The 71,188-nt window shown below is 37.1% G+C and overlaps 1 protein-coding gene across 1 annotated transcript; it reads left to right on the forward strand.

Annotated features, from left to right (window-relative positions):
- The first annotated feature begins 44,867 nt into the window (after positions 1 to 44,867).
- On the forward strand, positions 44,868 to 45,878 carry LOC101599014 (putative P2Y purinoceptor 10). The gene has a single exon (XM_004666957.2). The coding sequence runs from the start codon at positions 44,892 to 44,894 to the stop codon at positions 45,876 to 45,878; it is 987 nt and encodes a 328-aa protein (XP_004667014.2). The 5' UTR covers positions 44,868 to 44,891.
- Positions 45,879 to 71,188: the final 25,310 nt, after the last annotated feature.

Raw genomic sequence — 71,188 nt, forward strand, 5'->3', positions numbered from 1 at the left:
AAAGCATTTATAACATATTGCTATTATTTTTTAAATTTTTAATAGAATTTATCAATGAATTCCTCATGTTCTAGGCTCTTCTGTGTTAGGAGGTTTTGATTACTCCATCCATTTCTCTGTTCCTTGTCTGTTTGCACTTTCTATTTCATTCTAGTTCAACTTCAGTAGGTTGTATTTTTTTCTAGGAATTCACCCATTATTTAAATATTTGCCAATTTGTTGATATATAATTATTCACAATAGTCTGTTATGATTTCTTTTTCATTTTTGAGGTATCTAACTTCTGAAGTCTCATTTTGAAAAGGAGGACGGCTATATTTTCATTGTGTGAGAGGGTACAGACCATATATAAAGGCAATGAAAGTGTGGTGGAATTTATGATGCTGGGGACGTGCATCTGAAATCTCCTAACATTTTGGTTGGAACAAGAAGGGGAAAACTGGGGCTAGAAGTAGGGAAAGCTTATAAGCAAAAACCCTCCCCTTATACTGATCCATTTCTGTCAGCCCTGAATCCACCTCCTAAACGTCAGAAACCTCTGCAAACAGTTCCAGCAGGTGGGGGACTAAATACTCAAAAGCATGAGTCTTTTGTGGACAGTTCATACTCAAACCACAACATTTTGCCAGAGCCCCTGAAGGGTCATGGCCATTTAATAAGGCAAAATGTATTCAGTCCAACTTGAAAAGTGCCCTTTGTATTGCCAGTCCCAACTATGTTCAAAGTCCAAAGGCTTTTATGAGACTCAAGGCAAAACCTGAGATAGGAGTCCTCATTAAATCAAAATGAGAATTTCATCTTTCTAATAAAAAATGACAGAGAGTAACATACCCACTCCAAAAAGAAGCATTGTGAGGATAACAAGGAAAAATTGGGACAAAGCCAGACTGACACCTAACAGGACAAATATCAAATCTTGCAGCTTCACATTTAGCATCTGCTGCCCACAATAACATCTAGGCTCCAATGGGCTTTGCATGGCCTCACAGTTCCTGTCTTCCTGCTTACAGCACAAAGACCATTTTTTGATGTGGGTCCATTTGGAATGATAGGAGTTAGGAGCAAGGAAGGCTTTTTCCTGATAAGGACTAGCTAACAGAAACATAGGTGCCCCCTTGCCTGCCTCGACAAGCCTAGAACCTCCATCTCAACCAGCCTCATCCAAGATGGCTGCAATCACCAACTACTTAGCTATGCTTCCGGCTTATTCCTCACCTTAGCACACCTGTGGGCTGGTCCTTGTTGAGTTGTCATCTGGGGCCCACCATCCAATCAGGTCTGTCCCTAATACACCTGAGTCTGATGATAAGGCTCACCTAATTGGATGTGTGATTCATATACATGGGATTGGCAAACATGTGTAAGCCTTTGTTTGGCCCCTTGCCCCCTTGTATCTTGTTTGCTTTTGGCCCCTTTGGAAAGCTCTGGGCTCCTTCCCTATGTGATTGTACAATTGTCCTCTACCTAAGATTAAAATACCATATAGAAGGGAGGAGGGTTGTGTTATCAAGACTGTTGAGGTCCATTAAGGAAAGGATATTTCCTGCTGTCAAAAGAATAGTCTTGAGTCTACCTCTGGCCCTGGTGGAGATATGACATTCTAAACTACTCAAATCATAAGAATATAAAGACATACTTTTGTCCCCTCCTTTAAGAGTTAATCCAACTATTCCTGTCAATCACTTGCCAGGAAACAACCCTCCTTAGGAAAACTTATTCACTTGCAGATATGTTATGGATATGGGAGGAATAATTATCCCCTCTAAGATGTAATGTACTTATATACCCACAAAAGTCCTTTCTTTGATTTAGTTGGCCTACAGATCTTCACTGCTGTATGTTTTTTTGAGTTTTAATTTTAAAATTATATATATATATATATATATATATATATAATTTTAAAATATATGTTATCTTTTCTACCTTTTCTATATCTTCCTGGGATACGGATCCAAATCATAAGCATGTTTGCCCTGACACTACACTCTCACTCTTCCTTTGAATAACCCTCCCACCAAGCAGCTGCACACAGATTTCCATAGCTGATCCTGTCTGCTTTACTGGACCCTAACTCAGAAGACATGATTTTCTCTCTTCCTACTATGTAGACCCCTCCTCTCAGTTGCTGCCAGGATTTGCAGCTTGCTCACTCTGATGTTTTTCTCTCAAACTCTAATAAAATTGTTCCTAAGCATCCTTCTAGGTCTGTTTGTAAATTCTTTTATCAAGACCAAGAACCTACAAAACAAAACCCTGTTTCCTTGATAACATGAACCACATGGTCAGTTTTATCACAGAAATGACCCAATTTCTCAGTATCTCTCATGTGTATTAATAACTTTTCTTGTTGTTGTAATAAAATACTGGAAAGATACAACCTAAGAGAAGGAAGAATTCTTTTGTTTCATGATTTGAGAGGGTATAGTTCATTGTGGCAGGGAAAGAATTACAAAGTTCATGGTGGCAAGAGCATATGTTGGTCTCTTCTCATTTTGGCTGAGCAGCAGAGTTCACTTTCACTTTTTATTTATTTGAGTCTTCTATCTTTTTTCCTTGGGCACAATAGCTCAGAATTAGTCTGTTTACTTTCTTTTTAATTTTAATTTTTAAAAATAGCTACCTATATTTTGTTTGTTTACTTTTATTTATTTGAGAGTGACAGAGAGAAAGAGAGAGAGAGGAAGAGAAAGAGAAAGAGGCAGAGAGTGTGAGAGAGAAGGGGCGTGTCAGGGCTTCCAGCCACTGCAAACGAATTTCAGACACATGCACCCCCTTATGCATCTGGCTAACGTAGGTCCTGGGGAATAGAGCTTCGAACTGGGGTCCTTAGGCTTCACAGACAAGCACTTAACCACTAAGCCATCTCTCCAGCCCAAAATTAAATTTTTAAAATTAAAAAAAAAATTATTGATTCTATTTATAGTTTTCTCTGATGTCTTTCAATTATAATTTGTTATTTCCTTTAAACTTTGGGTTAATTTATTCTTTTTTATACTTCACTGATGCATAATGATATATTATTTATTTGGTAGTTCTTTCATTTTTAGACTACGCTTATTTTTTCTGTAGATTTCCCTCTTAGAACCATTTTTGACACATCCCTTAGGTATCAGTAATCTTTATTTCTAGTATAGTTACTGGATATTTTTTTCACGATAGCAATTTTTATTCAGTAGATATAGATAAGGTTATCTCTCCCCAAAAGGACACCCTATGTTGAAGATTTTTTAAAATATTTTATCTATTTTTATTTATTTATTTTTTTTAATTTATTAGTTTTCTTTTCAGCAAATACATTCAGTTTGGTACCATTGTTTAGGCTCATCCATGACCTACCCCCTCCCAATGGCCCCTCCTTGTTGATGTATATGGGTTGTGCAATGTGGAGTTAGCCCACAGTTATTGGTACGATAAATGTCTCTGCATATCATGACCCAACATGTGACTCTGACATTCTTTCCGCCCCCTCTTCTGCAAAATTTCCCTGAGCCATGTTGGGTTCATTTTTGGTCTGCTTCAGTGATGAGGTGTTGGGGGCCTCTGGGGCTATGGCTCTCTGATTTGGTAGGAGTTGATTTTTCTCTGTGTTAGTCTCCTCCTTTGTGCTGGTATCCAGTTCATCTGAAAAACAGCACCCTTGCTTGTTTCGCCAATTTTCCTTAGTTTCAGTCGGCCCTTTTTGAGGTATGATGGGGCAGCTCTCTCCTTAGGATCTGCATCTATCTGAAAAAGAGAAGCAGATTCTCCAACAGAGAGTAAGTTAGCACCAGAACAAATGAGATAACCCTTACTTTTTTGATAGAGAGTTTGATAGGTGTAGGCCCTCTTGTAGCCCATGATTGATGGTAGCTTGATATTGGAGAGTGGGCTTATGTTTGGATATGGTTCTGATTTGTTTCCCAGCTCCAGCTATGGGTCCCATACCACTGAGGGGATCAGTTAGCCAAATCAAGAGCAGTTGGTTCCCCACCATGGCTGTGTGCCACTATTGCACTTATGTGGGCATCACAGCAGGTTATTTGTTGCTAAGTAGTTTAGACCATGAGTTGGTTGGACAGATATTGGTCATTTCCCCAGTTGCCCATGTAGCACCTTCTGGCACTAGACACGCTGACTGTCTGGGGACTGACTCTCACCTGGCTTCCAGCCACGCCATTCCATTTTAAGTGTTAAGTGCATATGGAGTCTTCAGCAATAGGGTCTTACCACTGACCTTTGGTGGGTCATCAAGTATTCTGACAGAAGTCTGTCATTCTTTTAGGAAACCTTGTAGGTTTCTCTGATCAAAATCTCATTGTGGATGATAGCACCATTCTGGTAGTGGGGGTTACAGGTTAGTGCCAACTATGAAAATGAGGAAAAAAATAACTACTATATAAGAGTTAGAGAGGAGAGAGGGGAGAGGGGTAGAGGGAGGGAGGGAAGATGTAGAAGATTTAGGTTAGACTTGATCCTACCCTCTCCAGTGTCTTGTGGTTCAGGTGTTTCCTGTAAGGGTCTAGTGAAGGTTCAGCCATTTGGTTTGCCTTTTAGGAAGTAGAATTTTATGGTACCATTGCCGTTTGGGTCCAGATCAGTGTTTCCCACCCCTTCAATGCCCTCCCCTCCCTCCCCATCCATCCTAGTGTCTAGTCCTTGAGGTGCTTGCTGGGTATGTAAGGTATCTTGGGTAGATTTAGGTTAGGTGTTGTAGATGAGTGAGACTATGTGTCGATTTTTTTTTTTTCTGTGATTGGGTAAGTTCACTGAGAATGATCTGTTCCAGGTTCAACCACCTTTCCTCAAATTTCTTTGTGCCATTTTTTCTTACTGCTGTATAGAATTCCATTGTGTAGATATACCACATCTTAGTTATCCATTCTTCTTGTGATGGACTTCTGGGTTGATTCTAGCTTTTACCTATTACGAATTGAGCTGCTACAAACATGGTTGAGCAAATCTCTCTGGCCTGTGGTTTGAAGGTTTTAGGGTGGATGCCCAGTAAGGGAATAACTGGGTCTGTTCGTATCTCTATAGTCAGCTTTTTCAGGAGTCTCCATATTGCTTTCCAAAGTGGTTGCACCATCCTACATTCCCACCAACAGTGAATAAGTGTCCTTGCTTCTCCACATCCTTGCCAGCATTTATTTTCATTTGATATTTTGATTTTTGCTATTTTTATTGGGGTAAGATGGATATTTATAATATAATTTTAAAAATTACATAATAGTCATTAAGAAGCATGCTGTTTGGCTACCATATAAATTTTCCAAATTTTCCACTGCTATCAATATCTGTTTTCCTACAATTGTGATTTTAAATGATATAAATGATTGCAACTTTGTTAAGTTTATGAAGATATATTCTGTGATCTAACATATGGTATATCCTGGAAAATTTTCTGTGTGCTCTGTATGCAAATGTGCATTATATTACTATTGCTTAGTGCATAAAATGTTGTGTATATGTCCATTATGTTTGGTTGCTCTAAGCTGTTGTTCAAGTGCATTATTTCCATGTTCATTTTCTCTATGGTTGATCTTTTCATTGGTGAAGTTGGAATAATGAAGACACCTACTATTGTTGCATTGATATCTACCTCTTTCATGTTTATTATTCTATGCTTTACATACTTAAGTGGTATGAAGTTGAATGAATACATATTTATATTTGTTAGTTTTCCTTGAAGAATTGGTCTCTTTACCATTAAATAATAATCTTTGTCTATTATGACAGTTTTTCACTTGAAGTCTATTTTATCATATATAAACATAGCCAAATTTGCCCTCTTTTGATGATGATTTTCAACACATTATATTTTCATTTTTAATTTTATTGTTATTTATTTAAGAGAGAGAGGGGGGAAACACATTGAGAGAGAATGGGCACATCTGGGCCTCTAGCTGCTGCAAAATAACTCTAGACGCATGTGCCACCTTGTGCCTTTTGCTGTATGTGTGTCTTGGGGTTTCAAACCTGGGGTCCTTTGGCTTTTCAGGCAAGCACCTTAAGCACTTAAGCAATCTCTCTAGCCTTGTCCTTTCAGTTTTAATATGCTTAATATGTGGATCAACTTAGGCAGCATATACATTGAATGCTTATCTTTTATTGTTTATTTACCTACCTCATGTCTTGTTTAGTTAATGTAAAAGCAAGGTTATTATTGATAGGTATTGAAGTATACTGCCATTTTTTTTCATTTCTAGATATTTTGGAATTCCTTTCTCTCTTTCTTTCTTTTTGTCTGATTTTGTGATTTGACATGTATTTGTACTACTAAACTGTGATTCCTTTCTTATCACTGTACATGTATATATATTTTATGTAACATATATAGGTATATATATATATATATATATATATATATATATATATAATATTGCACATATATACACTATTGTTTGGCTTTGTGGGTACTATAAGGCTTACATAAAATATTTTGAAGTTATAATCAGCTAATTTAAGATAATAAAAACTGGACTTGTTCGATGGGAAAACTATGTGAACTTTTATTTTCATATGATATATATTTGAGATTGCTCTTTACATCTTTTATATTGCATATTCCTTAACGTGTCATTGAATCTTTAGTTGTTTCAATAATTTTGACTTTCAACTCTCATACTCGAGATATGTGTGATGTGCATATTTATTTCTACTCATAATTTTATATTCTTATATGCATTCATGACAGTATTTTTATTGCTTAATTTCATCTTTAAAGATTCAATATTTGTCACAGGGAAGTTCTACCACTAATGAATCCCTTCAGTTTTTATTTATCTGGGAAGGACTTTATTCCCCTTCATTTCTAAAAGATAGTATTCATAGTTGGCAGTTGTTTTTCATTACACTCTGAATATACCATCTCATTTTTTTCCTTATCTGCCATGTTTCTGCTGTGAAATCTGCAGATATGCTAAAGACTATTTCTTCATAAGTGTCTGCATGCTTCTTTCTTGCTTTTATAATGTTTTCTTTGTCTTTTGGCACCTTGATTATAATACTGCTTTGTTATAATATCCCTTAGGCTGTATCTGTCTGGGGACTTATGAGAATTATTTCTCTTTTATTCTATTTCCCAAGTATATATAATTTATATTAATTGTTATATCTTTCTATTCTTTTTTTGCCTTTTCATTTGGTATTTCCATAATATCACAACTTTTGTTCACTTAGTTGTGTTTCATAAGTCTCATCTGCTTCCTTCACTTTTTCTCCCTTTCCTTTCACTGAATCTTTGAGAAAGACATTTAAATTTAGATTTTCTTCTGTTTGATACAGTCAGATATTATAGATTTCTATAGTAGTTTATAAATCATTGCATGAAGTTTCAGGATAACTGTTTAGTTCCTATTTAATTATGTATATTTTTGTTGAACTTATAATTCAGTATATGAGTCAATTTTGATTCAATTGTATTATTTATTTACTTTTCTAAAATATACCTGCATACCCTTAAGATAATTGTTTTAATTATTATTCTTTTCACACAATTAACCATTATCTTCACCTGTGAAGTCAGTTACTGGAGAGTTACTGTGCCTTTGGTGGTGTCATATTTCCTTTTATCTTGTTTCTTGTATCTCTTCATTCACGTTGCTAAACATGGTGGCATAGTCATGTTTTTTGCGGGGGTATAACACCCACGCATGTGAGTAAAGGAGTTGGTCACATAGGTATCTGCGACAGAGTTTCTGGGATTCCAATTCTTCCCTACAGATAGGCTGTTTATAGCTTAAGGGAAAAACCCATCCTAAGCCAGAAGTTATCCTTGGCAGCAATTCCATAGTCCTAGCACCTCTAAAATTCTGGGGCCTCTACCTCAAGCTACAGTTCATCCTCATGGCTCCTTTGGATCTCCATACAGGGATTCCAAGAACCCTGCCTGACATTGCCTAGTGGCCATTTCTCAAAAACCACATTGAAAGATGAATGACCTTCACTTTATTACACTTAGTATACTTCAAAAGTACCAGGTAGGCTACAAAATATATTTCAGTAGGAGTGAATAAATCCAACCTGGAAGAGCAAGAATTGTTTTTCAGCATTGTTCTGCCTTTAGCCCATTATGGGCAAAGACCTCTTTCCCCTCAAAGACTCAGCCTCACAGTTTAGTTCTTTTTGCATTTAAGTCTTTTAACTTTTGACAGAATTGTCTACCTAGGTCTGTTTGTAACACTGCAAAGTATATCTTATTCCAAAGATTCAGATTCTTCCATATTTCTGAAATCAGTTCCAAAAGATAAAAAGTTGACAGTCATATTTCTAGAAGCAACATCTCTACTTCTCTAGTAATGATATTATGTTGTAGTTATCTTTATGTTGTTGTCACAAACACCTGACCAAAATCAGCTGACTGAAAAAAGACTTTAGTTTTGGTCACTTTTTTGTCGAGAGACTTCATGATGGCAGAGAAAAAATGGCACAACTGAGACTGGACATCATCTCCTGTGATAGCAGAAAGTGAGCAAACTGAGTTCTGGCAAGAGGGAGCTGGATATAATAAGGCAAAGTCTGCTTCCTACAACACAAGATTTCTTTTCAAAAATTGTAACTAGCTGGGAGAAAGCATTCAAACACATGAGTATATGGGGACATCTGATACAAATAACCACATGTAGGGATTTCTTGAGGAGTTGGCCCTTTCAGATAAAGTGTAGCAGCATCTTGGCCCGGGAAAGGCATGCTACCAGGTGGTCAAGTTTTAGTAACCACAAAAGTTCATGGATGTAGGGTAAAATAGATGATAATCTGTTGAATGTGACATACTTTACCAGTGCCTCTGGTCCAAGATCACACAGCTCAGATGCAGCATGGGCTATGGTTAGGGTTTCTTAACAGGGGGTAGCTCAGTGTGTGGACTCTATGCAGTTTCCTCAGATGGGTTCAGAGATTGTGAGAATTAAGTCCTCATTAGTAAAGAAATAGAGAATGTAGTTATCCATGGTTGTGATGGGGGCTTGTTAGAGTCCTCTTATTACGAGGCAAACTCTCTCTCTAACCCTGAATGGCTTACAACACATTCAGTAGACCAAGCTGGCCTTGAATTCACAAAAATAATTCTACTTCACCCTCATGAGCACTGGGTTTATAGGCATAAGCCATAGCACACCGCTAGAGTCTTCTTATTTTACCTTTTCTGTTAAGAAAGGAGTCCCTCTTGGTAATTAATTGACCCTGACTATGGGAATGGGATGGCAGAAGCCAGAAGTTTTTTTTTCCTTTCCTTTCCTATAATCTTAAATTGCTTTGTTCTACAAGATTTCTGTTGTTCCTTTGTTATTCTACACAGTTCTCAGTTATTTTGTCCACCATGCAGCTATTTATTTGTTGTTGGAATATTTTTGTGTGTGTGTGTGTGTATGGTTCCAGGAGCTTCTAGTCAATCACATGGCTAACATTTTTCTCTAGAGCAAAGTTTTGATTAGCCCCAAATCAACTAAGTTGGGACTTCACATATATCTGTAAGATCCTTTCATGTTTTCTATATTCTAGTGGCTAGTGGCAGGTAACAAGTTCCATCCATATTCTTGGAGAGGACATTGTACACAGGCATGTATACCAAAGGACAGAGATCATTACAGGTAACTTACATTATGTCCATCGTAGATTATGTCCTTTACCATCATGATTTCACAATATTACAAAGACATCTATTGACTTTTCAGAGTGTTTCTGAAAATTTCTTTGCTGAATAATTTTGTAGCAGATTCAGAAGGATTTTTCTGTTTCCTTACTGGTACTGAAGAAATTTAGCCAATCTCGAGACATAAAATTAAATTACCCAAGTACCTCTTTGCCTCATATTAAGCAGTTCTCAGGGGAAAAAACAAACAAACAAACAAAAAAACCTTTTTGATATACAACATTGATCCACAACTGTTTCCTTCATATTTTCACACAGTAATGCCAATATGTGTCTTGTTTGGGCCGTTTTACCAGAGACAATTTAAAATTTTGTTATCATTTTGGTGAGACATGATAGGTACAAAATTGTTCACTTCAGATATACCTTAAAAGTATAGACTTATAGAAAATTGTGCTGTTATTCTTTTTTATTTTATTTATTTTTTAAATTTTTTTTCTCAATTTTTATTAACATTTTCCATGATTATAAAAAATATCCCATGCTAATACCCTCCCTCCCCCCCACTTTCCCCTTCGAAATTCCATTCTCAATCATATACACTCCCCATCTCAATCATTCTACTTACATATATACAATACCAACCTATTAAGTACACTCCTTCCTTCCTTTCTCTTCCCTTTACATCTCCTTTTTAACTTACTGGCCTCTGCTACTGAGTTTTTTCCTTCTCACGCAGAAGCCCAATCATCTGCAGCTAGGATCCACATATGAGGGAGAACATGTAGCGCTTGGTTTTCTGGGCCTGGGTTACCTCACTTAGTATAATCCTTTCCAGATCCATCCATTTTCCTGCAAATTTCATACCTTCATTTTTCTTTACTGCTGAGTAGAACTCCATTGTATAAATTGTATAAATGTGCCACATCTTCATTATCCACTCATCAGTTGAGGGACATCTAGGCTGGTTTCATTTCCCAGCTATTATAAATTGAGCAGCAATAAACATGGTTGAGCACGTACTTCAAAGGAAATGAGATGAGTCCTTAGGATATATGCCAAGGAGTGCTATAGCTGGGTCATATGGTAGATCAATCTTTAGCTGTGTCAGGAACCTCTACACTGATTTCCACAATGGCTGGGCCAGATTGCATTCCCAGCAATTGTGTAGAAGAGTTCCTCTCTTTCCACATCCCTGCCAACATTTATGATCATTTGTTTTCATGATGGTAGCCAATCTGACAGGAGTGAGATGGAATCTCAATGTAGTTTTAATCTGCATTTCCCTGATGACTAGTGACGTAGTACATTTTTTTAGATGCTTATATGCCATTCGTGTTTTTTCCTTTGAGAACTCTCTATTTAGCTCCATAGCCCATTTTTTGATTGGCTTGTTTGATTTCTTTTTTTTTTAAATTTTTTATTTATTTATTTGAGAGCGACAGACACAGAGAGAAAGACAGATAGAGGGAGAGAGAGAGAATGGGCGCGCCAGGGCTTCCAGCCTCTGCAAACGAACTCCAGAAGCGTGCACCCCCTTGTGCATCTGGCTAACGTGGGACCTGGGGAACCGAGCCTCGAACCGGGGTCCTTAGGCTTCACAGGCAAGCGCTTAACCGCTAAGCCATCTCTCCAGCCCATGATTTCTTATTATTTAAATTTTGAGTTCTTTGTAGATCCTAGATATTAATCCTCTATCAGATATATAGCTGGTGAAGATTTTTTTCCCATTCTGTAGGTTTGTGCTATTATTCTTAAAGTAAGATCATTTCATTCAGTGTAGATATATCAATTTTCCATTGAAGCAATAATTCTTTGTGTATTTTCATTTCATCTTCATTCCAAATGGTTGAAAATAAATCAAAAGATGAATAATATAAATTCCAAATTTCCATATCCATAAATAAGTGTTTCATTGAACCATACTCTTGCTTATTCACATTGTTATTTTTTATGAATTTTATCATTATGCATTGGTAGATGAGAGTTCATGACAGGAAATGGATGAATATAAAATATAAATCTATTTTCTATCCCATTTCAGAAAAAAAAAGATTAGTCTACTATACTAATCTAAAGCAGTGATTTTCAAAATGCTTTTAAGACATGGAGCTTTTTATGCAGATGAAATTTTTATGCCTGATAAATCAAAAGGTGCAGCTGGAGCTGCTTCTAGCTTGTTGTGAGTAAGCACTGTGAAACTCAGGATGAACACCATTTGAAACTTAGGGAGAACATCTGTCATTATGGAAAACTTCCTAATTCAACAATCTTTTCGAGCATGGCAGACACAAACACAAACACAAAGTCATTCCTTTCTACTCATCTCCCCAGTGAGAAGGATCAAAGAAAGGTATACAAATGCACAGAAAGTAATATCTTGATTTTATTTTTCTCTTTGCTGACATACACATTCAATGTTATGTACTTATACCTAAGGTTTTACTCATGCATCACACAAATTTTGATAAATTACAGTTTTATTTTGCTAAAATCAAAATATTTAAAATATTTCTTTCAAGATTTCCCTGACTTATCTATGAGTTATTTATTTATTTATGATTTTTCTAATTTTAGAGAGAGAGAAAGAATTGGCATGCCAGGGCCTCAGTCACTGAAATCAAGCTCCAGATACTTGTGCCACCTAATGGGCATGTGCAACCTTTTGCTTGCCTCATCTTTGTGCATCTGGCTTACATGTGATCTGTAGAGTTGAACATCAATCCTTAGGCTTCACAGACAGATACCTTAACAACTAAGCCATTTCTCTATCCCTTGTCTATGATTTGAAACATATTTACCGTCTATGCATTGGGAGATATTTCTATAACTGATTTGTTGTCTAATTGCACTGTCATCTGAGTACACTTTATGCAATTATTTTAAATTTAATTTTGTTAAGGTATATCTAATATTCTGTGTGAAAAATCTCTATTCTGTCATTGTTGGATTAAATATTCTATAAATGTGGATTAGATTTGGTTCATGTTGATGTTTAGTATTTATTGAATTTCTGAATCCTTAATCAATTAATGATTCACAGGATGGAATTTAAATATACAACTACAACTCAAGATCCACATGTTTCTTCTTATAGTCCTACAAGCTTTTACCACATATATTTCGAGATATTATTTGTGGATGTCTATACTCTAGTGATAGTTATGCCTTCCTGTAGAACCAAATGTGTCATTCGTTATAATGTTCATTATTACTAACAAAATATTTCTTATGAATACATCACGTGTTGATACAATCTTTTCCCTCATTGTTGGTCCCATTCCATTGGGGATGCTCCTCAGTGGGGTTGTAGGTATTCTCCATGGGGTTCTGATTTATGCTTTGTGGGAGCAGTAGTCAGTTATTTTGGGGGGAAGGGAATGCCTCTGGACATAATGTTTTAACCTGTGGCTCTTACAATCTTTCTGCCCCCTCTTGTGCAAAATTCCATTAGCTGTGGTGGGTGAGTTTTAATTCTTCAGTGATGAGCTCTTAGGAGCCTCTAGATCTTGGCTTTGGTAGGTGTAGAGTATCCTCAGTGACTGTCTTATAGATCTTGGCACTTATTGTCAAGATTACCATGGAATCATCACTCTTTCTCATCTCCAAATTTCCTCTATGGTTTCAGTTGTAGCTTGGCTGAAGTGAGAGTAGTAGTTTATCTCCTCAGGTCTTGCTACCTTATAAAAAATAAGAACAGATTTTCCAATGGAGAGTTAAGTCAGCATCTCTTAAAATGGATAACCATTATTAATTTAGGGAGAATTTGATGCATGTAACCCTCTTTTATCCAAAAACTAGTGAGAGCTTGCCACTGGAAAACATAATCTTTGCCTGCATAGGATTCTGATCTGGCTCCCAATTCCAGATATGGGTTTCTTTACACTGAATGGATCTCTTAAACAATCAGAAAGTTATTGGTTACCTACTGAAGCACTGTGCCACTATTGCACTGGCATGTACATTGTGTCAGGGTGTGTGCTTCTGAGTAGGCTAGACCTCTGGTTGCTCAGATTGTTGTTGGCCATTTTAGCCCTGTAGCTCATGCAGCACTTTCCAGAACTAGAGAGCCTACCTGTCTGGGAACTGGCTTTCTTCTGAATTTCAGCCAGCTCTCTTTTTGCTCTGTGTCAGCAGCATATGGTATCTTCAGCAATAAGGTCATACGTAGCTTTTGCCTCAGTCAGGAAATCAATGGCTTTGACAGAAACTGTCTTGATTTGGGACCTCATAGGTCTCTCCAATCAATATCTCAATGTGGGTAGCAACAAGTCTCTGGTAATGGGAGTTACAGGCCAGAGACAGAAAAAAAAATCTTTTTAGCTTAATCTTCATCTAACCCTCACCAGAGCCCTACTTCTCAGGTGCCACCCCCTTACACTTTTTAAAGGTTATATCTTTCAGACTATCTCCAAAGATAAAGATTTCTATGGTATCAGCTCATTTTGGAATTAATTTCTTATTTGTTGTCCCTCTTCCCCTTCCCCTAAACACTTCCATCCCTATTGTGTGGGCCTTAAGTTGCCTATCAGGTATGAAATCAATTGAGCAGGTCCAGGTTAGGAACCACAGATAAGTGACACCATGCAGCATTTGTTTTTCTGTGATTGTGTGAGTTCGCTTAGTATGTTCTGTTCTAAAACTGTCCATTTTTCTTCAAATTTCATTGCATTATTTTTTTCTTACTGTTGAATAGAATTACATATGTAAATATACCACAACTTTGTTATCCATTCATCCAATGATGAATTTTTGGATGATGGTGATTTGACCTTGGTGTGCCTAATAAACTCATGTGTTTTGGAGGTTTATATGGCAATTTTGGAGGTGTAGCTTTGTTGAAAGAAATGTATCACTAGGGGTGGACCTTGAGGTTTATTTACCCTTTGTTTATTTACCATTGTTACTTGGCACAATCTCCTGCTGCTATTGTTCACCTGGTGTTGGCCAGGAAGTGATGTCTAGCCACTGTTCATGCCACATTTTCCCTTGCCATCATGGAAATGCACCTTTAGTCAGCAAGTCAAAATAAACCCTTTCCTCACACAAGATGATTTTGGTTGGGTGCTTTGTTCCAGCAACATGAAGTTAACTGCAACAGTAAATTGGTACAGAGAAGTGGGGTCTTTACTACTAGAAACCTGACTGTGGCTTTTGGCTATTTGGAATGTATTTTCAGGAGCAATATGGAAGGATTTGAAACCCTGGTATGAGAGATACTATTTTGGTTTGATTCAGGTGTCCCCCATAAATTTATATGTTCTGAAGTTTAGGTTCCCAGCTGATGGAAATTTGGAACTAATGTCTTCTGCAGGGAGTGTATTGTTGGGAGTGGGCTTATGTGTATTATAGCCAGTGTCCCCTTGTCACTGTTTGGCATACTCTCCTGTTGCTGTTGTTCACCTGATGTTAGCCAGGAGGAGATGTCCACCCTTTGCTCATGCCATCATTTGCATCTGCCATCATGGAATTTCCCTCGAGTCTGTAAGCCAAAATAAACCTTTGCTCACACAAGCTGCTCTAGGTCAGGTGAATTCTGCCGGCAATGTGAACCTGACTGCAACAAGAAAGTTGGTATTGAGAGTGGGGATATTGCTGCTTGAAACCTGAATGTGTGGATTAGGCCTTTTGGAGCTGCTTTTCAAGAATAATGTGGATGAACTTGAAACCTTGTTCTAAAAGATGCCTTGCAGTGCTGTAAGTACAGCTTGCTGGACTGTTCTGGTCAGAGTTGAAAGACAAGAAGGCAGTAAGAGCAATGGATTGTGAGGTTTGGCTTATAATGGTGAGAAAGAGCTTTGCCTGGACTTGGCTAGAAGCAGTTTATGTGAGAGGCTTGCTGTTATGTCCATGTCCTGAGAATTTTTGCAGGGTTGCTTTGTGTAGAAATTGACTGGTGTGAGCAGAAGGATATGGCACAAAAATAATTTTTTGGGTGGAAACTTCTACCTGTTCAGCTGAAATTTTATGAAAGTTTACATTGAGTTTGGGCCAGCTGACCTGCATCGGGACAACAAAAAGAATGCAGAGTCTTTGGAAGGGGCCTGATTGCTGAAGGAATGTCATACTGTTTTTCAAAGTATGCTTTATTGCTCCCTGGATTAACAAATTGGCACCCCACCTGGTATTATGGAGCATAAGAAATGCAGGAGATAGCCATTGTGTTTGCAACACAGTCTTGTGTTTTTAAAATGGCCATGGGCAGTGTGAAACAGGTTTGCTAGATGCCTGAATGGAGACTCAATGGAGCCATGGGGATGGACCATGGGTTGCAGTAGAAACCCAGTGGTGATGTAGGGACCACGAAATGATTGCTAAGGAGAGTTGCCATGCCCAGGTGAAGTTTTCCAGGACTGTGAGTAGCCTAGCTGGAGGGGAAGAATTGGAACTCCAGAGACTTGTTATTGGTTAGAATTATCAGGCTTAGAGATTTGTCACTAACAAGTTGTTGGACTTAGAGCTACAGAGTTTGATGTTTGCCTTGGTTTAAATCCCATATTTGTTGAATATTTCTCTTCTATTCCCAATGCCATCTTTTGCAGAATGTTTATTCTTTGTTATTAGGGTTTCTTTGATTTTTTTGGTATTATGGCTCAGTTAAAAGACCTTGGACTATGAGAATGTTTGAACATCATGAGGATTGATAAAAACTATGGGGATTTTAAATATGGACTGAATGCATTGCATTTCACATCATAGATGGCGATCAGTTTATGGGGACAGGGGCAGAATGTGGTAGCTTGATTCAGGTGTCCCCCATAAACTTAGATGTTCTGAATCCCAAGTTCCCCACTGATAAAGATTTTGGAACTAATACCTCTTGTAAGCAGTGTATTGCAGGGGATGAGCTTATGGGTATTATGTTTGAGGTATTGTTAGTGCAAGGGTATGTTATTGTAGACATAAGTTGTACAGGCTCTTGAAATCAAATATTCATCATCATGTCTATAACTAATAATATATTGTATATTTGAAATCTTCTGAGAGAAATGATCTTAATTGTTCTTACCATAAGACAGTAACAATAAGCTATGATGGATATGGTTGCTAGCTTTACTGTGGCATTCAAATCAGAGAATATTTCATATTTAAAAATGACAACAGCATCATAAAGCAACAGAACACTCTTCAAATAAGGAAATGAAGGAAAAATTAAACTTAATTTTGTATCTGCAGAAACTGATAAAGTTATCTGAAACCATGGTGACTAAAAGGAAGTGTCACAACACTTTTAAAGTAATAAAATAAAAGAACTGTTGTACATTCTATATCTGAAGAAACTATTAGAAATTCTCATAAATGAAAGAAAATTTAAGGTATTCTCAAATAAAAGAAAAAAAAATAGTATATATGTTTCCATAAAAGCTACTCTTAAAGAAAGACTTAGTGGTAAAGAAGAAAAGCTATATCATATATGACTTTCTTTCAGTTATGTCTTTATGTCTGCTTGTTATCTTTTATCATTTTGACAATAGCAATTATAACTGTGGTGAGGTGACATCTCCCTGTGAATTTGTTTTGCTTTCCATGATATTTGGTGAGGTTGAACATTTTGTTTTCCATTGTTGGCTATTTGTATGTCTTCTTTGAAAAATGTCTATTTAATGTTAAATGCTCTTGCCACAAAATCATAACTGTGTGAGGCAATACTCTATGCCCTACTTAACCATAAGTCTCTTAGTAATTTTTTTTGTGTTATTAGACTGACTGCATGATATAGAAGTGCTTTTTTTCCCAAGCAAACATTACATAGCCCAATTCTATGTCATAATATGTATATCATGCATTTCACCTCATCTCCTTACAAAGGTATTATAGTATCTAGGTCATATGTATATAATTTACCTTAAGCATGTTTTACAATTTTGTACATTTTGGTAGAAAATATTCTACTGTACCTAATATGTAAATTAAATGTTATCATTGTAGCTTATACTTATGGAAAATATAGTGTATATGGGTGTGGTAGTTTGAAAGTAAATGGCCTCATAGCCTCAGGCATTTCTGATCAAACTTTCTTCTTAGTCTCCAGCAGCGCGAGCACTGCTGAAGGAGGTGGTCAGTGGGGGCAGATCAAGTCTACCACTAAGTGTCTGTTTAGTGTCAGCTCCTGCTTGCTTGTACTTGCTGTGTTCTCTTTCTCTCTCCCTATGGATATATGATGAAGTGAGCCAGCTTCTTCGACCATGAAGCTTCCCTTGGAATCTATAAGCCTGAATAAACCTTTCCTCCCATAATTCACTTCTAACTGGGTATTTTCCCCAGCAATAAGAAGGTAGTATCTGCAAAAATATGGTTTGACTATTTCTACAGATTTAGACACACATTAGAGAGCTTGGAGCATTCTATGATAAAAAATATTATTTCTTTTATTTTCTTTGTATTTATTAACTAATTAATACATGATAGGTGATTTACACATTATCCAATCTAATTCTTGCACCAAGCCAGTGAATTAGATATTCTATTCTTTTTCAGTTTCACAGGATGTTCCATCTCTAGCCACTTAGAATGATTTATTTGAGGATTTTATCATACTGTGTTTTAACTATTTCCATGATCATTATAATTATTTCCTCACTAGAGCCCATCTAAGCTTTAACCTATCATTCACTTCTACCAAAGTGCTCAGTAAATGCTTTAAGATCCTGAACAACATTGTACAATATGAACACTACATATTTATTTTAACCTATATCATTTTATATTATATTGTTAGTCTATTAACAATAACTATTATTACCCTCAAATCTGTTATATTCCTCCTTATAATTCTTCACATAATCAAATAGAGATAAGAATAGTTCAATACAGAAAATAACACCTACAAAGGAGCAAAAATTCTTAGGCTTTTTCAAGTCTTTTTTGGTTATATCAAAATACTCTTTTTCTTTACCTGGTGAACTTTCAATAAAACCCATCACTGTATATACTGCACGGATTAAGAGAAGTGAATAACATACATTTGCATTTGAACAAAAAAATAAAAAGATCTGCTCTAAAAGTAGAACAGAGTATCTGATGTAATCACATCAACCCATGCCACAGATTGAACCAAGTTTTATAAAATTTAAATACTGCAGTGCAAAGCTTGGCCCAATATTTATATAAAAATCAAAATTAAACATTCTTTTTAATAAGATTGTAGAGATAGTATGACTTTATAAAAATGATCAAAGGATTATTAATATGAATTCTCAAGAAATAGTTTTCTATAAGTCAATAATATTTCCTAAAACTTAAATTAGAGGCCCTACTGCAAGAGAAAACACCAATTATCTAGAATATAATCATGCTCCTTCAGTACCATTTGTTCTATAACAATAGTCATTTTCTTGATTGACTAATTAATCGAGTGGTTTTTAAGATGGCAAATGAGATAGCCATCTTTCTTCATAATCTCAAAAATGGATTAATTAATTGAACTAGTTAGAAAAAATATTTACAACATCTCTATTAAATGCTAGGATGTAAGTGCAATATGCATGGACTCATTCAGCAGAATGCCCCTAGTATATTGACTATATTTCTATGAGATTAAAATTGAATTAACTATATATAAAATCATCTAACCTAATCAATAGAATCTTTCATTCTGTTTTTACAAAATAAAGATAGTGAAATAGTAACTGTCAGTAACAAAATAAGCTTTCTCACATCCAACCATGTTTGACATAGTGCTGTGCAGTTACAGACAGAATGAATGTGAGGTAGTTCCATTACAATGTGGTACTTCCTTTATCCAAGAATATAACCTATACCACTTGAGAAACATATCACCTGGATTAGAGGCTTTCATGTAGTAGGAACTCAGTAAATGTTATTTAGGAAGCAAACAAAATTCAATTACATTTCCTCAGCTCCCAGGCTGTTCTATATCTCTGCAGGTATTGATCTTGATGTTTGGTCTTTCATTTATCTATGTAGTCAATTCCATACAACAAACCAGCTATTTATACATTAAGTGTAATCTGCTATGCTAAGCATAGAAAAGAACAAGGAGTAAGGACTGGAAAGATTGCTTAATGGATAAGGTTGCCTGCAAAGCCCAAGGACCCTGGTTCATTTCCTTGGTACCCATGTAAGCCAGATTTATAAGGTGGTGCAAGTGTCTGGAGTTTATTTTCAGTGGCTAGAAGGTCTGGCAAGCCCATTCTCTCTCTGTCTGCCTATCTACCTATCTATCTGTCTATCTATCTATCTATCTATCTATCTATCTATCTATCTATCTATCAGCTATCTATCTTTCTTTCAAATAAATAAATAAAATAATTTTAAAAAGAACAAGGAATCAAAACAAATAATACACAGTGTTAGAGAGGATGAGAAATATATATTCACTTTAATGCAGTTCTAGATGCATACACTTTCTAAGAAACAAGTTAAGTGCTGTGCATATTCAGAGAGAGGTTATAATTTATGATAGTGTATTTATTTTATATTTATGAGATGGATGACTAATAGTATAGTACTATTTACAAGTACCATTTGGATATAAACCATTCACTGAAGAAACATGACAAACTTATATTATTCTTATTTGATGTTTGGGAACCCTTTTCTTACTCTTTTGAATGTGTTCAGGATTATTGACTTCAGATTATTGATAAATGAGTTATGATTATTTTAAGGAAAGTGCACTACTCACCCTGGAAAATATTTTTCTTAGTTGCTACAGAGTCAATGCTTTTTCAAATATGGTGTCAAATCTTGAAAATGTTAAATTTTGATTCACAATCCAAATTTGTTCTTATTATTTTGGAACACTTTTATAGTAAACATAGAGAGGAATGAAACGTTTATGTTGTTCTGCCTTTAGTGGCACATATTTTCAAGAAATTTCATTAATGACAGCCCTGAGCCATCTCTATTAGAAATGAATAGGATGGGCAGGATTGTCCTATATCCTTACAGAGCAACATATGATATTTGGTATAGGTAATCGAGTGCTTGGAAAGAAAGCTGTTTTGATTTGGAGACCTTGTAGGTCTCTTCGGTCAACAGTTCATGGTGGGTAGCAACCAATCTCAGCTACTAGGAGTTACAGACCAGAGACCAAAAAAAAATTCTTTTAAGCTTAAGCTTCATCCCACCCTCACCAGAGCCCTACCTTTCAGGGGCACCCCCTTACTCCTTTTGAGGGTTATATCTTTTAGGCTATCTCCAAGATTGAAAGTTTCTATGGTATCAGCTCATTTTTTATTTAATTTTGTGTTTGTTTCTCCACTTCCCGTTCTATTCCACTTCCCCAAACTTTTCCATCCCTATTGTCTGGGCCTTGAGTGTCAGCAACTCCAGCAGGTTCAGGTTAAGAACCTGCCTTCTGTGATTGTGTGAGTTCGCTTAGTATGTGTTCTAAGTCTGTCCAAATTTCATTCCATTGTTTTTTGTTACTGCTGAATAGTTCCATTATGTAAATATACCACAACTTTGTTATCCATTCATCCAATGATGAGCATCTGGATTCATTCCAGTTCTTAGCTATAATGAATTGAGCAGCTATAAACATGGTTGAGAACATTTCTGTATATTGATGAATGGTGCATTTAGAATAAATGTCCAGTAAGGAAATAACTGGGTCTGTAAGTAGCCCTATGTTCAGCCTTTTCAGGAATCTCCAAATTGATTTCTATAGTGGTTATACAAGTTTATATACCTACCAAAAGTGGATGAGAGTTCCTCTTTCCCCACATCCTTGCCAAAATTTGTCGTTGTTAGATTTTTTTAATGATTACCATCCTTACTGGAGTAAGATGGAATCTCATGGTTGTTTTAAGTTGCATTTCCCTAATGTTGAACATTTTCTTAAGTGTGTGTTTTTGTAATTCTTCCTCTGAGAACTCCCTATTCAGTTCTCTGCCCCATCTTTGGAGTAGGTTGTTTGACTTTTTATTGTTTAGTTTTTTAACTTGTTCGTTGATTCTAGACATTAGGCTTCTGTCAGTGCTATAACTGGCAAAGATTTTCTCCCAGTCAGTTGGGTAGTCTATTGGCTCTGCTTATGGTGTGTTTGTGCAAAAGCTTTTTTAACTTCATGAGATCACATTGGTTGATTGATTGTTTAATTGACTATATAATGCCCACTTTTTGCCTGACCATTATCCCTGAAGTCTGATTTATATGGAATTAACATGGTGTGATAGTTAAGGTGTTGTCAATTGATCTGTTTAGTAATCCACAGAAATCCCTTTTGGGTGGATCTCAGAGGTTGCTTCCAGGAAGGATCAACTAAAGGAGGAAGTCCTTCCCCCAAAGTGAGCCCTTCCCCAGAGTGGGCATCCCTGCTTAGATGGGGACTTGTTATAAAATGAAGCTTTGGGTGAAAAGAGCCCCTCCCTCCCTCCCTCCCTCCCTCCCTCCCTCCCTCCCTCCCTCCCTCCCTTCCTTCCTTCCTTCCTTCCTTCCTTCCTTCCTTCCTTCCTTCCTTCCACTTGGCTGCCAGAGCTGCTCGCTACCTTCCAGCATGGATTGAAGACCAGCACGGATAAAGACCAGCATCAACTGAGGACCCTCGTGGATGGAAACCCAGTGGCTCCTCAGGCAGCCTCCAGGCTTTCTGGCACCATCTGCAGTGCCAGGTAGGGACTGCTGAGGCACCAGGCCATGTGGACTGAGCAGCTACCAGGTTCCATGATTCTTGGGCCTGCAACTGCTATTAGACTACTGTAAGCTAATCCAATAAACTCCCTTTTTAAAATAATTCATTCTAGCCGTTCTGTTCCTTTAGAGAACCCTGACTAATAAACATGGCAATGGCAGATTTTTTTCATTAGTGTTAGTATGATACATCTTTTATAATCTTTTAGCCAAATTTATGCCATTTTATTTAAAAAGCATTTTTTATAGACAAAATTTGCAGTCTCGCTGACCAGTGCTCAGGTCTTCAGGTCTTGGTTTTCCAAAGTTTTGGTAGATAAACTGGCTCTGGATTCACATCCCTGCTGATGTAATATCTTTCTGTTGATTTTGGCAAGAAGTCCATGCTAGGTTCTCCATTTACCTAGACTCCAGGTATCTATAACTGAGGTTGAGCCCTATTACTGTATCCTCACCACACACAGCACCTTGTGGCACTCTGGTTGTGCCTTCATGGTAGATAGTGAGGTCATCAATGACATCTATTGTATAAACCTCAATGTTGAATGCTCAACATATACTAACTGTATATGCCTTTTTTTAAAAAATCCAGATTATGCTTTCCATTACCACTTCCCTTGGATGTGATAAAGCCCTAAATATTGACCTGACAAAATTCCATACAAATCTTTTTGCTACTATCCTATCCATTTCCGTCTGGCCACATAAAATCCTGTCATATCTGCTGCAAAAGCTTACCACAAGAAGTATTCTATAGCAGAGATTACCAGTGCCTGATTTGAGCCAGCCAGCCACATGGAGAAATGTGACTCTAGCCATAGTAAACAAATGGCCTGCTGCCACTGCCTGCTGTACTGTGGTGATGTGATTCCCAGATATGCCAATGCTGTCATTGCCAAAATCAAGTCCAAGTACAGTATCCAGTTTGTAGAATGGTGTCCCATTGTTTGCAAGGTGGGCGTTTCTTAACAGCTTCCCACTCTCGTATCTACTGAAGACCTGGTACAAGTACAGCAAGCTGTGTGTCTACTAAACAACACCATTGCCATTGCTCAGACTTGGTCTCATCTGAACCACAAATTTAAACTGATATAGGGGTGGGGAAAGACTTCCTGAAGAAAACCTCAGTAGCCCATCAAATTAAACAATCACTCAACCAATGGGATCTCATGAAACTAAAAAGCTTTTGCACAAACCTACCATAAGCAGAGGCAATAGATTACCCACTGGATGGGAGAAAATCTCTGCCAGTTATACCATTGACAGAGCCTAATATCTAGAATCTACAAGAATTCAAAAACACTAAATAATAAAAAAAATCAAACAACCCACTCCAAGAGTGGGGCACAGAAATGAATAGGGAGTTCTCAGAGAAAGAATTACAAATAGCACACACTTAAGAAAATGTTCAACATTTATCATAACTGGTCTAGGGCATTTACCATTAATTAACTTCTTGTAGGCTAGAAGTTTCTCTGTATTAGTCAGTCATTCAGTTGTGAATGAATGAAGGCCAAGAATATTGCTGCATTAAAATAATATGTACAACTAGCAATAAATTAATCTTACCTTAATTCAAGGACTTTTACTTTAAATTTTTTTTTATTTTTATTTATTTATTTATATGAAAACGACAGACAGAGAAAGAGAGAGGCAGATAGAGAGAGAGAGACAGAATCGGTGTGCCAGGGCTTCCAGCCACTGCAAACGAACTCCAGACACGTGCACCCCCTTGTGCATCTGGCTAACTTGGGTCCTGGGAACTCAAGCCTTGAACTGTGGTCCTTTGGCTTCACAGGCAAGCATTTAACTGCTAAGCCATCTCTCCAGTCCCAAGGACTTTCTTTTACTTTATTAAACATTTAGGCAGTAGGAGAAATTGCATAGAAAGTGACATCATGAATTCTTGCTGCTAGCCTGACAAGCAACCCCATGGTGACAGTCACATAGAATAATCAAAGCCTAAGAAAGCAGAAATCCAGAGACTACAAATAACTAAACACTAAATCAAACAGCCAACAGGCCTGCATGGCACAGGGAATAGTGTGGAAGAGGGGTTGGAAAGATTATAAGAGCCAGAGAGCAGATAGGAGTACCCTGAGGTACAGTCCATGGCTCTCCCATAGGGACTGACTGAGGCCTTCGTGACCCCACAGTGATTATCATAACCCCACGAAGGACAGTCCCCCCTAGAGTAACAGAAGTTGGGGCAAGGGGATATGACATACACACACACACACACACACGGGGAGAGATGACTCAGCCATTAAAAGTGCTTGCTTGCAAAGCCTTTATTCAGTGTTTGATTTCCCAATTCCCCAATACCAAGGTAAAGCCAGATACATATAGTGGTGCATGCATCCAGAATTCATTTGCAGTAGCAAGAGGCCTTGGCATGTCCATCAATTTTCTCTCTACCTTTCTCAAATGAATAAAAATTTAAAACAGTTTCCTTTTGTATAACACCTGAAATTTAAAAAAATAGACATTGTATTCAGCTATATACTTTTATTTATATAAATGTAATTGTATATATAACATAGTTTTGTATTAAGTTTTCTATTTTAATTTTATTTTTTAGTATGGGACATGGCTCAGGTACTTGCTTATTTTAATATATTTAAATATTTATTTGCTTGCATAATTATACAGAGAGGAAAAAGACAGAGAGAATTGGTATATCAGAGCATCCCCCTCTGTAAACAAACTCCAGTCACTTGCTTCTTTGTGCATCTGGCTTTATGTGGGTACTGGCAAATTGAATTCTGGTTGTTAGACTTTGCAGGCAAAATTTTTCTCCAGGCCTTATTTTCATTTTTAAACTTTCTGTTAAAATCTAAATGGCTAACATAACTTAAGAAAATGTTCAGCATCCCTAACTATTAGGGAAATACAAATTAAAACCACTATGAGATTCCACCTTATTCCAGTAATGTCAATCATTAAAAAAATCAAGTGCCAACAATTGTTGGCAAAGATGTGGGGAAAGAGGAACCCTCATTCACTGTTGACATGAATGTAGACTTGTACAACCATGGAAATCAATATGGAGATTCCTGAAAAGGATGAGCATAAAGCTACTAACAGACCCAGCTCTGCCCTAAATGTTCCATGCTTCACTACAGAGAAATTAGCTCCATCATGTTTATAGCTACTTAATTCATAATAGCTAAAATTGGAATCAACCCAGATACCCATCATTGAATGAATGGATAATGAAGTTGAGGTATACATTCACACAATGGAATTCTACACAGCAGTAAGAAAAAAATGGCACAAACCAGGCGTGGTGGTGCGTACCTTTAATCCTAGCACTCAGGAGGCAGAGGTAGAAGGAGCACCATGAGTTCAAGGCCACCCTGAGACTCCATTGTGAATTACAGGTCATCCTGGGCTTGTGTGAGACCTTACCTCAAAAAACAAAAACAAAAAACAAAAAAAAAAAGAAAAAGAAAGAAAGGACACAATGATATTTGTAGAAAAATGGACAGACTTGGAACAGATCATACTCATCAAACTCACAAATCACAGAAAGACAAATGCTACATAGTCTCACTCCACTCATCTGCTATTGGTAACCTGTATCAGCTTGAGTTGCTGACATATTGATAGGCAACTTGAGGTCCAGACAATAGGGATGGAATGGGTTAGGGAAAGGAAAAGGGGTTGGGGAAGGGGAAGGGGAATGTAGGGTACGGGGGAAATACAAAAAAATTAACTGATACCATAGAAACCTTTATCCATGAAGATAGACTAAAAGATTGAACTCTCAACAAGACTATGGGGGAGTATCTGAAAAGAAGAACCCTGGAGAGAGTGGGATGAAGCCTAGCATTAAAAATCCTATTGGGGACTGGAGGAATATTTTAGCAGTCAAGGCATTTGCCTGCAAAGCCAAGGGACCAAGTTTTGATTCCCCAGTACCCACGTTATCCAGATGGATAAGTGGACACACATGTCTAGAGTTCATTTGCAGTGGCTGGAGACCCTGGGGTACCCATTTTCTCTCTCTCTTTCCCTCTCTGTCAAATAAATAAATAAATAAAAATAAAATATTTAAAAATATCCCAGTGGACTCCTCTCCTCACTACTAGGACTGCTCCAACTCATCCCACCTTAGCAGACAGGCTCCTGTGCCATCCCCAATCCCACTGCTGGTATTAAGCACCAACCCAGGGTGGCTGGTTCACTTAGCTCTGCACAATCTTCACATCCCTGAATACAAGGCCATCAACAGCCTATTCTACTGAAACATGAAAGGGAACAAACACTGAAGACACTACAAGAGTAAAGTACCGTTTCCTCCTGAATTAAATAATATTCCCACACTGTGATGGGCAGACCACAGAGAAAATGGAATAACATGAAAAATAAAATGGAAGGAGCCCCAACAGGGTTGTCTAGTCCCACAATGGAAGTCTCTAATCAAAACATAGAAGAGACAACAGGATCAGAACCCCAAAATTAAGACACAAGATATGTGACCCCTACAAATCAAATAGCAGAACTTTCAGAAAATCAACAAACAACCAACAATTGTGTGAATGCTATACTCACTAGGTTGGACCTAATAGGAAAAAATAAAAATAGAAAGACTTCACAAAAGTGTTAAGTGATTTGAAAGAGAGCCAAAATACAGAGGACCTCAATAATAAGCTGGCTAAGCTCAATGGAGACATAAATAAATGAAAAGGTGTATTCCAAGAAGCCTTAAGAAAAAGAAAAGACAGAAAAAGGCAATAGAAAATACAAACCAAATTGAACAAGTCCAAACCTTTCTAGATGCCCTTAAGAACAGAGTCAGTCATAGGGAGGACAGAACCTCAGAACTGGAAGACAAGAAAGAAAAAAACACTTCATGAGTCCAAAAACTTGAATAAGTTCAAACATTTTTGTGAACAGAACATGATGAAACTTTGGAAGACCCTTAAAGCCCCCAATATTCGGATTACAGGTGTACCAGAAGAGGAAGAAATTCAGACCAAAGGCATGGAAAACTTATTCAACAAAATTTTTGAAGAAAACTTTCATACCCTCTCAAAAGAGTCCCACCAAGATAAAAGAAGGTAACAGAACTCCAAACAGTTTGGACCAAAGTAGAAACTTGCCAAGACATATTATCATTAAGACTATAAACAGCAAAGAGAGAGAGAGAGAGAGAGCCCTAAAAGGAGCAATAGAGAAACAAGAGAAACAACACATTACATATAAAGGTAACCCCATCAATATTACCTCAAACTTCTCAGTGCAAACTCTGATAGCCAGAAGGGCCTGAAACAAAACACTGCAACATCTAAAAACTTATTGCTTCCAACCCAAACTACTGTACCCAGTGAAAGTATCCCTCATAATATGTTGTGAAAGAAAAATTTTCCATGATAAAGGTCAGTTCTCCAACTATATGAACACAAAGCCTAACCTATAGAGAGCACTTCAGGGAATTCTCCACATAGAAGAGTCAAATAACCAATCACAAGAACCTACAAGAAGCAGACCAAAATAACCAAACTCAGAGAAGTCTCAAAAAACTATAAAGCCCTAGAAAACCCCAAACCCTATAAAGCATCACAATATGACAGGGATTAAATCAAACCTCACAATTATTACCCTAAACATTAATGGCCTTAATTCACCCATAAAGAGACATAAGCTGGGCTGGAGAGATGGCTTAGCGGTTAAGCGCTTGCCTTTGAAGCCTAAGGACCCCAGTTCGAGGCTCGGTTCCCCAGGTCCCACGTTAGCCAGATGCACAAGGGGGCGCACGCATCTGGAGTTCGTTTGCAGAGGCTGGAAGCCCTGGCACGCCCATTCTCTCTCTCTCCATCTATCTGTCTTTCTCTCTGTGTCTGTCGCTCTCAAATAAATAAATAAATAATTTTTAAAAAGACATAAGCTAACAGGGTGGATCAGAAAAATAGACTCCACAATCTGCTGCCTTTAAGAAACTCACATCAACACTAAAGACAGACACCTCATCAGGGTGAAAGGGTGGAAGATGATATTCCAAGATAACAGAAATAAAAAACAAGCAGGCGATGCATGGACTCACTCATCTGTGCTTCCTAACCTTCATCAGCCCAAGTTGCTGACATAACTGATAGGCATCTTGAGGCTTGGACAATAGGGAGGGTAGGGCTTGATGGGAGGGGAAGAGTTTGTGGGGGACACAAATGTGAACTCAAGTTGAACTAGTACCATAGAATCCTATATCCTGGAAGATGAGAATAAATGGTTGAACACTCAACAAGACCTTTGGGGGAATACCTGAATAGAAGGACCCTGGAGAGGGTGAGATGAAGCCTAACCTTGAATTTTTCTTGTTTATTACTTTTTTTTTTCTTTCTTTCTTTTTAATTTTTCCTTTTCCTTGGCACTGGCCTGTAACTCCCAGTTCCAGGATGTGGTTAACACCTACAATGAGCTATTGATCAGAGAGACCTATAAAGTCTCCCAGAACAAGACAGACTTCTGCCAGAGCACTAGATTACCCACCAGAGATTAGTGGTAATACCCTACTGCTGAAGACACTATATGCTGTTGGCAGGGACCATGGAGAGACCTGACTACAATCTGGAAGAAATCCAGACAGTTAGCCAATCTAATGCTGGAAGGTGCTACATGAGCTAATGAGGGATAATGGCCAACATCTGACTGAGCAAGCAAAGTCTAAGCTACTCAGCAGCAACAACCTTAGGTGGTACTCACAAAGTGCAATAGTGGCACACAGCAATGGAGGGTAACCAGCTGCTCTTGGATTGGCTAACAGATCTCCTAAGTGGAAAGGAAACCATATCTGGAACTGGGAAACAAGTCAGAATTATATCCAATTAGTGATTTTTCTGTCCAATATCAAGCTCCCAATAATCTTGAACTATAAGAGGGACTACACCCATCAAATTTTCTCTAGATTAATAATGGTTACTCGATTTGACTTGTTTTTCTTTTATAGAAGGTAGTGGTGGGACCCCTGGGAAGATAAACTACTCCTTTAACTTCAGCCAAGTCCCAGCTGAAACCACAGAGAAATTGGAGAGATGAGTAAGAATGCAACTTCCATAGTGAGCCTGACAAGCAGTACCAGGGTGAAGAAGACAGACTGTGAGGATACTCAACACCTACCAAAGCAGAGATGAAGAGGCTCATAAAAGCTCTTCACTGAAGTAGATTTAAAATACATCCAACATGGCTCAGGAAATTTTGCAGAAGAGGAGACCAAAAGATTATAAGAGCCACAGGTTGGGACATGATGCCCAGAGGCATTGCCTCCCCCTCAAAACTGACTGCTGCTCCCACAACACATAACCCACAATCCCATGGGGAATGCCAGTAACCTCACTGAGGAGGAATCCTAGCAGAATGAGGACAGGGATGAGGAAAAGGATGGTACCAACACATGATGTATCCATACTAATAGTATGTCTGTAATAAAAAATATTGACAGGGTAAGAATCATTTTGGTCTTTGGGGGGGTACTGAAAACCACTGTGTGATCATGGCTGCACCAGTCAGTTCTTGTCAGAAGAACAGTGTCCCCAAAATACACCTATTCTTACCTGTGGCTCTCATGTTCTTTCTGCTCTCTCTTCTCCAATGTTTCCATAGCTTTTGAGAGCATGATAGAAATCTCCTTCACAGCCTCTTATTTTCTTCTGTGATGAATTTGAGTGTCTCTAGTGTCTACCACCATCTTCACAGAGAAGATTTTCTGGCCAGCAGTGAAAGCAGCACTCATTTTTATTCTGCCACAGTCTTCCTTGAGATCTGGTGTGTATAATAAAGATGCTTATCCTCTGGGATTTCTTTCTGGTCATTTTTATGAGCTTTGGGTCTCCCTGGTATTTTCTGCCATGTGTAAAAAGAAGGTCATCCAAGCAAAAGTGAGATCAGGATGAATCAAAGGCATAAACATACACACTTAGAAGGCTTTTAGATGGGCACTGGGATTTACCAGCGGTAACCTATGGCTTCAGGGTAAAGTTTTCTCCACCCAAACTATCTCTCTCTCTCTTTGAAATTACATCTTTTAATTATCTAATGAAATATGCTTCTATAGTACATATGTGTACATGCTTACTTTTGTGTATCTCTTCCTTTCTTCTCTGTCCCTTTCCTCTGTTTCTCCTTAGACCTTTATATTCCTTGTATTCAGTCCCTCCACTTCCCTGTGTACTGTCCTCTCTCCTAACTCCTCCCCACATTTTTCTAGCCTCCTGATGACTAATGACACTTGTATGAGAGTCGATAAGTTAGATTCAGAAAGTACTAAGACTTCTCTCATGTGTAGTCTCTCTCTCTAAATATATATATATAACAGATCTCCTAAGTGGAAAGGAAACCATATCTGGAACTTGGAAACAAGTCAGAATTATATCCAATTTATATTATTATATATATATGTAGTGTATTATTCAGCCTTTATGAAAAATGAAATGCCACATATAGGAAAATAAAGGGATGTAACTGCAGATCCTCATAGTCTGGGTATATGCCCAGGTGTTGTAGATGTTGATCATACAGCAGTTCTACTTTCACACTTTTTAATTTTATTTTAAAGTTTAACTTATTATTATTCCAGAGAGGAAGGGAATGGGCACACCAGGGTATCTAGGCACTGCAGACAAACTTCAGACCCATGTGTCACCTTGTTCATTTGGCTTACGTGGGCACTGGGGAATCTACCCTGGGTCCTTAGGCTTTGCAGGCAAGCACCTTAACTGCTAACCAATCTCCCCAGCCCCATTTTTGATAAATCTCCACACTGACCTCCACAGTGCTTATACTCCACAAGAAATGTGTAAGTATTACTATTGCCCTGCTTCCTGACTAGCATTCATAAGTTGGACTCATAAAAAGGCTGAAATTAATTAGTATGTTTTCAGACTGTACATTGCAAATATTCTATAAAATGATACTATTTTTCTAATATTCATATTGTATACAAAGTAGAACCTGTATACTCTGAAGTAAAGGGTATTCAAATGTTCCTGCCTTTCTCCTCTACACACCCATGTGAGGCTGGCTGTTTCCCATTTAGTATAACCAAAACAAAATATTGAAGGCAAAAATAGAAATGAGAATACAACAGTCTATTTAGCAAGACAGTAAAAAGTTCTATAAATATGTAAAGCAATGTTCCTCATTACTTTTAAATTAATTTTGTATCATAAATGTGTTATTTTTATTAGCATATAATGGATTTATTATTTTGAATGGATTAATAAATGGCTATCTTAATGGCTAATATGGTAAACAAGCTAAACAAAAATGCCAGTAATGGAATATGCTGCATAAACAGAATCTTTGACTATTTCACTCTGCTCCTAATGATTGGTTCTTTTGATGCACAGGCTGTTACTAATACTAATAAACAAGGTGCCTAAAATAAGATACAGTTTTATTTTCCTCTTCCCTTGGCCTTTTGCTCATTGTTCATGACTTTGACAGGAAACCAAAGCATTCATCCACAATTTGGGAAAATTCCATCATTTTATTCATTTACTACATGAAAATCCAAGTGCTCAGTTATTTGAGTGAAAGATTTTCTTATGAGAATCATCTGAATTAATTTTCGTTAGATATTCATATCTTGTGAGACTATCTAACTTCCATGAAGGCAGGTTGTTCTACATAGGGGGTGCTAAAGAAGTGGTCTTCTATTGATACCTGTCTCCAAGACAAGCCTCTCATGTTCAGGAAAATGAATCTCTCTTCCAGCTATAAATTATGAAGATACTTCATTGCATGACTCAAAATTTACTGGAAAATATGCAAAAATTAAATCCTTTAAGGGACGGACTTATTCCTGTTCATGATGGTTCATTTCCTCTTTCATACTTATTTCAGATACAAGAACTCTTTTGATAAATATAATTTATTTGAAATTACCCTCTATCCTCATTCTTACTGATATTGCCCTAATTGATGACTTTATTAACTAATACATAAATTACTATGATGTTTTCCAAAAGAGCTCTCAGCAGCCTGTTTTCCCCACCTCTGTAAGCCATTTGGACACTCTTTGCACAGTGACAGGATGTGGTAGAGGTAAGCAGCATTGGGTCAGAATCTTGCCTCTCCCACTTAGTTGTTTTATGGGCTTAAGAAGTTAATTACCTATTTGGTTTTACTAATGGACAAAATAGGAGATAATATCAGATCATACTTGATAGGAGTTTTTTGAAAGATTAAATAAAATGATATCTATAAATCATACAATGTTGACATTATATAGAAGGTATAAATAATAGTTTTCATTCCCCTGCCTAAGTTCTGTTTAAAATCGATTCTACATCTTCCTAGATTCAATGGCTTTACTCTGTTTGTTTTTATGTTTCTACTATAAAACATTCTTTCAGACTATTTTCTTACATGTTCTATACTTCAAAAACTATTTGTGCTCACTGTAACACAAATATTTTATGATTATATGTTTATTTTCCATCTGTGTACCTGGTAAAATTTATTTGCTCTTTCCTATTGAATTACTTGCCTTCTATCTATATATTTTTTTCATTTATTTTTATTTATTTATTTAAGAGCAACAGACAGAGAAAGAGGCAGATAGACAGAGAGATAGAGAAAGAAAGAGAGAGAGAGAATAGGCAAGCCAGAGCCTCCAGCCACTGCAAATGAACTCCAGATGCATGCGCCCCCTTGTGCACCTGGCTAACATGGGTTCTGGGGAATCAAGCCTCGAACCGGGGTCCTTGGGCTTCATAGGCAAGCGCTTAACAGCTAAGCCATCTCTCCAGCCCAACCTTCTATCTTTAAATTTGCTATACTTCAGCAACTCCAAAGTTTCCCCAGTGTTTTGCTATATTTTGCCATCTTTTGTACATTTGCTCCTTGTCTGTATTTCAGTTTTAAAAACTTAGCTACCTACCATAGATTAATCTTAAACAATTTTGTTACATTTAACACTTTAAAATGGGTACCTTGAAAAACCTTTTAGGGATGCAGGGATGGCTCAGCAGTTAAAGGCACTTGTTTGCAAACCCTGAATGAAAGCCTAGGTTTGATTCCCCAGAACCCATGCAAAGCCAGATGCACAAAATGTTGTATGTGTCTAGAAATCATTTGCAGTGGCAGGAGGCCCTGGAATGCCCATTCATTATCTCTCTCTCTCTACCTCTTTCTCTTTCAAATAATTTTTTTTTTAGAAAAATAAAGCTATTTGTACAACCTACAATATAAAATTCTGTAAACTTCCAGGAGAATGTGTTCTTCTCATTAGGAAGCACAACTTTTGGTAAAAACTGACCTATTGAACATGGAACAGCACACCTTCCAAAGCATGTCACACTCTATTTAATGCTTTCTGGGTATTTTATAAATGATCAACCTGTCATAACCTGACTTTTGGAGATTAGGAAACACATATTAAACTTCCAAATCCCATTTCTCTTTCAGCATTGGCAACAGCTGCTCATTGTAATAGTTCATTAAGTATCTGGTGAGTGATCAGTTCCAAAATACACACAGTAATATTCTGTGAATATGTAGTCAGAAATGGGAGAGTCTTACAAATTGTTTTTCTAAAGAAGTTCAAATTCACTAGTTCTAATACAAAAAGAACCGAGGTAACAGTTAATCCTATGCTTTGTTTTTATATAATATTTGAGAGTCTATTGATGATAATTTAAAGAATGTATACTATAGCATAGTCATAAGAACTAAAATGAATGCAAAATGATGAAGAAAATTAGGCAGAGACATAAATATTGAACCATAAATTAGGTCAATCTTAAAACAGTACAATGTAAAATGCCCCCTACATTTGTTACCAGTAGACTCAAAACTTGCTCTAAGTTTGTCAGTAAATTATGTAAAAGAGGAATATTGCAGATTATAAAATCAGTGTCCATAATAAGTAAGTCACACTAGTTGCTTTTGAAAACTCTAGTTTTCCTTGATGGTAGTATGAGTTATAGGACCTCTTACTAAACACAATCAGTGGTAATGAATAATTACTATTTCTTTATATATTTTATTTTTAGAGAAAGAGAGAGAGAGAATTGGTGTGCCAGGGCTTCAGCCACTGCAATTGAAACTCCACATGCTTTCACTACCTTGTGTGACCTTGCATTTGCCTCACCTTTGCGTGTCTAACTAACATGGGATCTGGATAGGTCCTTAGGCTCTGCAGCAAGTGCCTTAGCCACTAAGCCATCTCTCCAGTCCCCTTGACTATTGCTAATAGCTAGCAATAATAGATATGATTACTCATCCAATGCTACTGTTAGAGAGACCAAAATGCTATTGAAACAGCAAATCATAAACTTTACCCAGCCTAGAAAATGCATGATGTACTAAGTAAGCTTTTAGGGCATAGAGGAAGAAAGAAAGCATTCAGAACCATGGAAAAGATGTGTCAGCAACACTGTATTTATACAGTTATGGCTGGGATATTAAAACCTAGATCATCACTTACAGTAAACAACTAGAAAACTCAATTATAAAAGTTAATTTGGGATAATTAGTATCAGACATTTTGTTGTCCGTAACTTTGTTCCTTCTATGCAACATATAAATTACCTGAATTGAAATCTATTTGGTTATTTTTGTCTGAATTGTCATGAATTTCTGATCATTTGTTGTCCTAATTGAGGTCAATGAGAAGTGATGCGTAAGGCTACTTACATAAAAGGCAGAAATGAGGTAAGTAGCCAGGATTTCATACAGGAACTTTAAGAAGGCCTATGTGCAATGAAGGTGGGATGTACTGATGATAGCCAGTTGTCAGGAAAGGGTTTCTTTTCTCCTTTTCAGGGTTTGGCTTCAAAATTCACCAGGTCTGGAACTTTATTTGCTCAGAGAAGGATAATGCCCTAGAAGAACTGGAGCACACTGCTCATACTCGCAAGGGACAGATTTGTATCACGCCAATTTAATAATTTATAGTAAAGAAGAGAACTGCCAAATGGACTGAGATGTGTGTTGGCCTGTCAGCTCATTCTCTTTTTAGTGGGAATGCCAAGTCAAAACACTAAATTAACAACAGATTGGAGCTGAATAAATATATGAAATCAGAATTAGGAAGGGGACTATAAGGTCAAGCTTGTTTCATTTAACGTACTTCAGCCAAGATGAATACCCTCTCCTTTTGCTAGTCCTCACAAGTCATGGTCTTATCATCAATCAGCTCAAGCTTTTAGTTTCTAATGTTTAAAGCCTTTCTTTTCCATCACTTGATGCCCTTGTGCTTTTTTTTTTTTTTATTGGACATCCTTGGAGGTTGGGTGGGCATGGTTCCATCTAGCTTTCTAATGGTTTTTGTTTATAAGAAGTGCTTGTTGCAAGATGAGATGTTACTGGTTCAGGTCACCCTGCTACAAGAATATTGTTTTCTATTTCCTTCTTTAAAGATCAGTATTTAGCTGTGAATCAAAATGCTACTCTTTACTTAGCCCACAAGAATTTACATTTTTCTTCCTTACTATGGTTATTACCCAGAAAGATCTTTGCAGCCCTGTTTCTATGTGTGGTACCCTTACATGTCTAAAGAAGTCTATGCTACTTTGCAAGTCTTATTTCTCAGAATTATTCTCAAGCTTAGCTAACACTGATGTTTTCAAGTATGTGGTATTTATTCACATTATTTTCAAAGCCTCTTATATGTTGTGCAGGATCATCAGAATCTGATTACAGTGGAAGGAAGGTCTGCAATCAGTACTCTTGTTAATCTATTTATTTGTGTATTCATTGAGCATTCATTTATTTATCTATTCCCCACTTTTCATTCAATCAACACTTAAGCAAACACATTGTGCTAGCCTAGCTGGGAATAAGTCAGACATGGTTTTTGCTCTCAAAAAGTTTTCAGCATAATAAAGGAATAATACACATAAAAACATCAAACTACACTTTAAAATATGAACAGGTTGGGAAGAGGGTACACTAGATAGAGTGGAAAGATCAATCAAAGTAGTCCTGCTACTACTAATTTTGACTGTGTGTCCATCAGTGTGAGGGTGGGTGTGGCAGAGGACAACTTCCAGGTGTCAGCCCTTTCATTCCACCTCATTTGAGGCAGGGCTTCTATATTTATTCTCTCTCTCTCTCTCTCTCTCTCTCTCTCTCTCTCTCTCTCTCTCTCTCTCTCTGTTATTAACTGCTGTGCTTCTTGCAAACTTTCAAGTTTCTGTGAAATTCTTTTATTTGTTCTCTCTTCTCACCGTCAGTATCAGTCTACTGGGATTACAGTAGCCCACCATAACTTCAGGCACTCTAGCCCTTTCAGGTGGAATCTGGGAGAACTTGGGTACTCAGGTGTGAGTGGAAAGCACTTCATCCACTGAAGTCTCCCCAGTACTTGACTTGTATTCTTGATGTTTCCTTAGCCTTTGTCTCTAAGGATTGAAAGAGCAGTAACTTTCCATCTTTTAGATAAATTCTCTTCAAATTTTTCTTAAAAATCTCATCTTGCCATGGAACCTATAGGAATAGAGTAAGACAAGCATTTGGGATGTGCTAGAAGGAGGTAGGGTAGGGAATAGTGAAGAAGGCTGATACACATTTCTTGTTTGTGCATAGCCTTAGACTCTCTCCTTTTAGAATTTCTCTGTACAAATGAAATATAGAATTAAAACTTGATTCACGTCATCTGCTAAAGGGACTTACCTTCGGTCTGTGCAAATAAGGTTTCTGTGGTGAGACACCAATGTGCTCAACTTCCTCTTTCAACACCAATTTTTCAGTTATCAGCAGGATATGTACGTGCTACCCGGAGGCTTTTTGTACTCCTGGCTGCTTGAAAAGAAACAAATGTGCTTATTCCAGTTGAGCATCAGGGTAAGTTATAGCTTAATACAGGATAATGTGTGGTTCCTTGGGGGAGATTGGTGGGAGAATGGAGATAAGTTCAGTGGGACCAGTATCTGAAGTGAAATGGTCCATAGTTTATAATGTCAAAATAATTACAGGAAGAACAAATATGATTGTTCTTGAGTTTAACAATGGTGCAAGGTTAGAATTAATGGTATCTGTTTCCAGGATTACAAAGAGAAGCATGGAGTATGCAATGTAGCTCACGTTTTGCTAAGGGCTCTTTGTAGCGTGAACCAGGAAATATGATGTAAATTGAGGAGCTGTGTTCAGTGAGACTCAATGGGACAGTTTGACATACTTAGCCAGTAAAGGAGGAGTTTGGTTTCTGATGTACTTTATCCAGTTATAGTAGGAAATTTTTTTTTTTAAGGCAAACTCCTTGGTTTTGTTAGTATGCAGAGATAATGAGATAGATAGTATTTTCCTCTGCAATAAAAGAAAGAAGGTCAGATCAGAATTTGGATCTGAGAACACATAGAGATGAAAATCTGTCCTAATATAGATGAAGAAACTGAGAGCCAGTGGGATGAAGCCACTTAGGGTCATCAAGCTAATCAGTGGCATAACTAGAGCTAGAATCTGTGCCTCATAACTCTTGTTCCCTTTCTCCTAGAGTAGGCAGAATCTTCCAGAGAATATTGTAAATACATCTATGATCATGATAATTTTTATGCCATGAAAATAGAAAATGTACGTGTTGATTCCAGAGTCTGCTCATAGTCAGAGGTGCATCATGATTCTTTAAAAGACAATTTTTGCACTAACTTGAGTCCTACTGAATAACAGCCAAAAATTGAAGCACTTATCTTTTCAATGATTACTGTAAATGCTCTGAGTACTGGTACTTCTCCAACATGCAGCTAGTGTTAGTGAGCATAAAGGAAGTTTCTAGTTGGTGTGTCTTTCAATGGGGACTATATGAGAAAAATTGTTAGGATTCGGTTAGATGGAGTAGTAATAACCTTTTCATTGCTTTCTTAGGAAATAATCTCAATTCTTAGGATTCTAAAAGCGAAAATATTTTAATTTTGTTTGTTTTAATATATGCAGGGAATTATTGTTATTTCTATTTATTAGGAAATTCATCTAAATAATTAATGCACAACTTAAGTAGATGATATGCAAATATGCTGACATTGCTTATGGCTTAATCTGCACTGAAAATCAGGTCATAAATGTAGGACAATGTTTTTTGCCATTGTTCATAACTCAGGTCTCTTTTTGGTTAAATGCAGTTTATTTTTGAGCTCAACTGGCAAAGTTGTTTATTTCAAATTATGTGGAGTACTTAAACCTTAGTAGGTGGGAAGAATAAAATTCTAAGTTAATGAGCTCATGGGGGGAAGGAGTTTTGCATGGTGCTTGGTGGTTATATGTGTTTGAGGTAAGTGATTTGGTGTTCTATGAAGCAAAACAGTCTCTAGTCCTGTGGCATATGTCTAACAAGGAGGACATAGATGATTGTTGTGAAATGACACTTTGTAAGACTTTCAACAATCATGACAATCACTGATGAGGTGTGGGAGTCTACAGTTTATTTATTTACTTATTTGAGAGAGAAAGAGAAAGAGGGAGAGAGATATATATGTGACCTTCAATTGAATTGGATACTGGATATAACTTGAGGAAAAATAAATAATTGGAGTAAACAACTATTCTGAAAATTTTATCTGAGGAAGAAGATGACAAAAAACTACAATAAATACACAGAAAAGGAAAGAATTATTTTGGGTTGTGGAGAGACTTGCAAATAAAGATCTCATTGAGAATGAAGGAGAACATGCTAGTCTGAACATGAAATGCATAATCAATGAAGGAAAATCCTGAAAGAGATAAGAGGAATTTGAAAGTGCATCTCCAGCAACAGTAAGGACAATTGTATTAGGAAGTATGAAGAGAGTGGTTCCAGATAAGGTCATGTGTTGGGAGAAGAAAATGGATGATGCTGAGTATCCTCTCATTGAATAAACACAGTATTCTGTGTGAGGTAATGGGTAAAACATCTGCTGAGAAAGATGGGGATGGGGATCTTGACAAAACTGGAAGCTTTAGTGGAGTTTTTGAGGTCCTGAAGAGCCACCCAGAAAATAGAAGAATATACCAATTAGTTGAGTGGGAAAAGAGTATGACATACATAATCTTAGGCTAGAGATTATTTTCTGTTTGTGTCATTTCCAGAAGACCCCAACATTTTAACAGAGTATTCTGATTATTTACATAGTAAGAAATAGAATGGATTGTTGACTTGGTCTGGCCTTATGATTTTTGCCAGGCTGGTGCAAAAGAAAGCAGAAGAAGGAAGGTGTGAGTTCTTGCATGAAAGTGCTTATTTTGACAAAGTATTTCATCAACCCTGGAAAGGGAAGGAAGTAAGATGTTAGGTGAGACTACAAAATATGAACAGTATAAACACTTGATATGTCTTTCAGTGTATAGTATAAGTTAGTATGGTGCATTTTGGAGAGTAGTTTAGTAATTATCTCCAAACAAGAAAATCACTGGAAAAGTCACAAATTAATGAAGTTTAATAGAGAGTAAAATATTGGAAGGTATTGGTATAAGAAAAAGGTAATTTTATCTTCAGAATTTCAGGAAAGAATGTGGCTATCTGTTGAATATGAAAATTATTGTGTAAAACTATGATTTTATAACATTTATAAATGAAATTATCTTGACTCTCAAAATAGTCTCAGGAACTGGCCAATTCCCCTTCTGACTTTTACTTTAAATTCTAATATTCTTGTCACACCAAATTTAGTGCTTTTTTTTTTGTTATCTCTCCAACTCATACAGTAGTTAAATGAACAACTTTGTTATTTACTTGCATGAGTGTAGTGTTAGTCCTGAAAATTCCATATTCTGCAAGCCCTCCATTTTTGGAAAACCTAAACTTTGATCACTGTACTTACTCCCAACTGGTTTCAACTCCCTTTATCCCATCTTTTCAATCTATCTTCCGCACTATTCCCAGAGGAATTATGATGATGGGTAATGTCATAGCTCTTTTCAGAATCCTTTAATCATCCTTCTAGATGAATTAAAATCCTTAAGGGATCTGTCAACATCTACCTTTATTATCTCCTTTTCCTTTCATGAGCTTTTCCTGTTCCATTTTTTCCATGATATCATCTTACATACCAACTGGGGTATGATGGTTATTATTACATTTTTGTGTTTTGGGAACTTTGAATGTTATTCATTCATCATTGAATCCTATTCCAACCCTTTCTTCTCTTATATCCTGTCCACCCCAATCCTGTTTGTTGAAATTAGTTTATCCTTCAATTTGTACTTCCAATTGCTCTCTTATTTACAGGCTTTATTTCATGGCATGTTTTTAGAATCTATTATGGCATGTTATCTTTATGTCAACCAAGTATAATTCTGAGGGATTTACTACCCCATTCTACTGAGCTCATAAATTATTATATCAGATATAAACATAAAATATCTGCTCACTAGATGAAATCACAAATTCAGTTGCAAGTTGCAGATGACTGGTATTGATAATCAACACAAATTGTCATGTTTATGGAAGTCTTTAATGAAGAGGTGAGATTTGACTCCAGCTTTGAAAGATTGCTCAGATTTAAACAGACTGGTTGATAATTCAGGCACACCAAAATTAATTTTATCTCTTTCCTATACTACAGTTTTTAAATTTCTTTCCAACCCTGTCCTATAGTGACCAATAAAATAATGCAAATGGGGATGGAGAGATTGTTCAACAGTTAAGGCACTTGCCTGCAAGGCCTAATGACATGGGTCTGGTTCCCTAGTGCCCACGTTAAGGCCAGATGAACAAAGTGACACATGCATTTGGAGTTCAGTTTTAGTGGCTGGAAGCCCTGGTGAGTCCATTCTCTCCCTCTCTCTCTCTCTCTCTCTCTCTCTCTCTCTCTCTCTCTCTCTGTTTTTCCCTTCTGTCTCCTGGAAAATAAATAAATAAAAAAAAATAAATTTAAAGAAGATAATGTAAATGGCTCAGTACAAGTGCCATATTCACTCACTTGAGGTCCTCTGGCTTACAGGGTTTAATCGAAGCAACCTAACATGGAGAGAAGAGCATTAGGAGACCTACATATCTGAATTTTGCTTCCAGTTCTAGCATAAAATACCCTTGTGTCCTTGAACAAGGTACTGAACCATTCTTGAATATATACATATTTTATCAGCTAAAACTATGGTAGAGATAATGCTGGTATTTGTCTTATCTCACATGGATGATACTAATAATGTTAAAATGAAGACTTCTTATCACTGACACTATTCATTTCAATTCATGACAGACTTAGAGTTTAAAAAATAAATTTCTCAAAAAGACAAAGAAGCTTCCTCAAGCAGAGATTGTGAAAATGATTCTAGATTTTCAACAAGATCTAGAGGAGTATTCAGAGCATGCCTACTGGATATATATTGAATGAATGATAGTTTCCAATGCACCCATAATCCTCAAAGTTCCATGAAAAAAAGTAAACAGACAGGATTACTTCCATTTTATAAGTGTGAAAAACTTTTGTGACTACAGAGGCAGCCTCATCTCTTGCATTACAGATTCCATGTACAGACAGGTAAGAAGCTATTTACTCATGAGATAAGGCACATGTACCTTGTGTAGGATGACAAATTATACATGTTCAAGAAGCCATGGGAAGCACATCACACAGACTGCCCTCTTCCTGAGGCCTAGGTAACAGTAGTGACATTTTGAAACCTTGGTATCTGCTGGCTTTTACTCATAGGGTATGTCTGACCACATGTGATTGCTAAGGTAATTCCTTTCCTCATGTTTCCAGGTTCTACAGACATGACTTTTTTAAGTAGGTAATGACTGATATTGGGATATTGATTCTAATAACCCAAATCAGAAGACATAATTTTAGGCACATAGATATCAGAAATGTGTTAGCTTATGTATCAAGGTTCCATTTTTTGCTTAATACATTTGAATAGGAGTTTTTAATTATTGTTGTACATGCAAATCCATCCAATATGCAAATATTTTTTGGCTACATGTTGATGGTCAAAACATATTTTTGTGCCATCAACATATCAATAGTACAGTGAATAAAATGGTGACTAAATGACAACTAGATTTCAAATGTTGATAGTACAAAGAAAACGAGTTGAGAATATGTAATGCTGTATAGTATTGGCTTGGTAGATTCAGTGGTGAAGATTTCTCTGACTTACAAGCAAAGACTAAAATTACATAGGCATATGGAAGGGGTTAAGTTCTAGTCAGAAGGATGATATATACAGGAACCACAGTGAAGACAAAATATTTGGCTTGCGAAAGTGAAAGTAACTCACCAAAGCTGAAATATATAGAATAAAAGATAAATTTATCAATGTTTAAAGACAAAAACCCATAATAAATATAGCCTTTAGGCCACAATAAGAAGTTTGTACTTGATGCTAACAGTAATATAGAACTGACAAAGAATGTTAAGTGATGCAATGGTGTGATGTTTCAAAATAGGTTCATTTGTACAAAGGGTTAAAAGAGTGCAATAGATGCTATAGCTCCTGGTATTAAGAAGTAAAAATTATAATGAAAGAAAAATTGACATAATTTCAGCACGTATGGTGCCATAATGGAGATAATGGAGTACAGAGAGAAGTGTGGGCTCTATTTGCAATACACAACCTCTCTTTGCCCCCATGCAAGTTTTCTTACTTATCTGTAGCTTACTTAACTGTACTGGGCCTCAACTTCCTCATTTGTGATATGAAAATAATCATAAGGCTGATGTGCCGGTGAATAAGATAATGTATTCTGCCTCTAAAATAGATAGTAGGGCTCATTAACTAGTAATGTTAGTGTCAGACAATTCTGAACAATTGGACTATACATGGGAAAAACGAGTATAAACAGGCCAGGTTTTAAATCTGTGGCAATAGTCGAGAAGGTTGCTGACAGACAGTGGTCTACATTACAACTGATACAATTGAGGAGTATTGGAGAAATTTTTAGAAGTGGAAATCACCTGGTTTCTGATTGGATGTGACATAAACACAGTGACAGGGTTCAAGTGAGTCCCTAATTTCCATCCAGCCCAAGTTGTGGCATTGACTAAAAAGGGAAGCACATACTCAGGAATGAATCATGAATTTCACATCTCTTTATGAACCAGGAATCAACCCATAAAAGATATATATAGGCTGAAGGGGAAAGAAGTCAGCAACAGAAGGGAGAAAAGCCTAACCCTACCACCCTGAGAAAGAGAGAGAGAGGGGGCGGGGATAACTGTGACAGAAAAATACAGATAATGGCACAGATAAAGAAGGAATATATTCTGCATTTTCCTGTTAGTAAGTAGATTTTTAGATTTTTCTTCTTTCCTACATTTCAGAATGTCATGAATTGCTCATAGCAAACTAAATGTTCCGAAAGATCCTTACATTTCTGCTCCACCAAAAAAAAAAAAAAAAAAAAAAAAAAAAAATCCCCTTGCCTCTCCACAGTATGGGGATTTTACACTTAATTTTCACTAAGAGGTTTCAGAGGTAAACTCTTCCTAAATGTCCTTTGGTTTGGAGAAGATAAGATGTTTTAGAAGGCAGGTCATGAGAATTTCTAAACTCACGATGAACTGTGAATTTCCAAGGCATATAAACCTGCAGTAAAAAAGTGTGACCTTGAATTCTTGATTTCTGTTTTGGCCTAACTGGGTTCTGTTATTTAACACAAAAGTGTTATCACAACCTATTCCTGTTAGAAAGTTTCACTTACTAGCACCAGTAAGTAAATTTCTGCACCAGTGAAGCAAAAATAGATAGATATGTTTGTTAAGTGAAAATGTGGAAGTGTGATTTGAGTAGTTATGAGCTGCTTTTACATCTTGGAATTGTAACTCACTTGTCTCTTCCTTTGCTCTCTCACAGCCTCTGCACTGACAAGAGCTTATAGTAAAAGCAGACCCAGCACTAAGTATTTGCTATTCTGCCATTCTTTTCTATAGGATATCTGTATGACACCATATTCAGATGTACAAATTACTTGGTGCCCTAATATATAAAATGAAATTGTTTTTAAAACCTGGTTCTGATAGCCCTGCTTTGCTGGTTTCCTAAGACATACTCACTGTGATTGCTGGAAAATCTGCCATGCTGATGATTCCCTACTGGTGTCTCCTCAGAAAAGGGGAATCAATGTCTATCCATCCATGATTATTTAAGAAGAAACACCACTGATTTAGCTTTGACAAGGATACACTATTAAAGTCTTTCATGTGAAATGATAATGGGACATAACCAAGGGAGACAGACAAACTTCAGGAGAAAGTCAGCCTGACAAACTATTACAATAGACTAAGGAGTCCATATTCCCAGGGTCAAACAGGACAACTGCAATGCGAGCTCAAGAAGGCAAGCCCATTTTCTAAGAACTAGTGTGCCAAGGTAGAAAATCAGGTCCCAATGGGCAAGGTGGCAGATAGAGGAAAGGTAACTGGGTATAACAGATGAGGATGATTTTCTAACATTGCAATTAGGAGTGAGCAATATTGACTTTAACAAGAGCTTTTGGCAAGACAAATTTGGAAGCAAAATGAATACACTTGAGTACTACATACTGTTTTTATTGTGGTAAGAACAGTAGATGGAATGTTTCCAGATATCCTTACTTGCAAGATACTGTATAGAGAATCTAATAGGACAATTGTGGAGTAATCCTATCATTCTCTGATTCACAGGGTCAGTAATATTTCTTCCTTGCCTCTCCACTTATTGGTCTTTAATGGGTTCCTTCAAATTGTATATTCTGTCCATCAGTACAAATGAGAGTTTTGGATATGGAGGAAAGTACTAATTAACCATTTTATTGTTTATTTACTTTGCTTTTGGCAGAGACCATAATTCCACAATTTACCTTGATGAATATACTGAAAAATTGAAAATGGATCATAATAGCACCTACAATGCTGAGAATAATTGCAGTGTCACTAATGTGCCATTTCAGTACTCCCTGTATGCCACCACCTATATGCTCATATTCATCCCTGGTCTCCTGGCTAACAGTGCAGCCTTGTGGGTTCTGTGCCGTTTCATCAGCAAGAAAAACAAGGCCATCATTTTCATGATCAACCTCTCCGTGGCTGACCTTGCTCACGTCCTGTCCTTACCTCTCCGGATTTACTATTACATCAACCACCACTGGCCATTCCAGAGGGCCCTTTGCCTGTTATGTTTCTACTTGAAATATCTCAACATGTACGCCAGCATTTTCTTCCTGACGTGCATCAGTCTTCAGAGGTGCCTTTTTCTCCTCAAGCCATTCAGGGCCAGAAACTGGAAGCGCAGGTATGACGTGGGCATCAGCGCTGCCATCTGGGTCATCGTGGGGACTGCCTGTTTGCCATTTCCTATCCTGAGAAGTGCTGGCTTAGCCAACAACACTGAAGCCTGTTTTGCTGATCTTGGTTACAAGCAAATGAATGCAGTGGTTTTGGTCACGATGGTTACAGTTGCTGAGTTTGCTGGATTTGTGATCCCAGTGGTCATCATCTCATATTGTACCTGGAAAACCACTAGATCTTTGAAACAGCCACCAATGGCTTTTCAAGGGATTAGTGAGAGGAAAAAAGCACTGGGGATGGTTTTCATGTGTGCTGCTGTCTTCATCATCTGTTTCACTCCTTATCACATTAATTTCATTTTTTACACCATGGTAAAGGAAACTATCATTACCAGTTGTCCCATTGTCAAAAGCACACTGTATTTCCATCCTTTTTGCCTGTGCCTAGCAAGTCTTTGCTGTCTTTTGGATCCAATTCTTTATTACTTCATGGCCTCAGAGTTTCGTGATCAATTATCTCGCCACAGCAGCTCTGTGACCCGTTCTCGGCTCATGAGCAGGGAAAGTGGTTCATCAATGGCTAGCTAAATTAAAATAATTCTTCAATTATGGCTTTGTTTATCTATGTTTCTTGCCTCCCCGCCCTCACCTGGAGGCCAGCATTGCTAGCCAATTTTTAACTGAGCATTGATAATAAGATAAATAAATGTTTACTTATGTGGCAGTGTGGCCACAGGGTTGTGTCTCTATATCTGATGGAAACAGTGTGTGAAAAAAGTGGAAGAAAGGAAAATGGAATTCACCTGCTTCAAATTGAAATTTTAAGACACCTTATTACTTATAAGGACTATATCAACGTTTTACAGATGTTATCAACCTAATATAAATTTAGTTTTAAATTAAAAGTTTTCTTCAGTAAATAACTTATTATTTTGATACAATATAATAATATTTAAGTATAAAAAGTAAATATCTTTCATAGAATGATTTTAGTTTTTCAATTAAAGTAAAAATTTCAAGTATATCTAAAAAATAAAACAAAAGGCAAAGTGACACGAATAACTAAAGCAATGTGTGCATAAATTTCTGGACCAAAAGATGTCCTAATGTAGGAAGGGCATGGAAATTCATTCCTCAAAAATTTATTAGTGGTTAGTCATATACAGAGTTGACACTTTTTAGAGACATTTTTGGCAGTCATGAAATTAAACCCTTGGCCATTTCATCATGACTTTCCTCAACTTACCTAAGATGCTGTTGGTTATGGGGTTGGAATAATTCAGATATTAGGTCTCCTATGCTACACTATTCTGATCCTGCGCCAGTCTGAAAGTCCTAATGACAAGAGACCCACATAGTTCATCATTTTAATGAAAATTTAAGGCTTGGTGCAAATTATAAGTACAGGAAAGAAAGTGATAGAAAAGCAAACATTTTATAAAATGTAAGTTAATTTTTATTTTTTCTGACTCATTTTTTTCTTCCAAATTTTTACCAACAACTCCCATGATTATAAAAAATACCCCATGGTAATGCCCTCCCTCCCCCTACTTTCAACTTTGAAACTCCATTCTCCATCATATCCCCTCCCGTGACTGCTTTTATGAAACATTACTACATATCACTCTGAACAAATTTTAAAGAACTCTTCAGTAGATTTTCTGTGACTATTTATTAGAATTGCATTAGAAATGGAAAATAATATTACATTGCAAATTAATAAGGAAAAATATGTATTCTCTCTAGAGATCTTGATTTTTCATAGGTTATAGATATTGTGGGTCACTATGGAGGACATTTGTGAAGCTCAATCCATAATTCTGGTCTTTTTACATGATTTATTTACATCACATATAAATTTAGTATGCAGGTAACAGAATGAAGTGGTCATCCTCAGAATATCCACTTGAACAGGCTCACTGAAGAAGAGGAAGAAGGGGCAATGAAAAGAAGGAATTAGAAAAGGAAACAAGTCTTCTGGGAAGGCAGAGGGTTTAATAAATATAAAATAATATAAATGTTGTCGTGTATGTGTGATTTCTTAATCAGTTATTCTTAGAATTAATGTTAGCATTATTGGAACCACTGAGTACATATACCCACTCTAAATGTGACAATGTTTGACTTTATTTCAGGAGCCTGAAATACAAAACAGGTTTGTTAAAATTAATAGTTCTTCAATGAGACTTTTCATGTTCAACATGATTATTTTAAGGTGATACAATGAACATTGATTTTATCAGTTACTACTATGCTTATCACAGGGGTATGATGTCAGAAGAAGTTAACAGCAAAGCATATATCCTTGGATTGGCTTTGTAAAATGTCAACATTAGTTGTAGTTGTTCTACAGTGTCCCCAACATCTATAAGACAACTGCCAAAATGCACTTACAAACCATTCAGACTCTCATGACTATTCAAAACTCATAAATTATTATCTTCTGATGGCTTTGCTAAAAGTGGGAAAAACTTTATATTGATTTATTGTAAATCAAATGAAGTTTATGCATGAATAGTTATACTGTTTACCTTTATAAAACATCAAATACTATCAAAGAACATACATTATTTGTAACGAATTAAATAGATTATGTCCAATTCTGTAAAAGATTAAGTATCAACCATTGAAAATTTAACACCTTATTATAAAATTGCTTTGATATAACTATTGGCTTCTTGTTACATTTTTGCTTGTTTCACAGGAATCTAACCTACAATAAACAGACCCTCTTACTGTTCCAATAATGCTACCATTAATTCCAAGCATAACTGATTAAGAAATCACACATAACAATAAACATTTCAATACATATTCCCTTGTTAGGTCCTAAGAAGTATGGCTCCCATATTAGCAGCTTTTAATTAATACTGTGCTATAAGAATGTTGCTAATATAATATGTAATTACAATTGAAAGTATGCTATTAAGTTAATTAAATTTCTGAAGTCTGAAAATATGGTCCTTTGGGTCCTTGATATCTTAGTCATTAAACACAATTTTGTTTTAGGAAGATAGAAAATTAGTTTCTATTTTCCACCTAGGTATTTTTTGTTCAGTCAAGTCATATGTGCATAATTATAATTGTACAGAATTAATAAAGTATGGAACAATTGGTTTTATGGGAGCTTAATTTCAAGTTGGTTATGAAGGAGAAAGAAGAGGGGTTAGAAAACTTCAGGAAAGATTAGTATAGAATACCATAGTTCTTTAGCTTCTGGGTGAGGGTGAGTTTCTTCCCAAGAAATTACATTAAGACTAAAGGTTTTGTATGTATGTGTGAAAAAAATTCAAATTGAAAATATTTAAGAATATAAAACATTGATTTGAATGTGTAACATCTGTTTCAAAGCCCAGGGAGCATCACAGAATAGCTGCTGAAAGAATATGAGAACCAGAGGGTGGACAGGAATGACATGTAATGCTGACTTCTGGGTATGATAAGGCTTCTACACACATGAACTCACAACAGCTATAGTTTCCTGCAAAAGACTGTGCCCATCACCATTTCATTATGGATTGGAAAGGGGGACATGAAACCCCACTCCTCCAAGACAAACTATTGGCAGCTGATGGTTGCTGGGGGTGGAGAGTTACATTCCGAATTAGTGTAGCCAGTGGTAAGGTGCTCATATTCCATTTTCTTTAAAGACTACTCCACTCTTGATCAAGTAAGCAACCCTAATTTGACTCAGTAGTCACAAGAAGAAGACATGCAAGTAAAAAGGGGACTAGCAGTGAAGAAGGGTTTTAGTGAGTGGACAAAGAGAAAATACAGGGCAATGGGAGTGCATATGATTAAAATGCACTATAGACATGTATGAAACTTTTTGAAAATAACATTTAAATATTAATTACATTTGAATTTAAAGGGTTATATGTACATGTGGTGGTAGGAAATTTTCAAGTTGACATAAATAGGAATAGAACTGCTCAAGTTGACAATATATAGGGAAAAGAACATTGTTTTGAATGTCCTTCTATAGCAAAAATGTAATGAAAAAAAACTGAGAGGTTCCTAGCACTGTAGATTACAGATGGATTAGAAATATAGAAGAGAGAAATAATTAACATGCCTATAAAATTAAAGTCCTGGGGCTGGAGAGATGGCTTAGCAGTTAAGCGCTTGCCTGTGAAGCCTAAGGACCCCGGTTCGAGACTCGGTTCCCCAGGTCCCACGTTAGCCAGATGCACAAGGGGGCGCACGCGTCTGGAGTTCGTTTGCAGTGGCTGGAGGCCCTGGCGTGCCCATTCTCTCTCTCTCCCTCTATCTGTCTTTCTCTCGGTGTCTGTCGCTCTCAAATAAATAAATAAATAAATAAATAAATAAATTAATTAATTAATTAATTAAAGTCCTGGAATATGAAGGACCTTGAATGTCAGACATAGAATTTGGAAATTTGAATGGTAGGAAGCACAAGGTGGATCAAAAAAATGTAGAAATAAGGGTTGGAGAGATGGCTTAGAGGTCAAAAATGTTTATATTTAAGTATTTTAAGAAACAATGATTGGGCATAATAAGATAGAAAAAAGCCTGGTATCAAGTATGCATCATTGTTTACTCATTCATTCTGAGCCATAGCTTTCATATGTAGTTTTACAACTGTGAACTTGAATAATCATTAACATACAACTTAAGTAGCTATCATCTATTCCATCTCAATATCTGAGAGATTTTATATGAATTTTCATACTTATTTCTCACAATAACACCATGAGTAGGTACTATAGTTTACTCCCATTTTCAAGATTGGAAAATAAAGAAACAAAAAAAAAAAAAAGCTGCCCATAGGTAGGTTAAGCAACATATTTAAGTGTATAAAATTAGTCCCAGTGAGCCGGGAGTGGTGGCGCATGCCTTTAATCCCAGCACTCGAGAGGCAGAGGTAGGAGGATTACCTTGAGTTCGAAGCCACCCTGAGACTCCATAGTGAATTCCAGGTCAGCCTGGGCTAGAGCGAGACCCTACATTGAAAAACAAAAAAACAAACAAAACAAAACAAAACAAAACAAAACAAAAAAACCTAGTCACAGTGGAACCCATTGCCTTGTGTGCTAAGAAAATGTTAGTTTTATCTACCCAAGAAATTAAGAAATGAAGATACAGCTAATAAATGATAAGGCCACAATTTTTAACTCTAGAAGATGAACCTTCAAGACTGTATTTTTTTTTTTAGTACAAAAGCCATACAGTTAAAATGTTCTGATACTTGTGTTGGTATTTCTTTCACATTTTCTGACATTATTACACTTATTTTAAAATATATACAATGGTAATTTGTCAATTTCAATAAAAATTTTAAGTGAAATTCATTTTAAAGACTTCATTTTGCCATATTGCTCTTTATAAATGTGCAAATAAAATTTAGGATTTAGTGTAAATATGTATGTATTGCTATGCATAGTCCCAGCTATAAGTCTACCGATTTGTGTCAGAGGAAAAATTCATAAAAACTACATTGACATGTTAAACTTAATATCTTTTGGGGATATGATTGTGAGGTTATTTTATAATTTATATTTTTCTGACTTTTTTGAACTTATTTGAAAAGTGTATTATTGCTATTATTATTACAGTTATCATTATTTGGTCTGAGTTGTACTAGGTAGCCCAAGCTGTACTCAAACTCAAGTTCCTCCTACCTCATCCTTCTCATTGCCATGATTACATGTGTGCCACTATGCCCCACAAACATTTTCTTTTTAATTTGAAAACAGTAAATATTACTGGAAAATTATTTAAGTAAAAAGAAAAAAATTAAGAGGACAAAGATTTGGAGACTGATTTCAAAGATGGCATGATACATAATTTATAAACACTAAATTATGTAAAAAAGGATTATATGTTTTGAATCATCTTTGTTATGTTTTCAAAGCTTGTTATATACTAGGTTGTAAAGGAAGTCTTGGATGAAAAAAACAGTATTTATGTATATGATTGTCATAGTCAGCTCCACATTGCTTGGATGAACCTCCAAACCCGATGTAGCTTAAGGGAGGAAGGGATTTATTTGAAGCTTATAGATCCAGGGAGAGGACCATATGGCAGAAGAAGCTGGGCCCTTTTCACAGATCCATACACAGAGTGAAGAAACCACCACCAGCACCACCAAAAGCAAGCACACTCTGGGAACCCCAGGCAGAGCTCAAGCACTCTGTATACTTTTAGGCTGGAATTCAGATCCACCCCAGTGACATGACACATTGCCTGTAGCAGGAGTCTGCCTGCTAGGGGCAGAGCGTGCAAACTCAATTTTAATAACATCCAAGTCTTTTAGGGAACATAGATTCAAACTATCACAATGATATTGTATTTCTGAAAGGACAACAAGAACCTAAAAAGTATAAAATAGAAAAGACATATAAAAACCCAAGTAAGATAAAATTTAGTAGTATATTATGTTAATTGAGGTGCAATGTCATACTTCTGTAATCCTGGCCACTCAGAAAGGTGAGACAAGAATTTACAATTCAACTCATGCAATCACAGAAAGACAAATGCTGCATGGTTTTGCTTATCTATGGTTCCTAACCTGCAACAGTTGGAGTTTCTGACATACCTGATAAGGGACTCAAGGCCCAGACAATAGGGATGGAAGGGTTTGGGGGAAGGGGAGGGTGGGGAAAATCAAATAAATTTAATCCAAAATGAACTGGTACCATACAAACCTTTATCTTTGGAGATATACTAAGAGATATAATCCTCAACAGGAGTACGGGCGGGGGGGGGGGGGAGGCACCTGAAAAGAAGGGTCCGAGAGTATGGGAAAAGGATTGTTTTAGTCTCTGGCCTGTACTCTCAGTACCATAATTTAGTTGCTACCTACAATGAGCTATTGATTGGAGAGTCCTATAAAGTCTCCAAAACAAGATAGGCTTCTGTCAAAGCACCTGATTACCTGCCTGAGAGAAAAGGTAAGACCCTATTGCTGAATATACCATATGTTGCTGACACAGAGCATAGAGAGACCTGGCTGCCAGTCACCAAACAGTTAGCCTGGCAGGAAGGTGCTACATGATCTACTGGGGGAAAGTGGCCAATGGTCAGAGCAACCAGAGGATTAAGCTACTCAGAAGCAAATACCCTGACAAGATGTAAACGCTAGTGCAATACTGGTACATAGCCTTAGTGTGTAACCAATAGCTTTCTGATTGGCTTAGAGATCCACTCAGTGTAAAGGTACCAGTATCTTGAACTGGGAACCAGGTCAGAAACCTATAGAGTTTATGCTCTCCAGTGTCAAGCTATCACTAGTCTTTGATTAAAGGAGGGGTTGCATATGTCAAATTCTCCCTAAGTTAATAATGTTTATCCCATTTACACTATGCTAAATTCACTCTCAGCTGGAGAATCTGTTTTTCTTTTTCAGAAGGTAGCAAGACCAAAGGAAATAAACTACTCATGGCACTTCAGCCAAGCCACATTTGAATCCACAGAGGAATTGGGCAGATGAGAAATAGTGCTACTTTCACGATGCTCTTAATAATCAGTACCAGGGTGAAGGAGACAGACCCTGAGGATACTGAACACTTACAAAGCAGAGATCCAGAGGCTCCTCAGATTTCACCATTGAAGCAGACTTAAAACTCACTCACCATGGCTCAGGGAATTTAATGGAAGAGGGGGCAGAAAAATTGCAAGAGCCACAGGTTGAGCCATCATGAAGCTGATCCCACAACATGTAAACCACAACCCCATGGGGAATACCTGCAACCCCACTGAGGAGGATCTCCAGCAGAATGGGAACAGGGACAAGGGAAAAGAGGGTACAAACACATGATGTACCATACAAAATATATTGTTAATACTAAGAATAATAAAAAGAATCCACAAGTTCAAGACTAGCTATGGCTACATAGTAGGTTTGAAGCTCCCCTAGACAACTTATTGGGAATGTATCTTAAAAAGAAGAAGATTCAGTTTATAGCTTAGTGTAGTTGCCTAGCATGTTCCAGGCTATAAGTCTGACTAAATGTACAGCACTGAAAAATATTACAACACAAAATAAAGTCACTATGCTAAATCAATTTGAAAATATCATTAGTATATATGGTTTTCTTTTGGAAAGAATTGCCAAAATGAATTAATCATAAAACTTATTTATGATCTTTCTTAGATGCAAACCACTAATAACCCTGTCTAAGATTTTTGAGGGGTGCTTCTTGATTAAGTAGATAATTTTGAACACCTCTTTAAATACAGCTAGGAAGCAAAACCAATTTGTAAGGCCACCTTTGTATATAATGCCAGCCTCACTCAGCATCTGTGTGTCTCCCAGACCTAGGTATGGCTGTCCTGAATAAAACCATGTGAATATTTGCCTCCCTTCAGCCATTGTGGAAAACAGTGTGGAGGTTCCTAAAACAGCTAAAGATTGATCTACCATGTGACCTAGCTATAACACTCCTAGGCATATATCCAAAGGACTCATCTCATTTCCTTAGAAGTACGTGCTCAACCATGTTTATTGCTGCTCAATTTATAATAGCTGGGAAATGGAACCAGCCTAGATGACCCTCAACTGATGAGTGGATAATGAAGATGTGGCACATTTATACAATGGAGTTCTACTCAGTGGTAAAGAAAAATGAAGTTATGAAATTTGCAGAAAAATGGATGGACCTGGAACGGATTATACTAAGTGAGGTAACCCAGGCACAGAAAGCCAAGCGCCACATGTTCTCTCTCATATGTGGATCCTAGCTACAGATGATTGGGCTTCTGCGTGAAAAGGAAAATACTTAGTAGCAGAGGCCAGTAAGTTAAAAAGGAGACATAAAGGGAAGAGAAAGGAAGGGAGGAGGGTACTTAATAGGTTGATCTTGTATGTATGTAAGTACAATGATTGAGATGGGGAGGTAATCTGATGGAGAATGGAATTTCAAAGGGGAAAGTGTCAGGGGGGAGGGAGGGAATTACCATGGGATTTTTTTTATAATAATGGAAAATGTTAATAAAAATTTAAAAATTAAAAAAAATCTATTCAATTATAAATAAGCTTAACAAAATCAATTTACAATTCAATACTCAGCTAAACTGTTAGGTGAGATTATAAACAAAATAAAGATGCTCCAGATTGTAACTATTCAGGAAATTGACTTCTTACTTAGCAATTAACTTTCCTGAGAAAGTGACTTTAGGATGAGCTACAGCAAAATAAAAGAATAAACCAATAAAAAAAAATCAACCTCTTTCTTCTTCCCAAACTGAAAATAAGCTCAAATATTTTCCATCCTGTGAAGGATTGGTCAATAAAACAACAAAAATATATCTTTCTGTCTTAAAGAACTATTATAAAATAGTTAAAGGGGGTCATAGAGCACATATAAGTCATTTCATTATTACCATTTTTTTAAAGTGGAGTCCAGTAACAAGCTTGACTCTAAAGTTCCAGTGTAGCTCATATCTAGAATGCTTTCAACCACCTGCAGTGTAAACGCTTGGCCCATGAGAAATAAATTTCAGTATGCAATACATGGTCAGTCTCACCTACACTTGAGAAGAAATATTTTCTGTTTCTACAGACAGTTTCTGTCCAAGCTCCAGGACAAGACAGGCAAAACTCAGACAAGGCATTTAATCATGGGCCAATTGCATTTTGGGTATGTCTGGGAAAAAAAAATTAAACTAAGGACTGTGTTTTCTGGAAGGGTGACTCTGAAGATTTTCATAATATAATTAGTAGGCCACCAAGGAAGACAAGTGTTCATTTCTCTGCTTTCAAAAAGTTCTTTTCCTAGCTATTCAAGACACATGAAGTGTTTCAGAGAGGAATTTAGCCTTTGTTTTTCTTTGGAAAATCAAACTTACTTTAAACAAGTATTACTGAACTTCTTTCAATGTCATCTGCAAGCCACAGCAATGAATCATGAGTTCCTGATACATAGTGTGGCTATACTCAGAGTTTTGATACATATCTAAAGATGCCATAGACACAGATTCCTTCCAACCACAGACCAAAGCCTGGTGGCCAAGTTCTCCTTGGGATGGATAACATACATATGAACCATAGGATACGCACAACAGAAGAATTTTTAAATGATGTTAAAATGAGGGAAGATGAGTAGCAGAAATGTGGGAAGAAATCAACAAACAAGCCTTAACCTTTACGGTGCTTTTACTGACTCATCTCTTTTAGACCTTGTTTCAATCCTCTAGTCTGGGTGCACAGAGGTTACCTCCCTTGTTTCTACCACCCTAACAATCTGTGTCCTCACATTTTTTATTGTTGTTGTTCACTTATTCATTCAGAACAGTGAATTGTACTCATAGCTTAGGATTCAAACAAAGTGGCTTTAGGTTCTGTTTCTCCCAATTAATGGTTACTTGATCTCTAGTAAGTCATTTTATATCATTTAACCAGGATCTGCTGTGCCTAAGTTTTCCAATATATCAAAAGAAACTACCAATATTTGTCTCCTAAGACTCTAATGAAGATTAAATAAAGAATGCCAATGGGGCCCTGTACTTTGCTATATTAGCAGTTTACATAACTATTTATTCTTTAGTGGAAGACAGATTTTCAAATTTTTGAGGGCATACAGTGAAATATGACAATGTCTAACCTTTGAAGTATTTCACTAGGATTTGAGTATTTCTACTTTACATCTGCCTAAATACATGAGCCTTTCACAAATAACCTGATCTCTTTCTCATTGCTCCAGTGTTCTTATTCAAGCTCTTCAAATTAATAAAATAAAATATGATAATATACTTTAGCCTCAAGGGAGCATTATGGATTACCCATCAGAATATATGAAGATTTAAAGCAGCTCTTGGAGACTATGTGGCAAACAAAGGAATGACTAATAGAAGGAATTTCAAGTGCCCCACCCACCCAAAGCTCAGTTTTCTGTAAATCACATGTGGAAATGGTTTTGTGTACTGACAATGTGTGGGAGACTAGTCTTGCTAATATTTTAGTGCAGTGAAAAATATGACTCCCTCTGTGAAAAGCAATTTGGCAAAATGTTACCAAGAACTAAAAACGTTCATATACTTTGAATTAACCATCTCTTGTGAACTAAAGTTGAAAAAATACTTGGAAAAATATTTTACTTTGGTACAACTTATTCTAAACAATTGAGAGTAGTGTAAATGACCAATTATGGAGGAGGTTGTAATTAGATACACTATACTATATACATCTGACATGGCTTCGTAGATCCACTTAAACTAAACTATGAGTCAAGTATGGTTATTTCATGCCTGTAATCCCAGACATCAGGAGGCTGGGACAGGAGAATAACAAGTTTCAGCCCATTCTAGGCTACAGAATAAGTTCTAGGACATTCTGAGTCATACAGTGAGACACTGTCAGAAAGAAAGAAAGAAAAAAAGAAAGGAAGGAAGAAAGAAAGAACAAACGAACGAACGGAGGGAGGGAGGGAGGGAAGGAGGGAAGGAAGGAAGGAAGGGCCAGGCATGGTGGTGCACGCCTTTAATCTCAGCACTAGGGAGGCAGAGGTAGGAGGATTGCCATGAGTTCGAGGCCACCCTGAGGATACAGAATGAAAATGAATTCCAGGTCAGCCTGGGCTAGAGTGAGAACCTACTTCAAAAAAAAAAAAAAAAATACAAGAAAGAAAGAAAGGAAAGGGAAGGAAAGGGAAGGAAAGAAGGAAGGAAATCATGCTCTCTCAAAAGCCCCAAAATTATTTCATGGCTATTTCAAGGAATTACTTATTTTATAACGTTGAGTTAAATGTGATATGAAATTGGATTTAATTTGGATGTACTAAGATATATATACATAATTATAAAATATGCAAAAATATATTGACTTATTTGACAGATCTGTAGATATGTACTATTTGCTATGTCCTTCCTACATACTGGGTAAATATGGGTGAAAAATATAAAAGCAGTTTTCTCTACCTCATAAAGTGGAAGGAATAGATAGGAAAAGGGGTTCCTTATTAATTGTGTAAAAGCCCATAGAGGAAATACAATGATTTTTGTGAATTAAAATACTTTGAAGAAACTTACTGATGAATGGTAGTTAATTAATGTTTTATGAAGTGATATTTGTGCTGGCACTTGAGTAACATGCAGAATAAAGTCATCAATGGGTAGGTGAGAACACTTTAAACAGAAGGGATATCATGTACAAAGACCCTAAGAAGGCATTTGTCTTCACATAGTTATATAATATGAAAGATACACTTAAGCCAATAATAATGAGCTATGAATAAATAGTATTTAGTAAATTTGGAGAGATTAAGTATTACCATGATTACTTTTAGTAAGTAGCCATGAGAAAAAAAGTTTGGATTTTAGCATGAGTCTTACACTATTGAGTGGTGAAAGATTTTATGTTATAAAATAATAAACTCCATATCAAAGTATATCCTGAATAAAATAAAATAATTCAAAATTTTAAATACAATATTTTCTTGGATAAGATGATAGATTAAAAAGTTTCTTCTAGAGCTGGAGAAATTGTTTAGTGGTTAAGGTGTCTGCTTGCAAAGCCTACAGACGCAGGTTTCCCCAGTGCCCATGTAAGCCAGATGCACAAGGTGATGCATGTGTCTGGAGCTCATTTGCAGTGGCTAGAGGCCCTGGTGAACCCATTCTCTCCTTAAATAAATAAATAAATAATATTTTAAAAATAAAAAATAAAGTTTCCTTTATATGACTGTGGTTGAGAATATTCAGGGTAACAAAGGAGGAAATACATTCCAAAGAGCTAGATAAGAACACCAAGAATCAAGAAAGAAGTGACCAGAAATATTTTAAAAAAATCCCAGAAAGGTGATGTAGAGAAAAGTAGGAAGCAGTGTGCAACTCCAACTCCAGCTCCTCAGGGGAAAAGGTATACGAAGCTGCAAACACAAGGCAGTTAGGAGACTGAAGACAGCCCTAATGACAATTATAGTGTCATTCTGAGCCACGAGAGAAATCCATGGTTCTGGCAAGCTTTAAATCTGAGATTTGGTCTGAGAGTGAATCCTGCAAACAGGATAGCTTTGAAGAAGAAACAAATTGTTCACTTGTCATAATTTGGGGTAATAACTCAGGAACTATCTTGAAAGGGAACCTATTTCTCAAGGCTAGATCTCCGTACTTGGGAAAGGGAGATCAGAAAACACGTAAGAATGACAATTTAAGGTTCCTAGGAGCACTTTACCACAGTGAAGGGATGGAAGATGGCCAGAGTAGATAGTCGTGCAGACAGTGGAAGGGGCTGATACAGATCTGAGAAATCCAAGCATTGGCAAGCTCAGGCTATGGATAGCATGGTGGTCAGTGTCCTGACAGTTTGTAGCAAGAGCCAGAACCATTTCCTGTGAGTTACCTTCGATATTCAGGTATGAAAGCACCAAGCCAGAGGCCAGTAGATTGCTTGATTCATGCAGCAACCTTTCCACACTGACTGTGATTGACTGCAGTGTAGTGAAGGGTCTGAAAGCAATGAGAGGTCAAAAGATTGCGCAGTTTCTACAGCTCTCTCTTTGGTACTGTGGTGGGATAGGTTTTAAAGAGCACAAACTGGGGTTGCCTGATCACTCTATCCCATGGCTCCTTCAACACTGCAACTCAGCTCTCTATGTGCTTTTCCCACTCTGTGGTACATGTAGGAACATGCTTTGGGTTGGTTGGCTACCATACCCTTGGGTGCACAAAATAAGAGGCCTAAGGAGTAAGCAAGGACCTCTCAGGCTTACAGACTGTAATGTGTCCTTGGGCTAGTAATGTCTTCCAATTGGGAATCAAAGGAAATATCTGGAGTTAATGAATTCCATGTTGGTGAAAACATACTTTAGCCTCTCAGGCTACATAGAATACCAACATATTGGAAAGGACAGAATTTGCATCATGTTCTAATTGTACCCTATTCATCCCATACCTGGCAGATAAAAATAGTAGAGGACATGAAAAATGCTTCTTCAATCCAATTCAAGAACATTGTTTGGTATAAATTTTTAAAATTTGTTTTTTTCTTCTTTCCTTCTTTTTCTTTTCTGTTTTTCCTCTTTTCCAATTTTATGTTTTTTTTTTACTTTTCTGTTCAATTTTCATCTTCCAATTTTTTATTCTTCTCTCTTATATTTCTTCTATTTCTGATTTTGCTTCTTTCCATTTTCCTTATTCTTGCCCATTTTTTGTAATTTTATTACTTTGATTTTTATAATATATTCTTTTGACATATTTTATTAACTTTATATTTTTATTTTATTAAGTGAAAACTTTGTATGGACATATCACATGTTGGTACTCTATATAATTTTAATTTATTTGTTCATTATATATTTGCTCTTTTGTGGTTATTGGTAATATATTTTTTTACCTGGCTTTTAAAAAAATTAATTTTATTAGATATGGACATACTTAGTATGTAAACAACACATGTTAATACCATCCTTTCCCCCATCCCTGTCTCTTTTCTGAAGAGGTCCTCTTGTTGGGGATGTAGGTCAACCTCATGGGGATTGTGGGTTATGCATGATGGGGGCAGTGGTCAGTTATGGGTGAGAGGCCATGTCTCTGCAAAATGTCCCAACTTGTGGCTCTAACAATATTTCTACTCCATCTTCCACAAAATTCCCTGACCTATATTGGGTGCATTTTAAGTCTACTTCAGTGATGAGCTCTTAGGAGCCTCTGGATCCATGCTTTGGTAGGTGTTGAGTGTCCTCAGTGTCTGTCTCTGCCACCCTTATGCTGATATCTGGTTTACCAAGAAAAGAGCACTCTTGCTCATTTACCCAATTCCTCTGTGGTTTCAGCTAGAAGGACACTGGGTCATTTATCTCCTCAGGTCCCACTCTCATCTGAAAAAAATAAACAGATTCCCCAATAGAGACTGAAGCCAGCACCGGTAAAATGGGATAACCATTATTAATTTAGAGAGAATTTAAAGGGTGTAGAACCTCTTATAGTACAAGATTAGTGGGAGCTTGGTATTGGAAAGCAAAATCGTTATCTGAATATGATCCTGACTTGTTTCCCAGTTCCAGATATGGTTCCTTTCCACTGAGTGGATCTGTTAGCCAATTCAAGAGCAATATTACCCACCATGGCTGTGTGCCATTATTGCCCTTGTATGAGCATCACAGCAGGTTGTTTGCTTCTGAGTCACTTAGATTTTGATTTGCTTGGACAGATGCTGGCCACTTTCCCCAGGTAGCTCATGTAGCATCTTTCAGCCCTAGATTGGCTAACTGTCTGGGACTGACTCTCTTCAGGATTCCAACCAGGTCTCTCCAAATTCTGGGCCAACAGTATATGGTGTCTTCAACAGTAGGGCATTACCATTAACCTCTGGTGGATAATCAGGTGCTCTGACAGAAATCTACCTTGTTTATTTTGGGAGAACTTGTAGGTTTTTTCAGATCAATAGTTCATTGTGGATGTTAATGGTGTCCTGGTATATGGAGTTACAAGCTAGCACCAAGGGGAAAGAAAAACAGAAAAAGATAGAAAAAAAAGGGAAACAGGAGAAATTTAAGGTTAGGTCTCATTTCACTTTGTCCAGGGCACTTCAATTCAGGTGCTTCCCCTAATGTCCTATTGAGAGTTTAACCTTTTAGTCTAAGTTCCAGGATATAGGTTTCTATGGTATCAGTTCAATGTGGGTTGAGTTTTCTGCCCCCTCACCTTTCCCCTTCCCCCAAGCCCTACCCTCCCTATTGTCTAAGCCACAAGATGCTATTCAATTATGTCAGCAACTCAGGCTGATCCAGGTTAGGAACCACAGATGAGAGAGACTATGCAACAATTGTTTTTTGGTGATTGTGGGAGTTCACTTAGAATGATCTGTTCCAAGTTCAACCATTTCTTTCTTAATGCTGAGTAGAATTCCATCGTGTAGACATACCACATATTGGTTATTCATTCGTCCAATGATGGGTACTTGGGTTGATTCCAGTTCTTAGCTATTATGAATTGAGTAGCTATAAACATGGTTGAACATTCAGTGGGTAATCTATTGGCTCTGCTTATGGGATGTTTGTACAAAAGCTTTTTAGCTTCATGAAATCCCATTGGTTGAATGCTTGTTTAATTTCCTGGGCTACTGAGGTTTTGTTCGGGAAGTCTTTTCCTAGTCCTATATTGTGGAGAGTGCCTCTTGTTTTTTCTTCCAGTAGTTGAAAAGTTGCTGGTCTTATATTGAGATAACTCTGTTAGTGTGGGGTTCTAGAAAAGTTTTTGTAAGTTGCATTTAATTTTTCTTTGTTGTGTTATTTTGCATCATGTCCATCTCTTATTTGAGGTATAATTTCAATTCAAGTTCTGATTTTCTTGATGCTTCCTGGAGTTTATTCTTACATTTGATCAAGTCTTCATTAAGCTTAATCAACCAGTTGTTGAGATCTTCCACTTTTTGACTCACATAAAATTCATTCATATCTCTTGTGAGGGTCCTCACATTTTTCCTCAATCAAGTTAAGCCTGCTGTCAAAAGCTGAATCCTCTCTGAGACGATTGTGTTAAATGTCATTAATACAATTGTTGTTTCTTTGATGGTTTGCTTCCAGTTTTGCTATTCTTTATCAGGGTCACATTGATGTATCTTTAGTTTGGGATTGAATTTCTGTTGATTTTTCTGATTTCATTACAGGGATCCATTGTAGGACTAGGCATTATTGGTGGAGATCTCTCATTTTTCTGATTTTGTTAGCTTTTGTGCATTATGGTCTAATCCATTTTAGGGAGAGTTTTTATTTTATTAAGGAGGATACAGGTTTTTGTCCTTTGGCTCATGCACCGTCTGACTCATGTGAACTGGGATGTTGGTATCCATTGGCTAGTCAGGATACCAGAGCAAAAGACCTGATTCCATAAGTCCACACAGGGACCAGGCCTCCACTAGCAACACACAATGGGACTTACCAAGACCAGGAAACTAGGAGGAGTCAGGGGACAAGTGTTTGGCCTACTCACTCCACACCACACCCACCTGCACACCCACTGCCACTGGGAACCAGGATCTGGCCTACTCACTCTGTGCCGTGCCTGCCCACACACCATCTGGCACAGGGCAGAGGGCTTTACCTAGCTTTTAGTGCACTTCTAAATTAAAGTTTTTTTCATTGTTTGTCTATGATTTTTTTTTCTCTATGTGTGATGTTAGGCATTGAATCCTCAAAAGAAGGAAGCTCATGGGCTGGGGAATTGCTCAGTGGAAAAAAATATTCATTACTCAAGCTAGAGAACCCAAGTTTAAACTCCAGACCTCATATAACAAATTGGAAGCCAAGGAAGTCTTCTGTAATCCCAGAATGCTGGTACTGATGCTGATAGAGAGATGGTGAGTGGAGAAAAACACACAAATATATATATACTTTTTCCAAATTGAAACACTCCCTCTGGAAGGAAAGAAATAGGATCAAAAGATTCAGGAAGTAAATGAAACTTATAAGGGTCAAGAAGCCTATGAAAGTTATGATTTACAAGTGTCCTCCCCAATGTTATATAAACAGCAACAATCACTAGGTATAGGAGATTTCCCAGTTGAACAGGCTGCCTGAAAGTTGTGCAAGGAGCTACTGCGATGTATCTTTCATAAGTAGTCACTCATTCTGGGATGGGATATTTGGTGATGCATTTGGCTGTGAGTCACCCATGGTTCCGTATGTAAATCCTCACTTATGCTCATTGGTACTAAGCTATAACTGAGTATCATCTTACTTAGATATGTTGTAGGCCCCCTGCTTGGAGTAAACAGACATTATTCTCATCCCCCTAAGAATTCACACAACACAACTGGTTTATAAACAGTTACCAAAAGAACCAAAGATTAATTAAGAAGTAGTGGTTGAATGGCACTTGCAATGAACAACGTGATATTCAGCTTAGGCTGATTCATATAAGGGTGGAGCATCTGAGAGGGCTAGCTTTTCTTGTGTGGTGTGGCATAGTGTGCTTTCTTGCTGTAGTGGTGGCTGTGTGCTTCCTATGATAGGTGATAAGACATGCAACCGAGGCCAAGTGGTCTGAGAATGGATTACTCTTGGTGGAAATTCAAACCTGACCATCTTCTTATACATGGTGTGAGCTAGTAGTTCTTTGCGATGAGTAGGGCCTGCATCATTAGTATGGGGATGCCTTTCAAGTAGCTTGCGCACTAGAGGATATTTTGCAATCCTTGAACATGGTGTAAATGAGATGGGATTATAAGCTGCTTGTAACTGTTGCATGATCTTACTACAGGCCACAAGACATGCAACTGAGGCTGAAAATTTTGCCCAGAAAGAACTTGCCCACATAAGGGAAGAATTTCAAAAGGAAAAAGAGTTGTGGAATCTCTTCTCCGCACTAACCTCTGATTTGGCAGGAAAAGTGGAAAAAAGAGGGGGATTAGATGGAGGTTTTGGCTTTCTGTTTCTTACAGTTGGCAGAATACAAGGGAAAGTGAGTATAAAATAGATTTATGCTAAAGATCCCGTCCTTGGATTGAAAGACTTGGAACTAATGGGACAGATTGGATAGTGAAAAGGAAGAGAGTGTAGTAAAAGTGATAGAAGATACTCCTGTGGGCCAATCTTCCAGAAAGAGGAAGGAAAATCCATCATAGCATGTAGACAGAATTAGTAATGCCCCAGTGTGGGAAACTATAATTAGGGATTACTCTCCATCTGAACCACTTAAAATGGGATAGATTTTTCAAAAATGAATGAATGCATTTCATACCTTGTTTGTGAGACTGTGGGACATAGGGACAGATTGGCCTAAGTGCCAGGGAAACTGAATAATATAACTACCTGCCTCTTCTAGAGATAAAGGTTTCTGGCAGATGAGTCAGTCCATCATGGACTTTATCTCAAAGACAGGCAGTTCAGAAAGTCTTTAGCAGGTCTGAATAATTCAGACTGACATATAAACTGGGTTCATAAAATATTAAATAAAGAATTTAAGAAGAGATGAGATTAAAAACAAGCAGTGATGGGAAATATCTGGGATTCTTGAAGGTAAACATGAAAATATATATGTTGAGCTGGAGTTACTCAAGGAAAAATTAACATAAAGCTATATGTACTACTGAGCTTCTGGAAGTCTTTAGAGTATAAATAATATTTCACAGAAGTCATAAATGACAAAAATGTACAGGCAAAAACATTAAGTTTATTGTAGGGATTCACCCAAGCCGCTGAAGTATAAGGAACCCTCATCCATACTCCTGCAAATAACTCCAACTTAATGGTTTCCTAAATTGAATATTTTTTTGGTGTGCAACCAAAGCCCTTTGTGGAGTTTACAGATGTTTGTTCACATTTCCCCAGAAAAGAAAGACACAGAACAGATATGCAACCCAACAGATATGCAAGCTTCATCATAGAAACTCAAGAAATAAAAAATGCAAGAAGACCTTATTCCTCTAAAAGTTGGTAATACTTAAGTAACTGGATCCAAATATATTTAAGTTTATGAAAATACAAAATTCAAAAGGCCAGCTTTGAATGTGATTTTAAAGAGAGTACAGATAATTATAAGAATTTATGGAAGAAAATACAGGATATGATAGATGGATTCTATAAAGAGAGATTCCAGAAAACAACCATTCAGAAACTTTGGAAATTAAAAACTCAATAAATAAAATAAAAAATAAGTTCAACATTTCATCAGTAGACTACACCAAAGGAGAAAGAATATCAAACCTTGAAGGAAAAATTGATAAATTATCCTATTCGGAAAACAATAAAGCAAAATGAGAAGCTGTGAGCAGGACTTACAAAACATTTGGCACATGCTTAAGAGGCCAAACATATGGTTAATAGATCTAGACAGAGGATAGAAATAGAGACTAAAGGCATAGCAATTATATTTATTGAAATAATAACAGAAAAGTTCCCCAAGTTTGGTCAAAATATGGGTACTTGGTCACAGGAATATTTATTCCTAAATAAAGATGACTATAAAGAACCTCTTCGCATCATATTATAAGAAGAATATAAAGAATACAGAACAAAGAAAGAATGCTGAAAAGCTGCAAGTGAGCAGTATTGAGTCACTTGTAAAGAAAACCCACTAAGAAAAACAGGAGATTTTTAGCAGAAATTCTATAAACCATGAAGTGATATATGTGAAGTCCTGAGGGAAAATAACTGCCAACCTAAATTACTTGATCCAGAGAAATTATCCTTTAGAGTAGAAGGAGAAATAAAGGTCTTCCAAGATAAGCATAAAGCAAATATTTCATAACTACCAAACTAGCACTGAAGAAAGTACTTAAAAGAATCCTACATACAGAAGAAGAAAGAGAAACACTAGTACACGATAGTGGGAAAGAATTTATCTTACTAGAAGAGTAGATAATAAAGAATACCAGCAAATACACTAAGGAGGGCCCCAGTGGAATGGGGGGAGGAAGGAGGGAAAAGATGGTACCAACACATGATGTATCCATACAAAATATGTTCCTAATGAAAAATAGAAAAATCAAGCATTATTTCATTAATTGAGATGAATACATATACTGTACACACATGTACACACAGAGATCACATTAAAACAACCAGAAGAAAAAATAAAAAATGAGAAGGACTAGCACACTCCTTTCAGTAATAGTTTTGTGTGATAATGATCTTAACTTTGAAATTTAAAGGCATAAATTGAGCTGGGGAGATAGCTTAGTGGTTAAGACACTTGTCTGCAAAGACTAAGGACCCAGGTTTGATTCCCCAGTACCCACATAAGCAAGATGCACGAAGTGGTGCATGTGTCTGGAATTTGTTTTCAGTGGCTGGAGGCCCCGGTGCACCTATATTCTCTCTCTTTTTCTATCTCAAATAAATAAACAAATAAAATTAGAATTTTTGAAAAAGATATAATTTTTTAAAAAAGTGATTGAATGAGGTAGGAGGATTGCTGTGAGTTCGAGGCCACCCTGAGACTCCATAGTGAATTCCAGGTCAGCCTGGGTTAGAGTGAGACCCTACCTTGAAAAACCAAAAAAAACAAACAAAAAAAAGTGATTGAATGAATAATAATTCCTAACTGGTATCTGGAAAAAAATTATCAAGAAACATATATACAGACTGAAATCTGAATGCAAGCATACTCACAATAGCCATACTCATAGACAAAGGAAACAAGTTAAAGAAATACTTGTAAGTTTATATGCCTCGAATATCAGTACAACAACTTTAATAAATTTAATTAAACAAACACTAGTGGACATAAAGTGAAAAACAAACCCCACATTCATCAACATATAGACTAACACAAAGAAGGAAGAAAAATCAGAGTTAAATCACACTATAAATCGAACAGACTTAACAGACCTTTGCAGGTTGTTCTATCCAACAACCACAGAATGTGTATTATTTAGAGTATGTTTGGGAACTCTATCTATATTTGAATCATCAGTGGGGATGTTGTATAGAAGTTTCCTCTAAAATGAAGCATTTCATCCTGAAGGAAAGCTCATTAAGACTAAGGAAATAGCCTGGTGTGGTGGCTCATGCCTTTAATCCCAGCACTCGGGAGGCAGAGGTAGGAAGATTATCATGAGTTCAAGGCCACCCTGAGACTCCATAGTGAATTCCAGGTCAGCCTGGGCTAGAATGAGACCCTACCTCAAAAAACCAAAAAAAAAAAAAAAAAAAAAAAAAAAAAAAAAAAAAAAAAAAAAAAAAAAGACTAAGGAAATAAGGCTCATGACCTCACATATCTCAGGAAGCTTCTGAAATTTACAAGATTATAAGACCACACCCACAGGTAATAGAAGCAGTAAGCAACTGCTGGATGGAGATATGACCAGCCAAGCAATCTGCAAGTAGTGCACTGTGCTCCAGAGATTTAGCTTCTGTTAAATTACCTTCCAGAACAGGGAGTAACTTTGTGGTGAAGCAGATGAATTTGAGTCATCCATTAACCTATAAGTAAACTCTCATCCATGCTCTGTAAAAAAATCTCTGGTAAATTCAACAAGTTAGAGTTTGCTGTAGTTGTACTTCAGATTGTCATTTGTGACCTATCAGGGGTGACAAACATGTGTTTACATTTCTATAGGGAAAAAGTTTCGCAGAACCCTTGGTACCTGAATGCGGGTCATGGCAAATTAGCTATTAACAAAGCATGCAAGTGAGGGTGAGGGTGAAGCAACCATTGGGGAAATCACAACAAAGCTGTCCTTCTCCATGTGGTGTGAATGGCTGTGTCTTTTTACACTGGTGGTGGTTATATGGATCTTGCTATGGGTAGTAAGACATCCCAGGTTTACCTCTTCCTCTATGTGGTATGAAGTGACATGCATGAATGGCTCCACTGCAGCAGTAGAAGGATGCCCTGCAAACAGTTGAAAGACTGGAAAATGTATTTCAGTCTCTGACAGGAGCCCAAATAAGACAAGGGGTTTAGAAAGTCATCATGGCGGTTGCATGACCTCTGCTATGAGTAATAATATATGCATCTGAGGCTGAGATGTCTGCCCAGAATGAAACGACGTAAAAGAGGGGATACAATGGGACAAGGACATTCAGCTAGCATCCTCTGCATTAGTCACTGATTTGGCAGGTAAATTGGATAAAATAGGATGAGATAGAGGTGCTGGGTTGCCTTGCCTTATGGCTAGTAGGCCAAAAGTGAAACAAGGCACAAGTTTGGTTACTGTTGAAGACCCTATCATGAGATCCAAATATTTGGAACCACTGGGAAGAGTCAGTGAAGAGGGAGAGAGTGAGATTTATGCAATAAATGTCCCTCAGATTCCACCCTTAATACAGAAAAAAAAACAAAAATCCATGATTCTGCCTGCAAATGGGGTCTTAATGATGGTTTGGTTCAAGAGGCAATGATAATCAAGGAGCACTCTGCTTCTGAACTGCTTGAGTTGGGAAGGACTTTTAAGTAAGAAGTAAAAAACCCTCCTGTGGTCTGGGTTGTGCAAAAATGGAATTTGGGTGCAGATGGGATCAGTCTGAGTACTGAGAAAACTAAAAAATTGTGTAATGTAACTACTCATCCCTTCTTGAGACAAAGGCATAGCTTGAGGAAATAAAAGGAAAATCAGCCCTTGATAGCTTATAGGAACCATTAGTGATACTTCCTTTTTGTCAGCTGAGGTCCCCATGAATAGAACAGAACTGGAAGACTATAGAAGAAGGATAGGCTTTACTGAGGAAATTAGGAATGAGAGAAGCAATGTTTGATACCAAGTTTATTGGGCCAGATAGGACTGTGTTCAGAGGAGAGTTAAGTAGGAGGTTGTTTGACTCGGGACTGGTATGCCACTTTAGGGGCTTTTCTAAATTCCTTTGGCAGCATACTTTCTTTATGAGGTAGGGGAGACTGGCTGATATGAGTGATTTATATTAACATGTAAATTGTGTACCACAGGTAAATCAGGTCTAAAAAGTGATGCAGTAGTCTAGAGGAGATGAGAAAAGGACCAAAGGAAGCAAAAAAGCCTGTTAGGGTCACTCAAAGTCAAATGTGGCAAGATTTGTATCAAACTGGAGAAAAACTGGGAAAGAATTGACAGAAAGGGGCTGGAGAGATGGCTTAGCGGTTAAGCGCTTGCCTGTGAAGCCTAAGGATCCCGGTTCGAGGCTCGGTTCCCCAGGTCCCACATTAGCCAGAAGCACAAGGGGGCGCACGCGTCTGGAGTTCGTTTGCAGAAGCTGGAAGCCCTGGCGCGCCCATTCTCTCTCTCTCCCTCTATCTGTCTTTCTCTCTGTGTCTGTCGCTCTCAATTAAATAAAATAAAATAAAATAAAATAAAAGAATTGACAGAAAGCTAAACGGTGCACTAGTGAACTTCTAGAAGGCTATAAATCCCAAACTACAGTGTTCAGAAGGTATAAATGGTAAACCAATGAGCTTAAAAAGACTAAACTTGGGCTGGAGAGATGGCATAGTAGTTAAGGCACTTGCCTGAGAAGCCTAAGGTACCAGGTTTGATTCCTCAGTACCTATGTAAGCCATATACACAAGGTGTCTCATGAATCTGAAGTTCATTTGCAGTGGCTAGAGGCCCAGATGCACCTGTTCTCTCTCTCGATCTGTCACTTTCTCTCTGTCTCAAAATAAAATAAATTTATAAAAGACTAAACTTGTCCCAGGGGTGAACAATTATGCCTCCATATGGAGTTGTGTGCATTTCTTTGCAGCATAAACATATGTGGGGACGAAAAATGGTTCACTTAGTCTGAGCCAACAATGGCTGAGCGAGAGACAATAGCCAAGACTGTGGTGCTGCCTGCCAAACCCAAGAGGATGGTAGGAACTAACCTTAGTAGCAGGCAAGACATTAGGTACAAGAGCACACATTCTCTACTTTAGCTCTGAGTTGTGCCAAGCAGTTGTGTGTGTCCTATGGAGTCCACCAGGGGTTGGGAGATAAACAGAGGCCCAATGGAAGCATTCCAGGATAAGCAAGCAGGATGGATCATGGAAAACATCTGTATATTATGGAAAGCTAAATGAAGCAGTGTCTACCATTCATGATGTTGTGCCCAATATTGTTCTTTTGAGGAAGCAGTTGATATAAGCAATTAATTATTTAACAATATTTATTTATTTGCAAACCGAGAGACAGACACACAGAGAAACAGAGATTAGGGAATGAACTCCAGATGTGTGTGCCACTTTGTACATCTGGCTTTATGTGAATAATGGGGAATCTAACCTAGGTCATTAGACATTGCAGGCAAGCACCTTAACCACTTAGCCATTATTCCAGCTCCTCAATTCTTTTTTTAATATTTTAATTAAATTATTTAATTTATTTATTTGAGAGGGAGAGAGAGAGAGATAGTATGGCCACACCAGGGCCTCTTACCACTTCAAATAAATTCCAAATGTTTGTGCCATGTTGTGCTTCTGGCTTTATGTGGGTATTGAGTAGTTGAACCCTGGAGGGCTGTCTTTTCTAGCAAGTACTTTAACAATTAAGCAATCTATGCAGCCCAATTAAATCTTCTTAAGCTGTATTGATTCTTGCTAATGTTCTTTTATATCCCCTTAGTTGCTGACTCCTTGGAAAACTAGTGACTGCTCTGAATGGTTAGTGGGGGCTTTCAAGTTCTACTATTTATAAAAAAAGTTTTATTACATAAATATTTTGATGTTAGCCTCTAAATATCATAGATTTGGGAAAGCATTTTGAAGAATAATAATACAGATATCAGTGAGATTTTTTTTAATGATATCCTACATGGCAGAGAAAAGGTACTCCTAGGAGCCATAGATGTTTAAATAAAAATTCCAGTGTCAGAGGTGGACGACCTGCTAGTGAATTGTTGGTCAGGGTCATCTCAGAAGACCTTAAAATCATAAGTGTTATTGCCTCTGATGTGAGTTGCATATCAAATCTATATGGTAAGACCCTATTGCTGAATATACCATATGCTTTGGGCTGTTGGGCTGTTGTGAAATTGTAGCCCAATTTTTGCCTATGCATAGATGGACATTTTTATCACCCTTTCTGAGGCTCAAGGAGCTTTGTGGAAGAGGAAGCAGAAAGGATGTAAGAGCCAGAGGAGAGCATGGAGTGATAGCAGTTTGCTCTGAATTAAAATATTTCATCAGAAGTGAAACTGACCAAGACTCAAGAAGTTCCAGATCTCATTAAGTCTCAGGAAACAAGCAATCCTGAGGAAATCACAAGGCTCAGGAAGCTCCTGAAACTTACAAGATCAAAAGTACTTTCCCCAAGGTTATAGAAGTAGTAAACATGAGTTAGGGAGAAACTCTCTGTCCTACAAGGCAGGAAATGTGTTCCAAAGAGGCAGTTTTCATGAGGTCTTCATCCTCATGAAATGAGGATGGGAATGTGAGTGGGGATGTGTGTGGAGACGTTTGTGGGAAGCAGCTGCCTTTGTGTTTCCCATGCTCCTAGAAGTAACCCCACATCTTTGTTCTGTAAGTAAACTCAATAAATTAATTGGTTAACCAAGTTGGACCTTAGTATAATTGTGGATTGATATGTCATCTGTGCCCCATATAGA

Source organism: Jaculus jaculus, chromosome X (genome assembly GCF_020740685.1).
Source record: "Jaculus jaculus isolate mJacJac1 chromosome X, mJacJac1.mat.Y.cur, whole genome shotgun sequence".
Lineage (NCBI taxonomy): Eukaryota > Metazoa > Chordata > Mammalia > Rodentia > Dipodidae > Jaculus > Jaculus jaculus.

Coding starts and splice junctions, on each gene's coding strand:
- LOC101599014 (XM_004666957.2), top strand. CDS start 44,892: ATGGATCATAATAGCACCTACAATGCTGAGAATAATTGCAGTGTCACT.